Source organism: Gossypium raimondii, chromosome 7 (assembly GCF_025698545.1).
Source record: "Gossypium raimondii isolate GPD5lz chromosome 7, ASM2569854v1, whole genome shotgun sequence".
In the NCBI taxonomy this organism is placed as follows: Eukaryota; Viridiplantae; Streptophyta; class Magnoliopsida; order Malvales; family Malvaceae; genus Gossypium; species Gossypium raimondii.
Window position 1 is genome coordinate 25,864,132 of NC_068571.1, and position 72,089 is coordinate 25,936,220.

Consider the following 72,089-nt stretch of genomic DNA (forward strand, 5'->3'; position numbering starts at 1 on the left):
GTTTATGAAGGATATCTTGTCCAAGAAGAAATGATTTAGTGAGTATGAGACTTTCACTTTGACGAAGGAGTGTAGTGCATTCTTACAAAACAAACTACCTTTAAAACTAAAGGGTCTTGGAAGCTTTATGGTACCTTGCAACATTGGTGAATCATATTGTGGTAAAGCTTTGTGTGATTTAAGAGCAAGCATCAACTTGATGCCCAAATCTATTTTCAAGCTGTTAGGAATAGGTGAAGTAAGACCCACTACTATGACACTTCAACTTGTGGATCGATTATTAGCATATCCCGAAGGAAAGATCGAAGATGCTTTGGTAAGAGTCGATATATTTAATTCTCCTACTGATTTAATTTTTTTGGATTTTGAAGCAGACAAAGAAGTTCCGATCATCCTAGGGAAACCTTTTCTAGCCATGGAAAGAACGTTGATAGATGGGCAAAAAGGCGAACTCACCATGTGAGTTCAAGACGATAAGGTAACGTTTAACGTTCTGAAAGCAATGAAGTTTCTTGATTTGATGCAAGAGTGTTCAGTAATGAAGGAGTTATATTCAACCACGGTTCGAACAGCTAGATTTGGAAGTTCGGGAATTTACACAAACCAATTTTTCAATCGAGGAATTTTCTAAACTTGAACTAAAGGTACTTTTGTCTCACTTAAAATACGTTTATCTCAGTAATAGTTCAACTTTGCCTGTGATTATTTCAACAGACTTGACAGAACATCAAGAGGAGTAATTGATTGTTGTTTTAAAGAAATTTAAAAAAGCAGTTGGTTGGACCATAGCTAATATATGAGGTATAAGTCATTCCTTTTGTATACATAAAATTATCTTAGAGGAAGGTGAAAATGGTAAGATTGATGGACAAATGAGACTTAACCCTACCATGAAAGAAGTGGTTCAAAAGGAGGTAATTAAGTGGTTATATGCAGGAATTATTTACCCCATCTCAGATAATTCTTGGGTAAGTCAGGTGCAATGCGTACCGAAGAAAGGTGGGATCATGATTGTTGAGAATGATTGAAACGAGTTAATCCCGACGAGAATTATCATGGGTTGGAGAATCTATGTTGACTATAGAAAGTTGAACAAAGCCACTCGTAAGGATCATTTTCCTTTGCCTTTTATGGATCAAATGTTAGATCGTCTAGCAGGTAATGAATTTTATTACTTTTTAGATGGATATTTGGGATACAATCAAACATTTGTATCCCAGAAGACCAACATAAAACTACTTTTACTTGTCCATATGGTACATTTTCTTTTAAGCGAATGCCATGTAATGCACTTGCCACATTCCAGCGATGTATGATGCCAACTTTCATTGATATGGTTGAAAATTATGTCGAGGTTTTCATGGATGATTTCTCTGTGTTTGGTAATACTTAGGATATTTGTTTGAATAATTTGGCTAAGGTACTCAAAAGACGCGAGGAGACTAATCTCGTCGTTAATTGGGAGAAGTGCCATTTTATGGTTAAGGAGGAAATTATCTTAGGGCATAAGATTTCCAAAAATGGGATTGAAGTGGATAAAACAAAGGTGGATGTAATTGAGAGATTACCACATCTAGTTAGTGTGAAAGGAGTTTGAAGCTTCTTAAGCCATGCTAGTTTTTATCGTAGATTTATAAAGGATTTTTCAAAAAATTCTAAACCTTTATGTATGCTTTTAGAAAAAGATGTTTTTATTTTAACAAAGCATGTTTAGAAGCTTTTGAAAAATTAAAAAACTAGTTAATTTCAGCCCTAATAATTATCACACCTGATTGGAAAATGCCTTTTGAGTTAATGTGTGATGCAAGCGATTTTACTGTTAGAGCTGTGATGGGCCAAATAAAGAACAAAGTCTTTCATCCTATCTACTATGCAAGAAAAACTTTGACAGGAGCCCAGATCAATTATACGATAACAAAAAATTAACTCTTTGCTATAGTTTTTTCTTTTGACAAGTTCCGTTCATATCTTAGAGGTACCAAAGTTACAGTGTTTACCGACCATGCTTCCATTAAGTACTTACGAAGAAAGATGTTAAACCAAGGCTAATTTGATGGATACTTTTGCTCCAAGAATTTAACCTTGAGATCCAAGACAGAAAAGGTGTTGAAAACCAAGTAGCTAATCATTTGTCAAGGTTTGAACAAAATGAGGTAACTTCTTCATTTATTCTAATTAATGAGAATTTTCCTGATGAGCATATTTTCGAGGTAAGACAAATTTATAAAACACCTTGGTTTGTTGATTTTGCGAATTATTTAGCATGTGGAATAATTCCTCGAGAAATTACATACCAACAAAGGAAGAAATTCCTTCATGTTAGTCGGTACTATTTCTAGGAGGACCCATTTTTGTTTAAACAATTTACAGATAACATAATCAGGAAATGCATAGCTGGGAGTGAGATTGAGGAAATTTTATACTATTGTCATTCATCTCCGAGTGGGGGACACTTTGGTGGTTCGGAAATTACAGCAAAGATTTTACAAACTGAGTTCTTTTGGCCTACATTGTTCAAGGACGCTTATGCATATGTGAGAAACTGCGATCAGTGCCAAAGGACCGGGGACATATCAATAAGCCCTTGACGAATATTTTAGAGATAGAACTTTTCGATGTATGGGGCATTGATTTTCTAGGCCCGTGTCCTTCTTTATATGGGAACAAGTATATCTTGGTAGTTGTGGGCTATGTGTCCAAGTGGGTTGAAGCCGATGCATACCCAACTAATAACGCTAAGGTAGTCTGCGATTCCTACTTAAACACATATTTACATGGTTTGGGACTCCTAGAGCTATAATTAGCGATGAAGGATCTCCCTTTGTAAATAAGTGGCTTAAGTGATTGCTTGACAAGTATGATGTGAAACATAAAATTGCTGCTGCCTATCACCCACAATCAAATGGGCAAGTTGAATGGGTGAATCGTGAAATCAAAGGTATACTTGAAAGAGTAGTGCGCCCTAACAGAACAAATTTGTCTCGAAGGCTCGATGGTGCACTATGGGCCTATCGAAATGCTTTTAAGACGACGTTAGGAATAACTCCCTATCGGTTAGTTTTTCGAAAGGCATGTCATTTGCCGCTTGAATTGGAGAATAAAGCTCTCTGGGCTTTGAAGCAATTGAATTTTGATCTTAAGCAATTCGATGAGAGAAGGATGTTACAACTCGATGAGTTGAGGTTATTTTCATACGAGAATGCCAAGATGTGTAAAGAAAAATATAAGAGATGGCATGATAGTCGTATTTAGCCTCGTGAGTTCAAAGAAGATCAGAAAGTGTTGTTTAATTCAAGGCTAAGGTTATTTCCTGGAAAGCTCAAGTCTTAATGGAAAGGACCTTATACCATCCACAAAGTTTTCCATATTGAGCTTTAGAATTGTACGACAACCATGGAGGTACATTTAAAGTTAATGGTCAACGTCTCAAGCACTATTAGAATGGTGAAGTTGAGCGAATTAAAACCTAGTTCAAATTATTAGACCCTTAATTTTTCATAAACCTACTTTTTAATAAAAATTTAGAAATTATTTTCTTAAATTAGTACATTTAATTAATTCAGTCTAAGGAGATTGAAACTTAAGCGGGATCGTTATGACCTCTCCAGCCTTTCCTGGAAATTAATTTTATGTAATCTTTTAAGAAGGAAATTTCTAATTAATTCTAAAATTTTTACTCTTAGTTTATTATTATTTTTACCTTTGTCTTTAATTTCAATTTAATCTTAATTTTAATCTTTGTTTTTAAGTTTAATGTTAATTTTATTTATTTTAATACAGGGGGTCAAATTGGCCCAATACTAATCAATTTATTTATTTTTAAGCAGCCTATTTTGTAAATAAAGTTTGGGCTCAAGGCCTAAAACAACAAAGAGGAGAAATTTAACCCATGTTGTCGTCCTTAGGGTTCCCTAAAGCCCTAATTTTTGTCACCATATCATCTTTCCATCTTACTTACCGCGCAATCCACTTAAAATTAGCTAAATTTTAGCTACAAGATTACTTTGCCATCCAAGTCGCTTAAATTAGCTAAATTTTAGCTACAAAATCGCCCTAATTCATCACTATATAAACCCCTCTCTACCTTCATAATTTTCACAACCCTTCAAGTTATTTTACATTCATTCTTGTCCCTCTTAGCCGTCGGCCTAAATCCTGAAATTTCTCCCTAAATTTTTTCCTTGTCGCAAGCCCCTAGTATTGCTGTCGCACGACTTTTGCCTGAGTAGCCCCTTTACTATCGCAACCCCTTCGTTGCCGTATCCTATTGTCGTAGCAAGATTCGCACCATCGCAAGCTCATTGCTACCGCAAATTGATCACTGCATCAACACCTTGCTTTCATCCATTGCTGACTTTTCTTCCCTTCCTATTGCTAATATTTTGCTTACATTTAGGGAAAAAGTCCACATCTCGTAAAAGTACTAGATCTTCCAAGACCTCTACCGAAAATCCCATTGTGATTCAAGATGAAGAAGTGAAAGAAAGGTTTGATTCAATCTTTAAAAATCAATCTATGATGCTGGAAAAATGTTTCAACTTGGAAAGCAATGATAAGATGGTTGTGCCCTTACTGATTCGAAAGATGATTGATGCCTTCAATTGGAATTATTTTTGTGATGGATGATCAACGCTAGAAGATGAGTTATTTCGAGAGTTCTATGCAAATTTGACTAAGCCAGATGCTACTGAAGTTCTTGTTCGCAAGAAGAAGGTACCCTTAACTTCTAAGTCAATTAATGATTATTTAGCTTATCTGATGTTGAAAAAGACGAGTAGTTTTCCATGATGACTAGGATTTTCTTCAACAAGTACTTAATATTGTGACAAATCCAGAATCTCAATCCATTATAAGGAAGTATGGTAGTCATTCTTGCCGAAGGGAATACTTAAAGTCGTTGGCTAAGGTATGGTTTTACTTTGTTTGATATAGTTTCATGCCTATCTCACATAGTTCCACCATCTCGATGAAGCAAATTCTTTTGTTGTATGCAATTAGGATAGAAAAGTCCATCAATGTTGGGAAGATTATTCTTAAAGGGATCCATGATTATGCTAGAAAGAAAATCGAAAGTACTTATTTTCCATCATTGATAACTTCACTTAGCTTAAGGACCCAAGTTAAGACAAAAGCAAACCTGAAGGGCCCATATGTTCAAGGTTGCATCACAGTCCATGATCTTGAAAGGTTAGTGGAGAATGTCCATGAACTAAACCTAATTGAACCAAGTGAGCCAATAGAGCCAAAAACTAATGAGTCATCGAACAAGTCTAAAACTGAAGCTAACTCAATTACTAAAACGGAAGAGGTAGAATCAGAGGAAGAACCAAATGATACTGAATCAATAAAGGAATTGGAAACTTCTGAAACAAGAGATGAGCCAAATGCTAATGAGCTGGTTGAACCAAGTATTGATTCAGAGTTGGCTAATCCAATGCCCACTTCTTCATATACTGTGAAGAAATCAGAATTGTCAATTATGATGGATATGATGAAATTTATGCATAACCAACAATAGGCTTATTGGAAATATGCAAAAGTTAGAGATGATTCTATAAGAAATACTTTTAAAAATATCTTTAACAATTTTTTTCCTGAGTTCCTAGATTATATATTTGATTCATGGAAGGAAGATAATAAAGAAAGCAAGGACGAAGCATCAAAGGAGGAAGACGATGAGGATGAGTCAGATAAATAAAAAGGGAGGAATTTCTTTTCTTTAGTTTTTTTTATTTCTTTTTAGGTGTTTATTTTTATTTCCTAGTTAGAATTCTTGCTTTCGCATAATAAAATAGCAAGCATGAATAAAATAAGCTCAATGCCTCTTCAATAGAAAAAAAATAAAGTGATGTGGTAATGAGAATGAGCATGTCTAGGATTGGATTGTGAGAAAGACTTGGTGCTTAAACAATCTTTATGACTCACCTCTCTTTTCTTGCAACCCTACCTGGTGTTCAATTTTCATTTATTACTTTATTTTCACAATAAGGACATTTATTCTTTTTAAAGGGGGCTAAGGCATTTCGCATGAATTTTGAAGTATGTTTTAATGTTTTTTCATAAGCATGTTCAAAGGCAGACATGATTTTTGATTTTATCTAAGTTATTCGTATGTTATCTTGAGTGATAGAATGATTGTATGATCTTAGTCTTATGTAGGATTTGCCATGAAAATTTGATTTCTTTAGAAATAGACATGTATGAAGGTTTAAGTCTTTAGAATTGACTTATTAACTTTCTTGAGGTGAAATCCTAGGAGGTATAAGACTCTAATATGATATAGGCACACTTTCTTTGAATCGTTTGAGCCTTTCAAGCCGACCTTATGAAATTTAACCCTTGGAACTTAATTTTGAGCTCAATGGTCTGTTTATTGCAAATTACCTAGATTATAAGCCATATTAATATCTTTTTCTTATTTTTATCCTATTCTTTTGCACCTATCTTAATAAAAAATTTGTCTTGGTGATGAAAGCTTTAGGAAAATTATGAGAAGATGTACATACTCTTCACATGTTAAAAAAATAATAAAGAAGCAAAGAAAAGTTTGCTCAAATGCAAAAAAATAAGAGCAAATAAAGGAGTGCTCAAAGTCTCAAAAGGAAAGAGCAAAGTTTGAGAAAAATAAAAGTAGAGCATAAGTTCGAAATAAGTTTGGGGGTGCTCCAAAGACCCATTTGTATGAAAGTTGTGAGGCCAAAGGATCTAAGACAAAGTGGAGAGGAATGGCTTCTCTTTATCCCTACGTTTAGCCTAGCCCCATTACAACCTAATAAAAGACCTATTGATTAGATGATTATACCGACTACATTAGTGGAGAGGAATGACTGAGTTCAACATATGAAGACACTAATTAAACCTTGGGATTGCTATGTTTAGTTGATAAGGGAAGCATATTCATTGGTGAATGTTATGTCTGATTTTGAAAATGCATGCAAACTATGATTCATGTTGACATTATGATGTACTTAGTATAAAGTTTGGAAATAATATTTGTATTCGAGCTACTTATGAATAAAGAATATTTTTGAGCATGATTTTATTGAAGCATGATTATGTGCAAAGATTGATGCTGCTTTATCATTTTGCAAAATTGCTTTAGCAAAAATTGTGTTGTGCTTGAACATTACTCGGGACAAGCAATGGTTTAAGTTTGGGGGTGTGTAAAATAAAAATTATATAGAGTTTTTCTATATGTTTTTACCATATTTTTACTTAATTATTATGTTTATTTTGAGTAGTTATTATTGAAATAAGTGAATTTTACTTAATTAGTAATTTTAGACATGAATTTGGAAAGTAAGTGAAATTATGCTTAATTACATAATTTTCATGCATAATTTGTATTAATTCATGTTAAATTATTAATGTATGTACTTTTTACTATGTAGGAGGTCCATTGGAGACATGATTTAAATAAATAAAAGATGGCCATGCAAAAATTATCCATGTGGACTGCAAGACCATACGATTTTGGGCATGTGGTTGACTACTTAACCCAATAAAAAAGGTGATAAAAGATGAACATGTCTGCTAAGTTATTAGACTGAAAAAACCGTCCAATAAAGGGAATAAAAAGCCCAATTTCAACACTTGATGTTGGCTGCCCAAAATGTGTTTTGGGATATTTAATTGAAGGTCCATGTAGTTGAAAAATAATCAAAATTCAGCCCAACAAGTTCCCTGTTGAAATCGTCCACTCTATAACTATTTTTAGCTTGAAATTTGAATTCAAATTGAGAAGACTTGGTCATCCAGTTTCCTTGAAGCATGGTCTGCCACATGAGAGAGGGAAGGAAGGTAATTTAAACCTATTTTTAGTAAACTTAAACCCTCACCTTCACCTATAAATACCTTGCCATCCCTCATTTCTAAATCATCCTTCATTTCTCGACATTCCTCACTCAATCACTTTAGTTTTCTCTTAGTTATTTTTCCCCTTTCCCCGTGCATAGCCGTCTATCCCTTCTCTCTTCTTTAGCCTTAAAAGTTTTGTCGAAAGTACTCTTTAGCCGACTACCTTCTAAACCCTTAGCAAAAAAAGCTTCAATCAGAACGGATGAGCACTTCAGTCAGAATAAATCCAAAGCGCTACTGAATTGAGTCTAATTTTTCCTCTTGATTATTTATTTTAACATGTTTTCTTTGAGTTTTATGCTTTTGACATCAACTATAAAGTTTTAAATCCTATTTGCTGGAATAATTATATTAAGTTAATGAAATTTCTTTAATTCATGCTTCAAGTCTGGCCTTATAAGTTTCCACTTTTCCATCCACATTTCTGTTCCTTTTGTAGATCTACTTATAACTTATGGGTTTTATTCTTTCCGGTAAGTCTACAAGTGCCCACATTGAGTTGGAATACATAGAGTCTATCTCAGCTTTCATAGCTAGTTCTCAGAGCTTAGAATTAACACTTTGCATTGCTTCATCATATGTGAGTGTGTCATCATCTTCCTGTTCGGTAGACTCAGTTTTAAAAACACTTTCGCCAAGTTGGAAGAACTCAGGCCTATTAGAGACCCTCTTAGTGCGATGAAGCTCTCTATGCTGCTGATCGTTTATGGGTCTACTATTAAGAGTTGGTTTTGGAACTATTTCCATAGGGTTTTGTATATTTCTTGAAAAGTCATCGAGTACCTCTTTACTTCGAGGTTTGAAGTCATTTATGTAACTTTCCTCAAGGAAAGTAGCATGATTTGACACTATAACAATTTTCTCTTTCGGGTTATAAAACAAACCACCATTTGTTCATTTGGATATCCTACATACTTGAAAATTCTGTTTGTGAGTCCAACTTCCTTGCATCTTTATCCAATATATGGGTTGGGCATATCTAAATCCTTAAATGTTTTTGACTTGGCTTCCTACCATACCACAATTCGTATGGAATTTTTGATGTTGCCTTAGTTGGCACATCATTCAAAAAATAACTGTAACACTCCTACCTTGTATCCATCACTTGATTAGTGTTACGGAGCATTACCGTACAAACGAAACATTAAAACATACATTTCATACATAATTGAAAATATATGTTAATGCATTCATTAACATATATATCGTCCCTTAATTGAGCCCTCGAGGCTCTAGAAACACCTTAGGAACAGTTCGAGACCAAATTGGAAACATTTGGAAAGTTTAAGAAAAAGTTAGAAAAATTTGACTATAGGGGTCACACAGCCGTGTGGCTTACACGGTTGAGACACACGCGTAGCCTTCAAACTAAGGACACACAGTCGTGTCCTAGCTCGTGTCCTCACCCGTGTAACTCTCTGAGTAGGGTCAGACGGCCGTGTCACACGCTCGTGTGTCAGGCCGTGTAACTGTCGAAATAGCTCCACATGCCCGTGTGCCAGGCTGTGTGCTAGAGCATGTAATTGCTTGACTTGTATACAAAAGAACCTATAGGGGACATACAGTCGTGTCACACGGCTGAGTCACACTCCCGTGTCCCAGGTCGTGTGGATATGAATTTGTCCAAAATCAAGCCAATTCCAACACCAAATCATACATCCACCTAAAGGCATTTTGTGCACGTAATCAAGACATCAAAATCTTACAAAACATGCATATAATGACTAATTCAAATTTCCTAAAATCAACTAACCAATATGCCATTCAAGGGACCTCAATTCCAAACATCCAAACTTACCTAAGCATGCAAACTTTACCACTTTTCATTCATCAACTATTAACTTCAAAACTTACCAAATATACCACAATTTGACCATTACCACAACTTATAAATACCAATCAGCACCTAAGCATTCAACTAAATATCAATATTCACACACACACAAAAAAAAGAGTGGGGGGAGGAGAGCTTTTTGGATCATCTTCTTCAACTTACCTCTTGAAGCTTTCGGCTATAGCGGCTTAAGCTTCGACTGGTGAACCAACGTGAAAAGGATGTAGAACAACTCTTGACGAGGAGCCCTGAGTACGACACAAGGAGGAATAGACAGATTCAAGTCGAGTTGTTTAGGAATATTATTCTCCACTTGTTGCTTTTATTTTTCTTTTCTAAATGCTGGTGATTACTTTCTATATCATGTTAGCTTGGAAGTACATATGATTTCTATGTTTTATGTTATTTTATTCAATCTTGCTTCTATAGTTTAATCTTTGGGTTTGAATGTTTGTAGCATAGAAGTGTTTTTACCACTTAACTGTCTTGCTGCAACGGTGGGTCATCAACATTTTGGTTCTGCATCGGGGGTATAAATGCATTGTTTCTTGGCAAAGCCATATTCCTTTATTCTTGAAGTATCCTCAACTAGTTCTTTCAATTTCTGGATCAAAATCGGCAATAAACTCTGAATTGCTTCGGGTCATACAACACCTAAAATAAAATGTGAAAATAACGCCAAAAAGAAAACAAGTTAGTAGCAACTAAATATTATGAAATAAGAATAAACAAAAATAAACATCAAACAAACGTCATCCCCGACAGCAGCGTCAAAACTTGATCGGTTGTTTAACGTCACAACAATAATGTGCAAGTGTACACTATCGATGCAAGTATAGTAGACAGATGTGAGTTTGTCGGATATCGATCCCACGGGGATGGTAGTCTTTTTTCTATTAATGTCGGTGCAATAACTAGATAAAAATAAGATAATTTGTGAGGATAGTTGCCGATGTAATAACTTGAAAACAAAAAAATAAAATATGATAATGATAAACTGGGATCCCCAACATTAATCTTCAGCAGAATACTAAAAACTCACAAGGTATAAAAAGATAGGTGATTGTCGAAGCAATAAATTTCAATGTATATCTTACTCAGCGTCACTCATCTATTTAATCCTAGACTTAAACATGCATACTAACCGCACCTTCTAATGATGGCAATACGACACTATTAAGAACAAGTGGACTGAATTCCTCTAATCCTTACTCAACTTTCGTTGTAATGCTTGTTGGCTCAAACTTTCACTGTACTTTCCAGTGTTAGTGACCATAATAACACTTCCACGTTAAAAAAATTCAAACCCCAAGATTAAAAAATAAAAACAAGATCGAATAAGATAACATTTAATCAAGAATTCATGTGTACTTCCATACAAATAAAAAATAGAGAATAATCACCAGCATTCATAAAGAAATAAAAAAGAATTGAGTGGAGAATACTATTCCTAGACAACTCGACTGAATCTTTCTATTCCCTCTTGTCTTGCACTTAGGTCTTCTCGTTAAGAGTTAGTTTGCATCTGGTTTTCACATTGGCTCACCCGTGAGAGGCTTAAGCTGCCATGGCTGCAAGCTTCAAGATCGGGTGATAAAGATGAAAATTGAAAAAAAAACAGAGCCTCTTTTTTTTTCTTCTCGAGTCTCTCTTTTATGTCCTCCTCCACAGTACATGTGTCCTTTCCTCAAAATTATTCTGTCCTTGTATGTACAGGTTGGTTATACTAGACTGGACAGCTCACGCAATTTTAATTCTTATCCAGACAGTGGTCAGGTGCGGCAGAAATTTTGGATGCAATCTGGAATTCACTTATGCAACGACATTAATGCAAAAAGATAGCAAAATTAAGGATAAAATAGACTCAGATTCACTGAGTTATAAAATTCAATTTACTAAATTGAAAATGCTAAAATATATGCTAAGGATAACTAAATAAGAACAATTTAACCAATAAGTAAGGGGGAAAACCTATGTTCTTTCTAGTGCTATCAAACCCCCAAACTTGAGTTTTTACTTGTCCTCAAGTAAAACAGAAACTAGCAAGGCTACAAAAATTTTACTAAGGCAAATTATCATTCCAGAAATTTGAACCCTCTGAATTCCCAATGGATGAATCACATTCACATGAAAGAATACTGCATCTACAATTCAAAAGCATGAATGAATAATGTTGAAACTTGATCAAAGCTAGCATCATGCTTTAAACCCTAAGTTCTATCTACCATTACAACATTTTTTTTACAATACTAAGTATATATATACATATATTTTTTTGGAACAAGGGCTATCATTGCATTACTGTACCCTTGTTCCTAAAGAGTAACGATGGGGTGCAACAAACCCCTAGAGAGTACGTAATTCTACAAACACACACCCATGCAGCAACAACCTTTGGCCAGATTGATTTTTCAAACACTTGTATTGGAGTGTTCCCTTTTTACATTCCATAGTACACCCACTTTGGAGTGTCTCTACTTTATAACTATATATACATATATAAGAACCTGTAAAAAGAAGATTCATTCAAGATTTAAGGAATGATGGCAGTCATCCATTACTAATGCAACCTAATCCATTCATCAAAGAATTGAAGCTACAACCTTCTGTCAAATTTATCCAACTCATTCATTGATAATTTACATGATTAAAGAATTAAGCATCTAATGTAACAAAAATTTTGAACAATTTTTATTAACTATAATTAAACCTTGCATGCTTCATTTTCGAAGAAAAAAATTGATATGTGGGTGCATTTCCAGGTCCCATGTGCATTTCCCCAAAGTTAAAGTTTGCATTGTCCCCAATGTACTAACATGAAAATGTAATGACAATAAAAATACAGTGACAATATATATTTATCAAAATAAAACCTACAGCTACATGCAATGCATGAATACTATAACTAAAGTTTCAAATAAACTAACTTAGTTATTCGCAGCCGTCGATGTGGCTGAATGATGTTTCTTTCTCCTCATTTTCTTCTTCTCATTCTTTTATTTTTTACCCTTTGAGTGCTTCATTTTATTTTCTTTGGGCTTTGCACGGTCTTCAGATTGCTCCTCAGTGCCCAGCTCTTCCCCAGCACCATCAACTGTTGTTTGTGTAGGAGAAGCCACTTGGAGTGGTCTAGTGTAGACCACTATTGCCAATGAATTACATTCATCCTCACTGGTTACCTCAGCAACTTCTGCCGGTCTCACTCTAGTTCATTGAAAATTATCAATATTTGCACCCACATACTCGGCTGCGGTGATAATCTTCTCAACAGAATCTTCTTCTTCTTTTTCTTTCTCATTTTTAGCAACTTCTTCTTCAGGAACAACTTCCTATTCTGCAGTAGCAACTTTCTTCTCAACAATAGTGTCCTCTTGATCAACAAAAATACCATCCTCAAACAAGCTATCAATCTTTCGCAAGCATTCTTCAATATCCCTGGATTCCTCTTCTTTCTCATTATCAAAGACCTGTACAATGGGTGGGGATGCTACCGGTCTATCTCGATCTTCAAAGTCATCATCCAAAGAAGAGAGGTCATAATTGTGAATGATTGGTAGAAACACAGGGAATTTTGGTAATGGGGATGGGCTTAGTTGGCCTAATGTGGCTACAATAGAACTGTTCCAGGCTCTGGTATAAGCATAAAACAAATTTTAGGATTTCTTCATATCTTCTACTGTAGCGAGAAGCCTAATTTGCTTGTTGGTGAAATTTACCATTTTTTCGACATCCTTCAGCTTTCCCCATAATGATGTCTCTGCGTTCAAGTTTGTTCCTTTTCTATTAGGATTGGCCTTGCCCTTTCTTATCTTGCTGGTCTCTGCCTCCTTCAGTATTGGTGTGTTCTTATCGTGAGTCATTCTTTTTACAGAGGCTTAATTGATTGGGCCTTTATTTTCCAAGACTTCCTCACCAGCACGGGGCACGATTTCTCTTTGCTGGCACAATAAAATCACTAGTGATGGGAAAACCAAGATCTTAGTCTGCCTTATGGCATAGTTAGCTATTTCTTGGTGAAGTATTTCACCTACATTAATTTTTCTACCCTTGACAATAGAATGTATCAGACACATTCTGTCTAGGGTGACTGTGGTGCTGTGAGTAGAGGGCTTTAGCCTGCAGTTGACAAAATGAAACCAAATTTTACCTTGCAGTGTCAAAAAACGACGGTGCATCGTGTAATTCTTTTGATGGAAACCCATCCACACTACTCCCTTGACACACAAGTCTCTCACCAGTAGGTCTCATTTTTCATCTGTTATGTCATCCATGAACTTAAAGTGTTTGTTGACATCGACCTTGGTGTTGTACTGCTTGTTGATTGTTGCAGTGTCCCATGGTATTAAACCTTCTTGAACGAAAATGAACTCTAACTCATGATCGTAGAGATTAGAATAAAACTCACGTACCGGTGAAGGAGAGTAGCTGCAAGGATGGGTGCAAAAGGTTTCCCATTTTAACTTCGAGATGGTTTTAGAGACTTGCTTACCCAAGTTTATTGTGGTGAAAGGGAAATGCCCTGCTCGGGATGGAAGTTTCACTTCAGTATATTGTCGTGAAATCGTTCCTTTGCCACTTTATTCAAAAAGATTACTGGTTTTTTTTGTCTTTACTGGCCTGGGGGATTTCGATTCACGAACTGTGATAGTAGAGAACGTATATTCTCCAGCAGATTTGGAGGCTTTCTTAATCGAGCCTCTTGTTTTGGCCATCTTTTGTTGAGGGATAACAGTTTAAAGGTAAAAACATATGATTTTGAGAAAAGAAAATAAATAAAAATGGTTGCTTGAATGCGTTATAGTCGGTACAGTGGGAGGGGATTTATAGTGGGTGAAAGAGGAAGATGGAGAGGAGTGTTGTTTTGTGGAGAGATATAAGGCTGGCGGGAAGAGTTGTGTCCAATAGAAATTGTGCCACTTAAAAGGATCAAACGGCTGAGTGAGTTTTGATCCAACGGTGGAATCTGAACTTCTCTGAATTTTGATGAGCTATAAATGGTAGTACAAACTTAAGGAATACGTTGACAGTAAGATTTCAATGCGTTGACAAATGTACCTAATTTACTCTGCAAGAAGGAAGGAAAACAAAATTTAACAAAACATAAACAAAATAAACTAAAATCACTGAGTACTAATTAAAAATTAAAACTTTTCAACCAATTTAATGGTCTCTGCGTACTTTTAATCATTGTTGCCAAAATAGGGTTTCAGCCTCTGCTCATTTACTTGGAATTGGTCTCCATCACGTAAATCTCAAATTGTGACTGCACCACGAGGAAATACATCGAAGACTTTAAAAGGTCCAGACCAACGTGAACGCAATTTACCTGGGTGCCGTTTGAGTCGAGAATTGAATAATAAAACCTTTTGTCCAGTGATAAATTGTCATTGTAAAATAATATTGTCATGCCATCTTTTGGTCTTTTCCTTGTAAATTGTAGCATTTTCATAAGCATTTTTCCTAATCTCCTCTAGTTCAATGATATCCAACAATATTTTCTTTCCAGCCGCTTCATAGTCCATGTTCACTTGCTTAATTGCCCATATTGTTTTATGTTCCAGTTCGACTGGCAAGTGACATGCTTTCCTGAAAACCAATTGATACGGTGACATCCCTAATGGATTTTTATATGTTGTTTGCAATGCCCATAAAGCATCATCCAATCAGAAAGACCAATCTTTCCTCGAAGGGTTTACAACCTTCTCAAGAATATTCTTAATTTGTCGATCCAAAAATTCAGCTTGTCCATTGGTTTACGGATAATAAGTAGAAGTCATTCTATGATTAACTCCATATCTTCTCAATGCGACCGCCACTTGGTTGCAATGAAAGTGTGTACCTTGATTACTAATCAATGCCTTTGGTGTGCCAAAGTAGGTGAGTATATGCTTGTTAAAAAGTTTTAGCACTGTCTTTGCATCATCCTTTGGGACTTCAACAGCTTCAAACCCACTTCGAGACGTGTTAACAACTACTAATATATAAAGATTTCCAAATGAGCTCGAAAATGGTCTCATAAAATCCATACCCCAAACATCAAATAACTCAACCTCTATAATTGGCTGCTGCAACATTTCATTGCGTCAAGATATAGAACCGGTACGCTGAAACCGATCGCATTGATTCACAAAATTGTAGGCGTCTTTGAATAATGTCTGCCAGTAGAATCCTAATTTGAGAACTTTAGCAGCAGTTCTCATACCACCAAAATGACCTCCATAAGGAGCATCATGACAATGCTTCAGGATTGAAAGCATCTCCTCCTCTGGAAGACAACGTCGAATAATGTTGTCATTGCATACCTTGAATAAATACTGCTCGTTCCAATGATACTTCACTACATCACGAAGAAATCTTTCTTTTTTATAGCCTGTGACACTCAATGGGAGTTTTCTAAACATTAGATGATTAAAAAAATTAGCATACCAAGGGGTTGCATCTACAGCAAATAACTTCTCATCCAACATTTGGTCAATGAAAGGAAGTGGGAGGTGATCTTTCTTTGTGGCCGCATTCAATTTGTGATAATCCATACAAACTCGCCTTCTCATGGGAATACGTGTAGGAATTAATTCGTCCTCATTGTTGCGAACCACAATTATGCCAGTCTTTTTAGGCACGCATTGCACTGGACTTACCCAATTGCTATCAGAAACTGGGTAAATAATTCCAGCATCAAGCCATTTTATTATTTCCTTCTTGACAACTTTATTCATCTTCTCGTTTAATCTTTTTTGTTGTTTAATTGATTACTTGCCTTCATCTTCCAATTTGATCTTGTGCATGCAGAAAGAAGGACTCATACCTTGAATATCAGCAATACTCCAAGCAATAGCTCGTTTATATTGCTTGAGAATATGGACCAGTTTCTCTTCTTCAGTTAGATCCAGTGTTGCGGAGACAATAACTGGGAAAGTATTGTGGTCACCTAGAAAGACATATTTAAGATGAGGAGGTAGTGGTTTCAATTCCAGAGTAGGAGCTTCTTCAATAGATGGTTTGAAAACTAAGGATTCAATCTGCCATCCATGCTTGAGTTCAAGATTATTAGCTTCAACCATGCTGTCATAATCGTCTAAGGATTCGGCATCAGTTATCACTGTAAACTTTCAGAAAGTACTGTTCTTTGGTCATTGAATTCTTCCTCGATTAGATCATCTAGCACATCAACAGCATGACATTCTTCTTTGTCCTTGCATTGAATAGATTTAAAAACACTGAAGGTGACTTGCTCATCATTAAGTCACATGGTTAGTTTACTTTCATAAACATCAAGTAGAGTTTGGTCGGTCGCTAAAAATGGTAAGATTATGGGAACCTCCTTATCTGCCTCGCAGTCAAGTATGTTAAACTCAGTTGAAAAAATGAATTCATCCACATGAACTAAGACATCTTTTATTTGCCCTTCAGGTTGAGCCAAGGATCGACCGACTAGTTGTAATGTCACTGCTGTAGTTTTTATGTGACTAATTCCTAACTTTCTAAAAGTAGATAGTGGCATTAGGTTAATGCTAGCTCCCAAGTATCATAAAGTCTTACCCAAATAATGATTGCTAATTGAACATGGGATGGTAAAGCTTTCAGGATCTTTCAATTTAGAGGGTAACTAGTTTGTCAAAACAACACTACAGCCTTCTGTGAGTGGAATAGTTTTAATGTTGATTTGCAGTTGCTTTAATGTGTCCAGGAACTTCTGATACTACTTGTCATGTTTATTCTTTTAGAATAATTGTGGGAAGGGTAAAGGTAGAGATATATATGCTTACGCCGGCACCTTTGATTGTGGCGACAGTTTCGAATGTCGGACATTAGGCATATGAATGAGAATTTTTAGAATTTCTTTGTCTATTGCATTGACAAATTCTTCAGATTCAACATTCCCACCAGTGATCACTCCATCCGTATCTTGAGGTGCTATATTAGAGTCGATAAGCGATTCGACAGTTTGTTTACCACTCCTAAGAGTGATAGCCTTACAATGTTCCGTGCCACTAGGTAATGAACCTAGTGGTCGAGTATTCTGATTTAAAGCAAGTTGTCCTAATTACTCTTCCAATACTCAAATAAAAGATGAATTCCCTTGTACGATAGCCTCCGTGCGAGTAATATGCTCCCGCATTAACTCCTCAAGAGTTGTTAATGGATCAAAAGTAGAAGTTTGAGTGTACAGTTGTTGTCGATGTCCTTGAACATGTTGATTTAGTATTGAAGAGTGTTGGGGTGCATCAAATTTTTGTGTGGATGTGTCTAGCCTTATTGTGGATGCATCTGAGTGTGCTGATTGTTGTTTTGCTATTGTTGATTGTAGTTCCCTTGCCTGGCATTATAAGTTCCTTGAGTAGATGTATTCCCATATCTGAATGTCGTAGCATTTTGTCCACCATTCTAAGTTCCCCAAAACTATTGTTACGAATTGCGTGCAGAGTTGTTGTAAGAATTTTCGTAACAATTGTTACGGATGTTACTAATATAACAGACATTCTCTGCATGTTACGAACAATCTTTATAGCTATGGTTGTCATTACAAATCTCATAACAAAAAGTAGGAACGCCAACTTGCTGAGCGACTTGTATAGGCACAACTCCACTAGTCCCTTGCATATTTTTAATCATGTTTGTGAGAGAAGAAACTTGAGTATTTAGTGCGGTTATTGCATGCAATTCGATAACTCCTAGAGTAGTTTTTGCTTGTGTAGCTCTAGATATAGGGTATTGATAATCATTCTGAGCAATTCTCTCAAGAATTCTTACAACATCATTATAAGCACAATCTAGCAGAGGTCCATTGGCTGATGTGTCAGCAAGATTCCTTGTATGTGAATTTAGCCCATTATAAAAAATCTCAATTTGTGTTTCTCGTTGAATACCGTGCATGGGACATCGTCGAACTAAAGATTTATAACGTTCCCATGTGGTGTGAAGATTTTCATCATCTATCTGATGATAAGCAGTAATATCATTTCAAAGACGAGCATTCATTGTCGGTGGGTTAAATTGCAAAACAAACTGTGTTGATAATGCATCCCAAGAAGTAATTGATCCGGCAGGTAGCCCAAAAAACCAAGTACGGGCTCTTTCTTGTAAGGAATAAGGAAATAATTACATCTTTAAAGCATCATCAAGAATGCTTGTTGACTAAAAGATGTACAAATCAAGAAAAAGGATTTAAGATGTTCTCTCGCATCTTCATGTGGCAGTCCAGCATATTGTCCATTAGAATTCAGCATTTGAAACATTACTAGCTTGAGTTCAAAATTCCTAGCTTGGATTGCTAGCCTAACAACTCCTGGTTGTAAATAATCCAAAACAGGTACTACAAAATCTCGTATAGTCCTATTTTGTATGCAAACATCCTGCGACAACAATGGGTTATTAACATTTTGCTATTACATTGGGGGTATGGCTGCATTATTCCTGGGTAGAGTCATATTTCTTTGTTCTCGAAGTCTACTCTGAACAGTCCTTTCAATTTCTAGATAAAAATCTACAAGAAAATCCAAATTTTTTCGAGTCATAAGACACCTAAATTGAAGTTAAAGAATTAGCAATAAAGAAAAACCATTTAGTGAATGCTAAACATTATATAAGGAAAATAAAGTGCAAAAACACGCAAAAACAAAAATAAACATCAAACAAACGTTATCCCCGGCAACGGCGCCAAAAACTTGATCGGGTGTTTAACATCACCACAATAATGTGCAAGCGTTTACTATCGATACAAGTATAATAGACAGATGTGAGTCTGTCGGATATCGATCCCACAGGGATGGTAGTCTTTTTTCTATTAATGTTGGTGCAATAACTAGATATAAATAATAAAATTGTGAGGATAGTTATCGATGCAATAACTAGATATAAATAAGACAAATTGTGAGGATGGTTGTCGATGCAATAACTTGAAAACAATAAAATAAAATATGATAGTGATAAACTGGGATCCCCAACATGAATCTTCAGCAGAATACTGTCGAAGTAATAAAGTTCAATGTATATCTTACTCAGCGTCACTCCTCTATTTAATCTGAGACTTAAACATGCATGCCAACCTCACCTTCCGATGAGGGCAATACGGCACTATTAAGAACAAGTGGACTAAATTCCTCTAATCCTCACTCAACTTCTGTTGTTGTAACATCCCGATTTCGGGCCTAGTCAAAACAGTGGTTTCGGGATCACAAATCCGATGAGGAAAAAAATTTTATTTTATTATATTTTTATGGTCTAGAATTTCACAAAATGATTTTGTGAAAATTTCGTTAGAAAATTTCGACATTTGGGCACTCAATTTAGTCAAAAGGACTAAATTGTAAAATGTGCAAAAGTTGAGTTCTACATGTTAGAGGTGTCAAATTGTTATGAAATTTTAAATTGGATGTCCTTAAATGGCAATTAGACCATTGGTTAAATTGTGGACAAAAATGGATATAAGATAAGTGAAATAGGATATTTTTAAGTGAAGGGTATTTTAGTCATTTAATAATAAAAAGAATTAAAAAGGGGAAAAGATGGAAAAATACGCTCATCTTCTTCATTTGGCTGAATTTAGCAAGGGGGAAGCCATAGTTAGGGTTTTCAAGCTTTCGAGCTCCATAGTAAGTGATCCCAAGCCTCATTTTTAATGTTCTTTACGTTTTTAGAGTCTCGGTAACTTGATTTAGCTTATTCTAGCAATAATTTAACATAGGGTTCATATTTGGAAAAATACCCATAGGTTAAATGTGTTTATTTTGATTTTTTATGGTAGAATATGAAGTTTGGAATTATGTTAAATAAATTTTGCTAAGTGATTTTAAGTGAAAACAAGTAAAACGACACAATCGGTAAAAATACCTAATGTTCATAAGTGTTAGAGTGGGAATTTGATGTTGCCATAGAAGGGAAAAATGTTCAGCATGTCATAAAACATAAGAATAAGGGAAGAAGTTTAATTTCAGAGCTTTGGGGAAAAAGTGTAATTATGTAAAATTTAGGGGCAAAATCATAATTTTTCCAAAGTTTGAGTCAAGGATGAATGAATGTGAGTATTAAATAAGATAAATTTGCTATTATAGATCAAGAAGAACGAAATCTGGAGTTAGACGGGGAAAGAAAAAGGTTGAAGACTAAAGTGCTAGATTTGATCATATTTTGTACTGAGGTAAGTTTACGGTAAATAAATGCAATATTTTGATAATTATTATTAATGTTGTTGTTTTTCAGCAATTATGCATTTATTTCATGAAAATATCTAATGTTGACTTAAGCATGAGATGACAGAGAATCAGTGACAAAAGCCCCGTTGAAACATTAGGAATGTATCGGATACAAATGTCATGACATTAAGGGAATGAGATCCCATGTAAGACCATGTCTGGGACATGGCATTGGCATCATTGAGGTTATGAGAGGTCCCATATAAGACCATGTCTGGGACAGGGCGTTGGCACCGAGATAAGAGGTCCCCCGTAAGACCATGTCTGGGACATGGCATGGGCACCAATATGACAACTCCCATGTAAGACCATATCTGGGATATGGCATTGGCAGTGCAGAAAACATCCCATGTAAGACTATGTCTGGGACATATCTTTGGCATGTATTATCAGACAGGAGACCCGAGTATCCTTAGTATTCCAAGTGATTCAATGGGCTAGTAAATAGACCATGTTACATGAAAGTTCAGATAAAAGCATAATAATAAATTCAAGTGAGTTATAAGGATTTAGAATATCTCAGTTATCAGTTGAGAAAGAAATTTCAGCGAGGGAAGAGTAAGTTATAATCATTAGTTATTTAAGTAAGCAAGTAAGTAAACAAGTAAGTAAGTAAAGAAGCGAGTAAAGATTCTAATGTTTGATGAAATTTATGAGTATGATTATTTTTGATAAATGTTTTTATTTATTTACTTGTAAACTTACTAAGCTTTATGCTTACTTTCTTTATTTTCCTTATTTTTATAGTATCGCCAAGTCAGTTTGAGGATCACAAGGACGTCGGAGTTCATCTCACACTATCTACAGACATCTCGATATTATGTGATTTTGAAACGTGTAAAGCTATGGCATGTATAGAGACTTATTCATTTTGAGTGTGTTTATATGATATGGCTAATGATTTGCTATTTAAGAACATGTTTGGTGTTATGGATGCCTAAATGATAGTAAATACAAAGAAATTATAAAAGAGTAAAAATTTGCAATAGAATAGTTTTTGGACAGCAGCAGTGACGTGATTAGAGAGTGAGTGAGATATATAATTATAGCTTATCGAGTCTATTTTCACACGAAAGAAACGGTGTAGGCAAAGGAATTTTATATTAGAAGATATTTGAATTTTAGTGAGACAGGGTCAAAGTTGTTTTTGAAGTCCCCTATTCTGAATTTAGAAAATCATTAAAAATTGTATAGAAAGAATTATGATTCATAATTTATATTTCTATAATCCTTAATGGGTCTATTTTCAAAAGAAACAAATGAGAACATTATATGAATTATGTACAATGAGATAACTGATTTTTAGCACAGAGAGGTTAGAATTGACGAGTAGAGAAATAGGGGAGACTTTAACTAATAAAATGTACTAATTGGCTAACCCAAAAATTCTGGAAATTTTATGGTAAGAAGGTATATGAGTCTAGTTTTATAGAAAATTTACGGATCTAAATTTCAAGTATCATAACTTGAGTTATAATTAAATTAGTGACTATCGCGCGAGTGGACAGCTTTACTATGAATAGTGAAATAAATTATTTTGATTTGTTTAAGAAATTGGAAAATTTTTAATATTCCCAGTTTGGACTTGAATCGTTTAATTGCATGTTTTAGGGTCTCGAGGATCCTTTTTAGGTACATATTGATTGAACGTGAGCTAATTAATTTTAAAAGTAAATTTTTATGCTTTGAACTGGTAAGTTAAATAAGATAACACCTCGTGCTCAACTCCGGCAACGGTCTCGGCTAAGGGGTGCTATAGTTGTAATGCTTGTTGGCTCAAACTTTCACTGCACTTTCCAGTGTCAGTGACTGCAATAACACTTTTGTGTTAAAAAACATTCAAACCCCAATATTAAAAAATAAAAGCAAGATTGAATAAGATAACATTTAAGTAAGAATTCATGTGTACTTCCATACAAACAGAAAACAGAGAATAATCACTAGCATTCATAAAGAAATAAGAAAGAATCGAGTGGAGAATACTATTCCTAGACAACTCGACTGAATCTCTCTATTCCCTCTTGTCTTGCACTTAGGTCTTCTCGACAGAAGTTATTCTACATCTGGTTTTCACGTTGGCTCACCCGTGAGAAGCTTAAACTGCTATGACCACAAGCTTCAAGATCAGGTGATGAAGATGACGATCAGGAAAAAAAAAAGCCTCATTTTTTCTTTTTACGTCCCTCTTTTATGTCCTCCTCCATGGTACAGGTGTCTTTTCCTCAAAATTATATTGTCCTTGTACGTACAGGTTGGTTACACCAAACTGGATAGCTCACACAATTTTAATTCTTATCTGGAAGGCTGTCAAGTGCGGCGACAATTATGGACGCAATCTGGAATTCACTTATGCAGTGACATTAATGCAAAAAGATAGCAAAATTAACGATAAAATAGGCATGGATTCACTGAGTTATAAAATTCAATTTACTAAAGCAAAATTAAGGATAAAATAGGCATGGATTCACTGAGTTATAAAATTCAATTTACTAAATTGAAAATGCTGAAATGTATGCTAATGATAACTAAATGGGAAAATTTTAACCAATAAGTAAGGGGGAAAACCTATGTTCTTTCTAGTGCTATCAGTAGTACCAAAAGATAATGCAAAGACAATGCTTAAATTTTTTCACAAGCATATACTCACCCACTTTGGCACACCAAAGACATTGATTAGTGATCAGGGTACACACTTTCATTGCAACCAAGTGGCAGCTGCATTGAAAAGATATGGAGTCAATCATAGAATGGCTATTACTTATCATCCACAAACTAATGGACAAGTCGAAGTGTCGAATCGACAACTTAAAAACATTCTTGAGAAGGTTGTGAACCCTTCGAGGAAAGATTGGTCTTCAAGTCTGGATGACAATTTATAGGCATTGCGAACAAGATACAAAACTCCATTAGGGATGTCGCCGTATCAAATTATTTTTGGGAAAACATGTCACTTGCCAGTTGAACTGGAACATAAAGCAATGTAGGCAATTAAGCAAGTGAACATGGACTATAAAGCTACTGGAAAAAAATTTTATTGGATATCACTTAACTAGAGGAGATTAGGTGAAATGCCTATGAAAACGCTGCAATTTACAAGGAAAAGACCAAACGCTGGCATGATAGAATTATTTTCCAGCGACAATTTATCGCGGGTCAATAAGTTTTATTATTCAATTCTAAACTGAAACTGCACCCAGGTAAATTGCGCTCTCGTTGGTCTGGACCTTTCGAAGTGGTAAAAGTATTTCCTCATAGTGCAGTCACAATCGAAGATTTAGATGATGAACACCAATTCAAAGTGAATGGTCAATGATTGAAACATTATCTTGGGAATTTTGATCGAAAGAAGGCAGAGACCATTAAATTGGTCGAACAATTTTTTTTTCTTTTCTTTCTTTCTTCTGTAATTTATTACTAGGTAATTTTATTTTATTTTTACTTCTGTTCAAAATTGTTTTATTATTTTTGTTTTTGTTTTTGTTTTTGCAGAATAATTAGGTACCATTGTTGGCGCACTTGGGCTTTATTGCCAACGCAGTTCGTACTATTGTACTGTCACTTCTGACTCAGCAAGAATGATGGCAGACTAGAAATTTTAGATCCCTAAGTTTGATCAAAATTCACCTAGCCGTCTGATCTGTCTGAGCGGGAGCAATTCTTATTGGATGCAATTATTCCCGCCAGCTTTATTTCCCTTCAGAAAATCACGTCTTTCCATTTTCTTCTTTCACTCACTATAAACCCCTCTTTATTGTGCCTACTGTGAAATGACCAAGCAGTAATTTTTGTTCACTTTCTCTCCCCCAAGTTCGTACATTTACACCTTTAAACCATTTTCACTCCACAAAACAAGAAAAATACGGCAAAAACGAGAGGATCTGTTAAGAAAGCCACCAAGCCTGTTGAAGAGCACTCATCCTCTACAACTGCAGTTTGTGAGTCAGAATCCTCCATGCCAACAGAGAAAAAGGAGTTGGTGATCTTTTTAATGAAAGTAGCCAAAAACTGATTTCAAAACAATATCTTAAAGTGAAACTTCCACCCAGAACAGGGCATTCTTCTTTCGCAATAGCAAGATTTGGGCAAAAAATCTCTAGAACCATCTCTAAGTTGAAGTGGGCGACTTTCTGTACACATCCTAGAAGCTATTCTCCTTTATTGGTACGTAAGTTTATGCTAACCTTTATGACCATGAGTTGGAGTTTATATTTTTTCGAGAAGGTTTAATCTCATGGGATGCTACAAAAATCAATGAGCTATACAACACTAAGGTGGATGCCGATGAACACTCCAAGTTTATTGAAGATATCACAGACGACAAAAGGGACCTGTCGGTGAAGGATTTATCTATCGAAGAAGCATTGTGGACAGTTTCACATCAAAAGAATTATATGATGCACCACCGCTTACTAACACTACAAAGCAAAATTTGGTTTCATTTTGTCAACTGCAGGCTACTACCCTCCACTCATAGCACCACAGTCAACCTGGATAGAATGTGATTGATACATTCAATTTTCAAAGGCAGAAATATTGATGTCAGCGAAATACTCCACCAGGAAATTGCTGACTCTGTCGCAAGGCAAAATGGAATTTTGGTTTTCCCGTCGCTGGTGATGCTATTGTGATAGAAAAGGGATTATGCCCCGTGACGATGAAGAGATCTTGGAAAATAATGGCCTGATCAATGAAACGTCTATTGAAAGAATGACTCGTGAAAAAGATACACCGACAATGAAAGAGACGGAGACCAGCAATACAAGGAAGGGCAAAACCAAAACAGAAAGTAAGGGAACAAACTTGACTATAGAGACATCACTACTCGGTAAAATGAAAGATATCAAAAAGTTTACCAATTCCATCAATAATAAGCGGATCAGCCTTGTCGCTAAAATAGAGGCTATAGACAGATCACAAAATTTGTTTTCTGCTTATACCAGGGCCTATAACAGCTCTATTGTAGCCACATTACGTCATTTAAGCCCGACCCCACTCCTAAAATTTCCAGTGTTCCCACCAATTATCTGAGAATATGAACCCTCCTCCACTAAAGATGACCTAGGGGACCGAGACAGATCTGTGGAATCTCCTCCCATTGTGCACATATTTGATGTTGAGAAAGAAAAGGAATCAATGGACGTTGAGGAGTGCATGCGAAGGATTGATAGCCTGGTTGAGGGTAAAGTCATTACTGGTAAAGAGGCGTTTGCTGTGGAAGAGGAAGTTCCTATGGGAAAGGAGGACGGCTGTGTTGAGGTTGTGAATAAAAAGGCCGAGGAAGAAAATACAGAGAAAGAAACTGCTGAGAATATTGACAATGCATCCGAGTTTGTAGGTGCAACTACTGATAATCTGGAGCGAGATGGAGCTAGACCGGCGGAAGCTGTAGAGGTAACAAGTAAAGAGCACTATAATTCATTAGGAATAGTGGTCTATACCAGACCACTTAAGGTGACCCCTCCTACACAAGAAGCAGCCGATGATGCCAGGACAGAGTCAGAACCTAAGGAGCGATCAGAGGACCGTGCAAAGCCCAAAAAAGGAAAGGAAAGCACTCTAAAGACAAAAAGCGCAAGAATGAGGAGAAAAGGAGGAGGAAGAAGACACATCGTGCAGCCACATTGATGGCTAAGGAAAACTGAGTTAGTTTATTTTACGTTTTAGCTGTAGTATTCATGCATTGCATGTAGCTATAATTTTCATTTTGTTAATGAACATTGTAGTTGCATTATTATTATCATCGCATTTTAATCTTAGTGCATTGGGGACAATGTGAACTTTAAGTTTGGGGGAATGCATATGGGGTTTGGAAATACACTCACATTTTAAATTTTTTTAATATATTAATTAAACATGCAAGGTTTATTTGTGGTTAATGCAAATGTGTTAAAAAATTTTGTTACATTCGATGCTTAATTCTTGAATCATGTGAACTATCAATGAATGAGTCAGATAAATTTGACAGAATGTTGTATCTTCAATTCTTTAATGAATGATTTAGGTTCCATTAGTAATGGATTACTAGTAGCATTCCTTGAATCTTGAATGAATCTGCCTTTTATAGCTACTCATATATATATTACTTATAAATAAGAGACACTTCAAAATGTGTGTATTGTGAAATATTAAAGAGGGAACACTCTAATGCAAGCATTAGAAAAATGAATCTAGCCAAAGGCTGTAGCTGCACGAGTGTGTGTCGATGCAATTACGTACTCCTTGGGGTTTGTTACACTCCATCGTTACTTTTCAGGAGCAAGGGTACAGTAATTCAACGATATCCCTTATTCACATAAAAAATATATATATGTATGTATATAAATATATATTTACAATAAATGATGTATTGGTAGATAGAATTTAAGATTTAAAGCATGATGTTGGTTTTGATGAAGATGCAATCTTAGTCATTCATACTTATATATTGTCGATCCAATATTCTGTCATCTAAATGTGAATCATTCATTGGAATTGTAGGTGATTCAGGTTGCTAGAATGATCATTTACCTTAATGAATTTTTGTATAGTCTAGCCAGTTTCTATTTTACTTTAGGACAAGTAAAAACTCAAGCTTGGAGGGGTGATAGTACTAGAAAGAACATATGTTTTCTCCCTACTTATTGGTTAATTTGTTCCCTTTTAGTTATCTTTAGCACATATTTTAGTATTTTCATTTCAGTAATTTACATTTTATGACTCGGTGGATCTTAGCCTATTTATCCTTAATTTTGTCATGTTTTGGTACTGATGGCTCTGCATGAGTTTTTCCAAATTGTGCCCAGAATTGTCACAGCACCTAACAGTTTTCCGGATAGGAACAAAAATGCGTGAGCTGTCCAGTTTGGTACAACTAACTTGTACGTACAGAGGCAACATGATTCTGACAAAAGGACAGTTGCACTATTTGAATAAATATCAATATTCACACAAAAAAAGAGAGGGGGAAGGAGAGCTTTTTGGATCGTCTTCTTCAACTTACCTCTTGAAGCTTTCAGCTATAGTGGCTTAAGCTCCAACAGCTGAACCGACGTGAAAAGGATGCAAACCAGTTCTTGACGAGGAGCCCTGAGTGCGACACAAGGAGGAATAGACAGATCCAAGTCGAGTTGTCTAGGAATAGTATTCTCCACTTGTTTCTTTTATTTTTCTTTTCTAAACGCTGGTGATTAGTTTCTATTTCATGTTAGTATGGAAGTACACATGATTTTTGGGTTAAATGTTATTTTCTTTAATCTTGCTTCTACAATTTAATCTTTGGGTTTGAATGTTTTTAGCACGAAAATGTTATTGCGGTCACTGACACTGGAAGGTGCAGTGATAGTTCAAGCTAACAAGCATGACAACGGAAGTTGCTTGAGGATTAGAGGAATTTAATCCACTTGTTCTTAATAGTGTTCCATTGCCAGCATTGGAAGGTGGGTTAATGTGCATGTTTAAGTCTTAGATTAAATATAGAAGTTAAGCTTGGCAAGATATTCATTGCAGTTTAATGCATTGACAATCACCTATCCTTTTTTTCCTTGTGAGCACTTAGCATTCTATTGAATATTCACGTTGGGGATCCCAGTTTCTCACTATCATATTTTATCTTATTATTTTCAAGTTATTGCTTCGACAACTACTCTCACAATTTATCTATTTATTGCACTAACATTAATAGACAAAAGATAACCATCCTCGTAGGATCAATATCTGACAAACTCATATATGTCTACTATACTTGCACCGACAGTGCAGGCTTGCACATTATTACTGTGACATTAAACAGCTGATCAAAGTTCAACCGAGACTCGATAACCATCATAACATTGCTTTGGATGTACATCATTTAATCCCATGGAAAATAACACATTAACATATAAATTGATATAACATTAATATACGAACTTACCTCGATGACTAGGGCGTAAAAACGAGATCGACTAATCCGAGGCTTTAACTTTACCCCGATCTAGATCCATACGTGGTCTATCTTGATCTAAATAGAAAAATTTAATCCATTTAATATCCCTAGCATTCAATTTAGTCCACATTTCACATTTTTGTAAACTTACTATTTTTCACCTAATACTTTAACTTTTCACAATTTAGTCCTTAAGGTCATAAATTAAAATTTAAACATTTTAGTCCTATTTACAAGCTAGTTGAATTATCTAGGGACTTAAACCATACATACAAACCATCATTTCACAAATTTAACATAAACTTTTACTACTTTTACAAATAAGTCCCTAAATGTCATTTTCATCAAAAATCACTTTAAAAAATTTGTTTATTTATCAACAAGGACTCATAATCTATCATTAAGAATCAAGAATCATGCAAGAAGATTCATGGCATAACCCTTAATCTTTAACAATTTTACAAATTGATCCCCGAGCTAGCTAGATTAAGCTACAACAATCTTGAAAACATAGAAATCATTAAAAACGGGCTTAAAAATCATGCCATGCAAGCAAGGGACTTGGCCAAATGCTTCAACCCTAAAAATGGCTTTTTTTTTCTTAAGAAAACCGGTGGAGAAGATGGAAGAAGATGAAGAAATTTTTAGTTTTCTTTATTTTAACCTTAATTACTCATTTACCTTTTTAACATTTAAATACATTTAAAATTTCAAATAAACCCTGCCATGAATATCCACTAACCACACAAATGGTCTAATTACCATTTAATTCCACTCACTTTGAAGTTCTATAGTCATTTAACCCTTTTAACTAATGGAATTTTACTTTTGTTCTTTTTACGATTTAGTCATTTTCACATAATTAATCATACAAACGTCAAAATTTCTTAACGAAATTTTAATACGATCTTACTAACATCCCATATACATTAAAATAATAAAAAAATATTAATTTACTTGTCAAATTTATGGTCCAAAAACCACTGTTCTGATTTCACTGAAAACGGGCTATTACAACAACAAGTTGTTTGTACTGCATATCCTCAGAAAGAGATTGACAGCTTCGAATAACTTAACATCGAATGTACCATGTCTAACAACATTCGATTCCTTCTCTCTACCATGCCAATTTTTTGTGGAATGCTCGACACAATTAACTAGGGTAGAATCCTAGTCTCTATGAGGTACCCTAAGAACTCATCAAATAAATATTCCCCACCTCCATCAAAATGAAGTGCCTTTATAGGTAAACCTAGCTTTTTTTTCCACTTCCACATGAAACTATTTGAATTTATCAAAGGTTTCACTTTTGTGATGCATCAGGTATACATACCCATATATGGAATAGTCATAAATAAAAGTTACATAATACTCATAACCACCTCTTGCACTAACACTTATGGGGCCACATACATCAATGTGCACAAGTTCTAGGAATTTTTTTGGCCCTGGTTCCATTTGCATTAAAAGGTTGCTTAGTCATCTTACCTTCCAAGTAAGATTCATATTGTAGAAGATCAACTTCTTTAAGCAAACTTCAGATGTCGTCTTTCACAAGTCTAGTGATTCTTTCTCGATTAATATGACCAAGTCTCAAATGCCAAAGGTATGCCTCATTAGAGTGAGAAGTTTTAAGTCTTTTATTTGATATTTCAATCTCAAGCAGTGTGTACATCTTTAGTTTGATAAAATAGAGATTATTTGAAATCCATCCATTATAGATAAGATTATGATTCTAAATATTGCAATTCCATTATTAAAATTCAAGGTCAAGCCGTCTTTATATAAACATGCAACGAAAATTAAGTTTCTTTTGAAACTTGGTACATAAAAAATGTCTCTTAAATTAATCTTCCCAAAATTATCAAAATAAATATGTACATCTCTCATTACTTTAGCTACCACACTTGTCCCATTCCCGATCTGTAATGATCAGCTATTATCTTTAAGATCTTTCATCTCCTTAAACCCCTGTAGAGAAACACAAACATGATTTGTGGCTCCTGAATCAATGACCTAGTGGCCTATTGAATCTTCCACTAAAAAAGCTTCTATCATCAAGAATTTCATACAATTCCCTTTGGTAGCTAGGTATTCCTTCCACTCTTTACAATTTGTCTTGAAGTTACCTTTCTTGTTGTAGAAGAAACATTTAAACTTAGATAAGTCTTTAGGCTTTCCAGTTCTCTTCATCTTCGCTTATTGTGGCTCAGAGATCTTAGTCTTGTCTTTCTTAATGTGTTTTCCTATCCCTTTTGAGGAAGAAACAACAATTATATTCACTTCTACTCTTTGGATCGGTTGACCGTCGTTCAACATCAACTCATAGGACTGTAACTCCTTCATGAGTTCTGTAAGCATCAGGTTTTTGTTTCTAAGGTTATATGTGGCCTGAAGACCAGTAAAATCCTTTGAAAAGCTTTTGAACACCATCTCAATTTGAGTGTTCAGGTCCAGATTTGTCCCATTGTCCGCGACCTCCGTAAAGTAGCCCATAAAATTGATAATATGGTGTTTGACTCGAGTGTTGGGCTTTTGCTGGCCATTCATCAAGCTAGTTATGGTAGACTATTGATCCAAGGCAGCTTGGCCTTCAAATATGTCTTCTAGCTTATCTAAAATCGCTTTAGCATTCTTACAGCTCTCTAGTTGCTTATACAGAATATTGGTCACGCTTGCTAGCATATAACAATGAGCTATCTCATCAAACTCTTCCCAGCGTTTTCTAGCCTCATCTTGAGTGGCTGGTGGGCAGTTAGTATCTAGAACTGTTTTAAGTTTCTCACAACTCAAGACAATTATCAAGTTCCTTTTCCATTCCGTATAATTATTTTCGTTCAATTTGTTTTCAATGAGTATGTTCAATAAGGGAGTTGTTGCCATTTTTGAATTGACAATAAATCATTCATATATTAATATCTTTGTATTAAATAAATATTTGAAAGCATTTTGCAACATTACGATATGCATTAAGATGATGCATGCATCTTACATTAAACCTTAAAAATATTTGGAAGCCATTACAACTATAATTCTTACACCCATTGAATCAAACCACCTTGGTGTGATCATGGTCAACTAGTAAGAACATGTATTTCTATCCAATTAGTACATGAACCTAATTCCTTAGGCATTCTCACGTACTAATAATCGTGTAACGTTTGGTCATCATTATAAGTATAACTCCTTAGGGAGTTACTTAACTAGATGATCTTGAGTGTATAACAATCAACTCAACACCTATCGCATCATGCACCACAAATGAGTCATCTTGGGACAATCTCACCAAGTACCATGCTGTGACTAGTTGTCCTCTTTAAAGACAATTTCTTAATGTATCGCATGGTAATACCTACTACAGGGGCCGATTGAACTATTATGTGATCATAAAAAAATTCTACTTACTCTCAGGAAGTCTCCTCAATGAAATCCACATGACAATGTATACCTTGGGGTAGATCCATTTCATGCCATCACAAGAAACCATTGATGGAGGTCGTAGGTCTTATTTAGGAACCTTCTTCCACTCAATATTTTAAAAAACAAGCAAGGTTTTTAATTTATGGTTTCAATCATGTATGATCAATATATGCATGACAAGTACATGTGGCATTCTTTCCTAAATTATATGGCATGCTTATCTTATGTATACATGACATGCTATGGCAATTTTACAATATTCACATTCAATTATTCACGAGAGTCAATCAAACAATTTTGATTATCCATAATTTTTCTTTTAAGGGAAAAATAGAAGAAGTGAATGAGAATCATGCACCAAGTAGGTTCCCAAGAAAGAGAGGTGAGTCATATTTAACCACTTAAAAACCAAGTCTTTCCTTTCCAGGTCCAATCCTAGACATCACATTCTTATTACCGCACTTCTCATAGTAATCGGATAACCTAAAAAAGTGAACGGAACAGTACAACACATGTATTTTCTCATTACCACACTTTTCATCTTTGATAGATCAATTGTGGATCATTTTATACATATATATCAAAATTATATCATAAATAATTATTGAACAGATATATAAAGAGATGACTAAAACAATAAAATTGTCGACCAAGGTTTTTTAGGTTCTATTTCTAGAAAATAAATGAAAAACAAAAATTATATAGTTTTTCATCACAAGACATTCCTTATGTCTTCGACTGCCATCACTCCATCTTCTCCTCATCATGGAATCCTTTCTGGAAAATTACATTTATGTCCTATATCCATTTTCGACTCACAAGAATTCTAAAACTAAAAATAACCCTATATGGAGATGATAGTCCACGGTCTATTTTTTAAGAACCACAAACTTGGAAAAATATAATTATATAACAAATATATATAATATTGCCTTCATTCACATACATTCCCCTAAACATGCAAATAATTATAAGAATGTCACATCTTATCAAATATTAATCAAACAAGATGAAGAGAGAGATTTGGTCTCGGTTTACACCAAAAACAAGCGTAACCTGGCTTTGATACCAATTATTGGAAAAAATTTGGTTTGAAAATGATTTTCTTGCATAGTAGAAAATAAAAATTTTGAAAACGACTCAGTTTGTGATATTTCCAACAATAAACCTTAGACCTAAATCAAACTTGTGTTTTTGGATAAACAGATCCTTAATGTTTTCCAGCTTTTAACGAAATGATCTTCTCCGCTATTCTTGTACCACGAACTACTTCGAGTGTGGACTCAAACCGATTAAATCAAAACACAAAACTAGATAAAGTTTTTCTTTTGGGTGAAAATGAAAATTCTCTCTTCTATAATAGAATCTGGTAAAATTTTTATTCTGAGAAATATATTTATAAGTTGTGAATAAATTCTCTTTATTTTTTGATAGAATAACAATCACTCAAAAATTGTGTAAATAACTCTACCGGTGTCATCTATTTATAGAAAGAAAAGGTAGAACTCTTATAGATTTGTAAAAGTTTATTTCCACTAAAAAAACAATATCCTAGTTTATCTAGGATATAGGGGGCGACAACCTTAGCTAAATATACTAGAGGTTTTCTTGTCCCACCTCCTTACATGAAGGGTTTTGGGCCTCTCTTACATCGGATCCAATTACGAGTACTTTTTGGGCCTTTTTGACCAGTACTTTGTAATACTTGATTAAGTTTTTCAATTTCTCAAATTAAACTTTAATATCTACATATTAAATAATTTTTTCATCTCAATTTTACCCCAATAAAATTTTGACAATTTTACCCTCAGTAAAATTTTAACGATTTTATCCTGATAAAATTTTGAGAAAATTCATTCAATATTTCACAACTCAACATTTTCACTATGACTAAATGATTTATTTTTATTTTTATTTTTAAGCTTCAAAACAGTCCAGAAACATAAACTCATTCTTCCATGTAAGTTTTCATTTTCATTTTTGGAAACCTACATTATTTCCAAATGATCCCATTTCTCCATTTCAGAAAAAACCATAATCATTCCTAAATGTTTCTCATTTCTCTTTTTCTATTCATTCCGTTCATTTCTATTCAAACACGCAATTCATTTTTGGTTTCAAAAAGCTAGCGAAGGGACTGATTGGACATATGTGGTTGAGGCTCAAATGATTTATAATCAAGTTCTAACTTTTCACATTTTAATCAAAAACTCATTTAGTCTCGAATTCATTCTACTATAGTATTGTGATTGATATTTCCCCAATGGCATACCATTACGAAAGCAACTACTTAATGCTCGTCCAATGACCTTGTCATTAGTGTGTTTCCCTCATAGGATATCATTGATCTCTTTGAGATAATATTCGTTCTCCCAATATGATATTATTTTATCTCATGGTAACCATTACATCTTCCTTCATGAAAAGTCAAACACTCTCAAATAGTGATCAAGTCATCCATCACAAAGACAGACGACCCATGGTCATATTTTCTTTTCATCAACCATGTATTTCCAATGAAAGGATATCATTTACCCATGTTTTGGGCTATGAATTCCACTGTTGTGAATGACGCTATGTACTACAAAAGTTGTACACCCAACGCACCAGCTTTCAGTTCCTTATCTATTTGAACTCAGGCTTTTACTTATATCAAAGTGTACGAGTCACGCATACATAGTCCACCATCCGCTTAGGATTTAGGTATGTCACACTATGAACAGTACAAGTGAATAAATTCATAAACAAATTCAAGATCTATTCTACTTGGGTCATGTCCGATGTACTGTCAGTTTAGTCAGTCACATCTATGTCTCTATCTTCTGGGAGTCATCTGCTCTGATGCCCAAGACATGGCATCTCCTCAATTGGACTTGATAGATGACATATTAGTCTTTCAATCGGTTTGTTCATTTTCGATTAAACTAAGGACATGTTTAGGTTCATCTACTAATACAAGTTGTCTTTCTATATTACGATCCAACCACATAATACCGCTTAGTATTAGTTAAACATTAGACAACCAGTGAGCAACATTTGCTTCCATTTTGCTTTGCGTGCAAAAACCATGTGAGGACAATATACAAAGTATTAATGTAATTATGAATAATTTTATTAACCAATCTGTTTAAAAAAATTACAAGTGTACTTAGACGAAAATACTACACTTAGGGCGCCAGATCCAAAAACAGGGCTAATTGGACCGATTTTCAAGTATCGAGAACTCACCAAATAAGCCTGAATTGTTGTGTCGAATCACAACAGATTGAAATTGTTGAAACCAGGCTAGGAAGAGTAATTCCCAAGCCTTAAGAACTCATCAAACAAGCCTAACATTGTGGTTCGCGAAAATGTGCAGTGTACACAATCGTTAACAAGTAATAAAATGATAAGTATCGAGTATTGTCTCCATCGAGAGTATATAGGCAAATACCATGAAATAAGACTTAAGCAAATTTCTGAGAAGGTTAATTTCAAGAGGAGTGAGCTACTACCTAAACTAGAATTAACTAAGCAACAAATTAAATTAAAGATGTGAAAACAAGGTAAAAGTAAGACTTTAAACAGTTTAGTTAATATGACCTAAATTTGTTAGAGTAATCTTATTCTTTAACTTAAAATTGTTAAAGCAATGCTAATGATGTTATGGATAATTCCATGGCAGCTCGGTTATTCATTAGCCTATGTAGTCATACTTATTGAACTTATTAAACCTTTCTAGCATATGTCTATGTTAAATCAATTTAATAAATTTCATAAGCAAGCATTAGATATAGTGAAGTAACAGTATAGTACTATACCAAAACAATTTTAATCACATCAATCTTTTACATGGCAATAATATTGGTCAATACTATCACTCATTTAATATAATTCTCCATAAAATATTAAACATGTACCATTCAAATATTGGGTCCATTAATTATAATTTCATTCCGATTAAATAATTAATTCAATTTCATCCTCTCAATTATAATGCAAGAATAACATAAACATATTTTTATCTGAATGAATTATTAATTGAGGCCTATAATATCAAAAACATAATTTTAATAATTTAAGTGGATAGAATGCAATCAATCTAACATAAACACAATTTAAGTCATTTTAATTAAATTTGGAGCATCGAAATAACTAGCAATCATGTTCATAAATTCAAAATAAATCAAAAGGAATAAAGAGAAAGAAATTAGAAGACAAATCTGATGTTTCTTCGAAGTCTGACTAGCGCGCGTCCCTTCCTTCCTTTTCCTTTGTTTTGCCAACCAAAAGTCCTTCAAGATGCTGAATGTTGCTGCTCCAAGAAATCTTGAAATGCTTTCTAAAACTCTTGTGGCTTTTCTCTCAAATGAGAAGAGAAAAGATGGGCAGGTGAAGAGGAAATTGAAAGAGATAGGTGAGTGAATGAATGATGATTTGAGTGACCAGCAAGGGGCCTATCTATACATGAGGGGAGTGACTATTTTTAGAAAATTGAATCCTTGAAAATATCTCCCCCATGGCCGACCCTTGCTTTAAGGAAAAAGTGTTGATGACTTTGTTATTTTTAGCTTGGTGCATAAGAGAAAATGTTTGAAAAGAGGAGGGGGTTGAACGACATTCTGAGAAAGTTTTTAAATGTTTTCTAAAAAATTTAAATCAGCTTTGGATGGCTCATTTGGGCTCTTTGGTGGACGATTGGGCCACTCTCCCTTAGTGGGCAATTTCAAGCTCTTTCCTCATTAGCAGACTGTCCAATTTTCTGCCTAATTTTTGAGTTGGGTCAAGCATGTCCATGACCCATTATTCCCTTAATTGGGGCGTTCCAGGCCGATTATTAATCAACCCTCCTCTGCATGGCTTGTGCAACAGGGATGCTACATCATTTTGAGCCTCGAAAAGTGACTTCCAAAACTGCCTTTTCTTTCGATGCACCAAACTTTTCCAAATTGACAAAATTGTGTAAGTTTAGCATATAAATAATGAAAAATAGAGATTTATCTTTAATTTTGTCCACATTCAAAATTTTGTAATAAAATTACAAGAATATGCTAAAAAGCACTCGAAATTTGCAAGAATTATTAGTTAAAAAGTGCTAAAAAATTTATATATTTTAAACTTATCACATTGCATTGTCAAATCAAAGCCTTTTACTCGAGTTCTCACACCTAAACCCTATAAAAAACCCAATATTTACATTATATCACGATTTTTAAAAAAAATGTAAAAATTTGTTAGTTTTTTAATTCTCAAGGCTCAACCTTTCTCATCCTCACCTATTTAGAAACAAAGTTTGTTTTTTTTAATCTAAATTGTTAAATTAGAATAAAGTTTAATTTAAGAATAATGCAAATATTATTCTATTTTGTTAGATTCGAAATTGATATTAAATTTTAAATTCTGTATTTAATTTTTAACATTGAAATATAAATATTTATATCTAAACATTTTAAATATATTCATTATTGCAGATTATAAAAACGGCATCATCATCATCATGTTCTCAGACTGTTTTGAACCACACTTTTTTTTATATATTGTTAAAATAGTAAAATATTTTTTTTAACATCATAAATTTGTTGATAATAATAACTTAGATGAGCGTTAATAATTAATTTTATATAAGCAAACTTTTCGCACGCCTATGACCGTGTTTCTAAAACAAGAAGGCATGACCTAGATGTAGCCGAATTTTTTAGGATCGAGAGTTATAATTTGAACCGGGAATTGATATCTGATTTGGTGGAATGGTGGAGACTTGAGACGCATACCTTCCACTAGTGATGCGAGGAGTGTACAACTACACTAGAACGTGTTACACTCTAATTGGGGCTTCTCTAGATGGCTTTGCAGTCGCCAATGTAAGCAATGTCAAGACTGCTGAAACCTACGGAGAGCTGCTTGGCAAGATACCGGAGAAAGGAAATTTGGAGGGAAACGAAGTGAAGATGACATTGTTGAGGCAAAATTTTGAAATTGTTCCAAAAGAGGCAACAACGAATGATCTTATGTGTCATGCAAGAGCGTAAATCTTACATCTGTTAGGAAACGTGCTGATGCCTGGGAAATCCGACAATATGGTACACTTGATGTATTTCTAGTTGCTTCAGGATTTCCATCTAGCTGCGCATTATATATGGGGAGCTGCTGACTTAGCATTCTTGTACATGAAAATGTGTCGAGCGACGAATCACAAGTCGCAAGATATTGGAGGATGCCTACTTTTTCTTTAATCGTGGGCTTGGTACAAAATGCCTTTTTTAGCCTCAGTAGTTCGATTGAATTTGTTCATTTTGGTTAATAGGTAAACCAAAAATTCTTTTATATTGTATTGTAATGCCCAAATTAATATTTTCTTGCCATTAATCATGTTAAATTATTTTCAACAGACGGGGGAAACCTAACAAGGGTTCAGTATAGGGGATGAGCTTACCCATTTTTAGACAGTTGATAACTTCTTCTGTTGGAGTCGGGTTAACCACAGAACCTCTATGTTATTGTATATTATACTTGTATTTTAATACTTTTAGGACTTTGGTTTATGAAAAGGAGATTGAAATGCAAGTTGACATTTTTTTTTAATTTTTTTTACAGTTTAGATAGATGTCGTACACTGACCCAAATACCAGAATACCTATATTATTTGTCAATTCGAAATGTTGCGGGGGTTTTCTTCTTGAACTGGTTGAGCCAAGCAAGATTGACGACATTGACCTTTGGGGCAAGATAAACAAATATTGGCCCCATGAGCATTATTAGTAGAATTGCATTTGGGCCAACCGATTAGGATAGGTTGCAAAAGGGTTTAGCAATAACGGGGATTTTTCAATGCATCCAAAATATTAGAGGTGGTTCCTGGAAAATGGGAAACTATTTTCATGTGTTGGTATTGAGGGGTTAACAATTGGAGATCAATCGAGATGAGGGCTAGGCCTGCACCTCACGATACATAGCCAGCGTAGCCAACACTGCACATTCACGTCTGTTGCTGCTTAGTTTGCCAATGTTCCTCCACTTGATCCACTTTTTGTCGAAGATTACCAGGTGGACACAATGTTTTTTGTTGATCCAGAGCAAGCTCGGATGGGGTATCATCATTGGCACAAAATGACCCGGAACAAAATATTTAAACTAATGAGACTTTAGATGATGAAATTTTTTGGCTAACAACCCGACATCTTTGATACTGGGAGACGACCGGATATTTAGGAGTAGGGGTAAGTGTTTGATCGAATCGAATGAAAAATTTTCGAGTTAATTGAGTTGGCGAATCCTATTTTATCATTCTAACTCGATTTGAAATTTTCTCGAATTGAGTCGAGTGAGATGGAATTCGAATCGAATCGAATCAAATATATTTGTTCCAGTTAAATTAAAAAAAATGATTTTGGCTCATTATAATCATTACCACCCACCGTAATCAAATTTGTTATTAACTTTCATCCCCTCATAATTTATTTATTAATCTTTTATATACGGGTCAACTTCTTTGTTTGCTAAGTTGCTTCAATTATCTTCTAATTCTTGTCACTATGTAATATGAAATTAAAAAATATATTAAATGTAAAAATGTGATTTTTTATAATAAAATTATCTTAAAGATAAAATGCGAAATTGATATCAACATAAAATTTTAACACGAATATTTATGGCATCATCAATAATTCAATTTTAACAAAAATTTATGAAGATTCAATATTATTAAACAATTCAATAATATAAATAGTACAAAATGTGAAATTTAATTTAATAATATAAATAGTAGATATAAATAAAATTATTACTATTTAAGTTTAGGGATTTTTTTTGGATGATTTTAATTTTCTATTTGGGGGTAAAAGGTGAGAAGTAAAAGTTTAGGGAGAAAATAAAAAGTTTTGGGGTTGAGGGAGTAAAATTTTGGGGAGAAAGCAAATGGGGGAGTAAAATTTTGGGGGGTTAATATTCAAAAAAATTTTGGGAGGGGGGAGCAAATGGGTTTGGGGTAAAAGGGTGTGGGATGGGAAAGTAAAAGTGTTTTTTTTTGGGGGGGGGGAAGTGGGAGGGAGTAAAAGTTTTGGGGGAAAGTAAAAAGGTTTGGAAGTTTAGGGTAAAAATGTAAAATATTATAATTTTGTATTCGGTTTATTCGAATAATTCGAGTTATTCGAATTCAAAAACCAAACTCGATTTGAACTCAAAATTCAAGTTGACTCAAATAATTTGATTAATTCGAATAACTCGATACATTTAACTCGAAATTCGATTTTTTTTATTTTTTCGAGTCAAATCAAGTTTTGCTCACCCCTATTTTGGAGAGGTTGTTTGGCAATAGGAACCCCACTCCCGTGAGACTGTCGAGCCCATGTAGTTTGATTCTTGATCCTGTTGATACTGGTGTTAATGACCACCTACCGACATACAAACGTTGAAAGTGAAAAAAATTACTGCAACTAAATATGTGAATTAGGTGTGCCCACAATTGTACGAATTATGTTGTAATATAGAAGTTACAACGAAACACAAAAGTATTCCGAGGATTGTACCTAAAAGAGGCTTGATTAAATTAGTGATTAATCCTTACGATAACAAGTCTAAGCAGTAGTGAATTAAAACGATATTACAATAAATCATGAATAAATGAATGAAAATAGAACATGCAAAGAACATTAAATAACATAAATCAGTGATTCTAAATCTCTCAAATATAAAAACAGAAGACTAACTCACTTCAGTGTTCATAGCTAACTTCTAACTTAGGGTTCTATTCAATCAACTAGTTGTTAATCTAGTTATTACCTCTCAGCCTCTAACTAACCTAACTAGCCGGTAAGAACTACATGGTAGGCTATTCTCTTGACCTCATCTACCTAATTGACTTCCTAAGGTTGTCAGGCCTAGGGTTTAATCTCTCTCAACCCGAACTAATTGATTTGACAAGAAACCTTAAAAAATTGTTAACAACTTTCATATCCACTCGTTAATCTCCCTCGAATTTTAGTTACCCATGAATCTAAGTAACATAATCTCAAAATTGAATTGAAGCGTTAATTAAATATCACAAGATAAAATAAATAGAAATGAGAAGTGATTCTGAATATTGATGAAGTCTAAAACTGGAAATTCGTAGCAATAGTTGAGCAACTCACAATCCGAATTAAGAAAACGAACAACTAAATAAGAACTGAAAAATACTCGAAACGAAATTGCTAAAGTCAAAACCCTAATCTAAGTATTGAAAACTAAATAGAAGGGAAGAATTCCCCTTTTGAGTTTTAAATAGTCTTATTTATAGAAGTCATGTTAGATGACTTATTTAGACCTAATACAAGTGAATAAACATCATTAATTGGAGCTGTGCAAACTAAAACACCTTTTTTGTCTTTAGTGGTGTCGTCACAACTAAGCTTTTATGCCTATTTTATGACACCAATGGCAGTATGCTTCTTTGGTGCTTGTTCAGGGGTATGTCATGACATTCCCCGGTGTGTGTCGCGACATGGTCGACAGTATGCTCCTAAGGTATTCTGAAAGTTGTGTTGCGACATCCAAGCAGCATGTTGCAACATAAGGAGCTGTCCACTAACTCTTTGGCCTAAATTGACGTCCCGCACACTCAACCAACATGTTACTCCTCCCTTAGGCTCGAATTGACCTAAAAGGTCATAAAACACTCCTAATTACTTACTTTACTAACTAGATGCTTGGAATGCAAACTTAACAAAAGCATTATTTAATTTCTAGAAAACAAGCTCCCTAAGTGTCGTAAAAGACCTAATTTTCCACAACGAATTGTGGTAGATCAAACTACCCCACACTTAAGTCATTGCTTGTCCCCAAGCAATGTAATTGCACATGCAAGAAAATAAGCAAACAAAAGACACATAAAAGACGACCCTTTAGCATGTTTCATACAAACATATTGTCAGAAGCATAATAGATAGAAAAGTTTATCAAACATGCAATCTTAACATGGTATATAACCGATTCTCAATTTTTTTCATTTAAACATGAGAGTTCATTACAAAGCAAACAAGTAAAATATTGTCAAATATATGATTTCATCCAAATGCTTACAGAAGTATTACATTTATATTAGGCGAATACAAGTAACTATCATTCTACATACCTAATCTAATTTTCATCCATGAACAGAGTTACCTAATTCACATAGGAATTTTCGACTTGTAATGTTATGAGGCTTAGGGTTGTTCGAATTTCAAGAATAAAGCACTTCAAAACAGTTCTAGCACGAAAGTAGTTTGGCACATCATATTTTCCCCTACAGACCCCCTAATGTACGTTTTAGCTCACCCATTTTTATCTCCTTCTTTCACCTTCCTTTTCTCTCTTTAAGTAGGACACGACATTATATTGGTAAGTACAGTCATGTTAGCGAGTTTTGTGCAACATGACTGAAATTTTCTATGTTTTTGTGATTTTAATTTAATCACTTGTTTCTCTCATTTTCACTCACACTACTTTTAACTCGTTTTATGCTTTTATGGCTCTCGCTTTGCTTTTAACCCTCACAATGCTTTTGTTCTCTTATTATTTTCATTTAGGCACTTCTGCTTGCAAGAATCCTATACTTACTATATCATGTAGTTTCTTATATTCTCACTCTTTTATTTATTTTTGAAACCGCCTTGATGTATCTACCTATCCCTCAATATGTATGGCTTGATGTCTAAATTTGTGCATTAATTTTAGAGACCAAAAGAAAGATAACTAGATTTTATTTATGGGTCAAGGTTACTTTAGTTCATCAAGAAATGGATTTAGGCTTCAACTAAGGTACTAGGGAATCATGTATATGGTTAGCTTTTTGGCTTTCAGCTATACCAAACAATGCCTTAGGTCATCCCTAGGCACTTCAATATTCATGGACTTAACTAGGCTTAAGATTGCAAATTTCTAATTACCTTGTATTCAACTAACATGCATGCTCCCTACGTATTCATTCATCATTTGGTATACCTAACTACTTTATCCTATTCACAGTGTACTATATTGAACTAACTAGTCTAAAAATTTAAATAATTAAGATTTTGTTACTATCATTCCAAATTTTCAGTTTAAACAATTAATCTTATTTACATACTTTTAACCAATCATTTGTATTTCTTTATCCTTCATCACCGTCCACCATTATTGAAGGCTAAGAAATCATTCAACATTTCTTCATTTCAATTGACCAAAAATTCAAGTAAGTCCCTAATCATTTTGCTTTAATTTTTATTGAAACTTAATCATAGGAGTTTGATTTAGCTAGCTCATGTACCAATTTCTAAAATTGTTAATGTAACGACCCAAAAGTCAGTGGTGTCACAAAAGGTGGTTTCAAAATATCGTTCTCCAATGATCGAGTCCGTAAATGTTATTAATTAATATTTAAAAGTCAATTATAGTATTGTATTGAATTTTGGTCTGACGAATTTGTTAATTGGATAGTGAGTTAAGGTACAAGTGTTTCGACTCTAAAGTCAGTAGTGTTGGAAAATGAGGTATTAGGGCCTCGTTTCTATAAACTGAGCCTGTGAATATTTTTATTAAATATTTATAGAGTTATTATATTGGTTAATTGAATTTTAGATAGGTAATTTTGTCTAATTAGTGACTAATTAAGGTATAAGGACTAATTCATAAAAGTTATAAAAGTTAAATTGCTATAGATTTTTAATTAGTAAAAGGACTAGATGAGCAATTAGAACCTCCCTTGTTTGAAATATTATGGTGGATGACAACTAGCATCCACCAATTATGTTAATTATGATTAAAAGTGATTAAATTATGGTTAATTAATAAACTAGGATTAATTAATTATTAAAGTAAGTATATATGTTAAAATAAAAGAAAATAAATCTATTGTTCATCTTTTTTTTCTTCTCCACCCAAAGATAAGAAGGAAAAATAAGGTTTCATGCGTATCAACTTTTGGTCCTTCAAATTGGTATGTATTCAAGTTCGCTTTTCGTAATTTTTATATTTTTGAGATCGTGGAAGCTCGATTTAGTTAACCCATATTTTATTTTTCAAAATTGTTAAAGTTTATAAATTATATCATTGATGAATGCTTGAACTTTTAGTGTTACACTATTAGTTTGTAAGTTTAAGAGTGAAAAAAGACTAATTTGTAAAGTGAAAATTATTAATTTTGAATATATGGATCAAGTGTAAATATTTTGAAATTGATGTTGGATTTTGCAATTATTGGTAACAGAGTGCTATATAAGGATGTAATTGAGATTGATTTCAAATCAACGCTCAAATTTGAAAGTTATAGCAATCTCGATTTTAGGGACTAAATTGAATAAAATGAAACTTTAGGGACATCCAAAAATGAAATTGAATTGATATATGTTTATAATAGGTTGTTATAAGATGTTTGGAATTGATAAATTTAAATAAATTATTATAGATCGGAATTGAATTAATTGAAGGATAATCGCAAAAAAGTAAAAATTACATGTTAGTCCTTTGTACCTTGTTTGTTGCTGTTTTTCTAGGTAAATTCATATGGAACTTACTTTATTAATTTATGATATGTTTGTATTAAATTGGTTTAGTTTGAATTGTTATGTAAATAATGTCTTTTGGCATCAAATGGATTAAATCGTAAAATTATGAATTAAATGAAAAATATGAATAAATATATGATACCGGATGGATGTGACATTGTTATATAGGGGTGAGCATTCGACCGAATCGAATCGAATCGAAAATTTTTGAGTTAATCGAGTTTTCGAATCTCATTTTATCATCCTAACTTTATTTGAAGTTTTCTCGAATCGAGTCGAGTGAGATGGAATTCGATTCGAATCGAATATATTTGTTCGAGTTAAATTTTAAAAAATAATTTAGGTCTTTGTAACCATTATCACCCATCGTAATAAAATTTGTCCACCTTAATAAAATTTTTTATTAACTTTCATCACCTCATAATTTATTTATTAATTTTGTATATACTTGGTTAGCTTATTTGTTTGCTTAGTTGTTTCAATTATCTTGATTTTTGTCACTATGTATTTTGGAATTAAAAATATATTAAATGTAAAAATATGATTTTTAATAAAAGTTATTTTAAAAATAAAATGTGAAATTGATACCAATATAAAATTTTAAATCGAAATTTTGATGGCATAATTAAGAATTCAATTTTAATATAAATATTCAATATGACTAAACAATTCAATAATATAAATAATCTAAAATGTGAAATTTTATTTAATAATATAAATAGTATATATAAATAAAATTATTACTATTTATGTTTAGTGATTTTTTTTGGATAATTTTGATTTTTTATTTGAGAGTAAAGGGTGAGAAGAAAAAGTTTAGGGGGAAAATAAAAAGTTTTGGGGAATAAAAGTTTGAGGGAAAGTAAATAGGGGAGTAAAATTTTGGAGGGAAAATATTAAAAAAAATTGGAGGGGGGAGGGCTTGGGGTAGATAGGAGGAGGGATGGGAAAAGTTTTAGGGGAAAAGTGGGAGGGAGTAAAAATTTTGGGGGGAAATAAAAGGTTTTGAGGGCTTTGGGAGTAAAATTTTGAGAAAAAGTAAATGGAAGAGTAAAATTTTGGTGGGAAATGGATTTTGGGTAGATTGGGGGGTTAGGAGGGGAGGGGAGTAAAAGTTTTGGGGGGGGAATGAGAAGGAGTAAAAGTTTGGAGGGAAAAGTAAAAAAGTTTGGGAGTTTAGGGTAAAAAAGTAAAATATTATAGTTTGACATTCGAATTATTCGAATTATTCGAGTTATTCGAATTCGAAAACTCAACTCGATTCGAACTCGAAATTCGAAAAAAAAATTGAGTTGATTCGAATAACTCGATTCGTTTAACTCGAAATTCAAATTTTTTTTCGATTTTTTTTAGTCGAATCAAGTTTTGCTCACCCCTATTGTTATATAATTGGATAGTATTTATATGATGATGTTACAAGGTTTAAATTGTAAATGATTGGTATTTGAAATGTGAAAAGTGTGTATATGGCTACAGGGATTGTAACGAATAGTATATGGTAAAATTGCCCGAGTGAACGTATTAAAGAATATGATACAATTGGAATGTCAAGCACACTGTACGGATATGTGAGATGGTATGGAGATATTACTGATTATACTGGAATCCAACATTCGTTGCGAGTTACAGATTTATACTAGTTTGGTGGAAGGATGTGTTGTACCTGTTATATGATGCCTATGGGCTTTGCACTTCGGTGCACTAGTATGTTGTAGTTTGAGCCTTTACAAGCAATCTAGTGTGGTGTAGTTACCCGTGTATCTAAATCTATTTATTATAGTTCCTCGAGCTACTGAATTAATGGAAAAGAGGAATGACAGTAAGAAAATATGAGTCACACATTCAAATGGTTATATGATGAATAAATTATACAAATGGTAATATATTGAATCATATATTACATGTTATAATGATATATTACTCTATATACGTCTAGAGGTGATTATGGGTTGAGCTACCCGGCCCGGCCCAACAGCCAGCCCGAAAAATAAGGGTTCGGGTAAAAATATAGGTCTGAAATATGGGTTTGGGCAAAAAATGAGGCCCATTTAGAAAACGAGCTAGGCCTCGAGTAAAACTTTTTTGGCCCAGGCCTGGCTCGACTCGGCCCGAATTATATATTAAATATATTTTTTTTATTTTTAATCAAATATACTTTTTAATCAAATATATATTAAATATATACTTTTTTGGTGTTGTAAAATTTAATATGGGCCGAGCCGGGCCGGGTTCGGGCTTAGCAATTTTCTTTCGAACCGGGCTTGGATAAATTTTTAAGCCCATATATCGGGCCAGGCCGAGCCTAGGCCTAGAGAACGGGCCTAAAATTTTGTCTAAGCCCAGCCTGAACTCGGCCCATGATCACCTCTATATACGTCAAACTCACCTTATTATTGTAAAATGCTATATCGACTTAAATTGTATTAATATATTAGATTGATAACTTCATCTATTCTCACAACCCTATACGAATCTAGAAAGGCTTCCTATGTCTCCCAATTTTGACCAATTAGTTTATGTAACACGATCTATAAGGTTATCACCAAGATCATGGTTATGAGAATCAAACCCTTTCTATGCAAGATCATATCTCCTTTCCAAGGCAATTTTGTTCCCAGAAGGCAAACTTATGACAATGACATCATCGTTCAAGAGATCATGCACTCGCTTAAAAAGATGAAAGGCAAAAAAGGCATCATGGTCATAAAGTTGGAACTTGAGAAAGCCTATTACAAACTAGAATTTAGCTTTATTAGAAAATTCCTCCATTTTTTTGACTTCCCAAACATGTGGATTAAATCGATCATGAGTTGTGTCTCTACCACTTCAACTAAAGTACTCTTGAATGGATCTAAACTCCAAATTTTTCACCATTCCCGAGGAATTAGGCAAGGAGACCCTTTCTTTTCGTGCATTTTTTTTTATATAAATGGAATTCCTAAACCTGTAGATTCTGAAAGAAGTGGAACAGAAAGCGTGGGAAACGGTCTGTGCTTCAAAAAGTGGCTATTAGTTCTCACACCTTTTTGTGGACATTGCCATCTTTTTGTCAAAACGAATAACAAAACTATGGAAACCATAAGGACTCTTAACAACTTCATGAAGAAATTTCTCAATGTATAAATTTTCGAAAGTCAACAATAATTTTCTCCCTAATTTGCATGACCAATATAAAAGATTGAATCTCTAGTTCCCTAGGGATCAAAGAAACGCAAGATCTTAGAAAATATCTAGGGTTCCCTATCCATTCGAAAAAGGTGCCTCATGGTGTTTATGATTTCATAATTAATTAAGTTAGGATCAATTGAAAGCATGGAAAGTCAATCTCCTCTCCTCTATAAAGAGACTTATCATTATCCAGTCTACAATGGCCACCATCTTCAACTATTTCATACAATGTCACATGTTACCTACTAGCATCCTTACCAACTTGATTGCTTGAATAGAAATTTTCTTTGAGGTTAGAGTGACCAATACAGGAAAATTCACTTGGTAAATTGAAATTTAGTGTCTTATCCGAAGGAACAAAGAGGGTTAAACCTCCAATTTTCCAAACAAAAGAATCAAGCCCACCTAGTTAAGTTGGTGTAAAGGTTCATCCAAGAGAAAGATAATCTCTAGGCAAAGACTCTCATTGCAAAATATGTCTAAGACCCTAAGAACCTCAAGTCGTGGGCAATACATCGGCAACTTGGAAGCACTTAGAAATATTAGTTCGTTTCTTGCATCGGGTCTTAGATGGGTGGTTTGAGATGGAAGAACAATGAATTTCTAGCACAATAACTAATCTAGATTGAGGTTCCTTTAGGGAACCATGGCCCACTCCTGAGGGATGAAGGTAATTGGACCTTCCAACAAGTTAGAGACAAATGTGAAGCACAAGGGCCCCAATGCATCTTTGTCCAATTACCTCGAGAAATGATTGACTTCTTCTTGAGCATCCCATCCTCTGATATCCCATATGTAATTATACCCAATGCTATGGTCCTTCAAGCAACAGTTATTTTACTTTTGCAAGTGCTTACTCCATTTCATAGGTATAAATTCTCTCCCCTCACCCCAAAAATTATTTGTGAAGACTTATCGAAAAGTTAAACCCCTTCCCAATCTTTTTTTTTTTTTTGTGCAAATGTGATCTTAAGGTTATCCCCACTAAGGCCTTTCTCCGATCGAGGAACCTAAGTGTGGAGGATCTTGCCCCATTTGCTCTAGTTTGCAAGAAGAGATCTTTCACCTCTTTAAAGGTTGCTTTGTCATAAGGTGTCTCTAGAATAACCTCCACAGTACTACTCAATTCAAGCCCTTAATTCCACCTAGTTGGGAGGATTGTCTATTCACCAACCTCTCCTTGAAGACATGGATGAACAAGCCAAGACTCCTTTGGAATGTTCTATTTGCTTTTTCCCTCTGAAGATATGGTTGGTAAGAAATGCTCGTGCTTTTGGTAATTCTCGTCCAACTTTTCTCCAATATTTTAAAATAATTATTTTACCTTTATTATTTAATTTCTAAAATGATAATAATATAATAATATATTGTACAATAAATAAAAATATTTAATTGATATGTTTATTGTTCTTCTTTCTCAAATATACATCAAAAAAATTAAAAATATTAAATGAAGAGGGCAAGATTTATCCAATATTTTGATTTTCAAATTTTAACAACCAGAGGCAGCCCAGAATATTCCTATAGTGTAGAGATGTCATCTTTACTAATAAATATACTAGTTCTACAATACAATCCAAAAGCATACCAACATTTTTAATTTTTATCAACACTTCTAATTTATAGCAATACCAAAATTTCTAACATGAAAGGCGTCAGTATCAAAATTTCTAACAAAAACATTAAAAAATTTAGTAAACATTGGATATTTGCAGGAGAATTTTCCTTCCTACCCCAATGTGAGATTATCCGACTCAACCTAAAAGTTTAATATATTTAATTTATATAATTCATGTTTCATTTTTCTAGCTTAAACCGGATCAAATTATTATTTAACAATAAATATTCAGTATCAAACTAATTTTTAAAGGGAAAAACTCAAGTCTCAATCCAGTTTAATCTATTAACACGTTTACTTAATTTATAATAACAACATTAATTAGTTGCTAATGAAGCTTTGAATACCATGTTTAATTCATAGGTTAAGAAATTATAAGATGGCAGGAATAACGTGGCATGAATCATACCTGATTAACATTGTTGAGGATGAACAGGTTTCCAAAAAGGCTCACCTCACTGGTCTTGATCTCTCCCAAGGAAATCATCGGATCTCAAATAATTGGAGCAAACTGCATTTTAATCAAATCGTAGCACCTTCAAGATAACATAATTGTCTGCTCACACTTTTAACTCTTTCGACTACAGGGACTAAAAGGAAAATGAAACAATGTGATCTCTCTTCCAGTTTATTGGTAGCCACTTTTAGAACAATGGACCGTTGCTATTGAGACAAATACGAGCACCTCAACATCAATCCAAAAGTCGGTCCTACCTAATTTGTACAATGTTCAGTCACAGCAGTGCGTTGATCAATTATATGGGGCTTATAAAATAAATTACGAACTCGAGAGTGGATACGTTATGTTCTAAACAAATAATAATAAAGGGTGAAAGCATGCAGTTGAAGCCTTTTGCATCGGCTCAGCAAAACCAAAACGGAACCATAGCCGGCTCTTTCCACAATGTGCTTGAACGTGGCAAGGGATTTGAAATGGTTGCCATCTCTTGGCACAAACTATACGGAGAAGGAAATTCAAGAACCATAATCAAGCCTTCACCCTTTGGGGGTTACAAAAGAGCCTTGCTCGTCTGTTGACTGTTTCAATTGCAAAACTGCTTTCACTTACAGAAGTACATGAAAATTTTGTTTGCACTTGCAGAGCAATCTGGTGACAACAATAACCCAACCTCCTCGGATTCAGCATTGCACCACTACAGGAAAATTTTGGAAAATATATACTTAACACAGCAAGTATTCAACTTACATCTCCATTTTTTGTATGCTAATGAACCATCATCACGACTTTAACAATAGGATGCCAAGGTCGGGTCTCTGCTTCTCAATGAACATGGAAACTCCAGAACCTCAAATGCTTGACTAAAAAGCCCCCACCCTTTTGAACTGTACAATTCCAAAAAAAAGAAAACAAAGAGCTGGGAAAAGAAAACCTCAAACCCAATAGGCATCATTCCAGTTTTGCCTTGGAAGGAGTCCCCCATGCTCACTCATGCTCCCTCTTAGCCTATAAAAGCTTGGCTTGCTTCGGACTGTTCTCAAGGGACCTGATCTGTTACCGTGTCTAATTGGCAAAGATGTTCCACTTCCAACCAAAATTGAAGTCGAAAACGGTCGGTTTTCCATCTCTTCAAGTGGACCTGAACTATACTCCATTGTGATAAAAGATGAGGCCTGCCCATAAGTTAAGCGGGGGGTGACCCCACCAGCATTCCACCAACTGCTATCAGAAGGGGCAAAATCCCCTTTAAAGTCAGGTTGGGGAGCAGAAGACTCCTTCTGACTACAGCAATCCCCACCAGTTTCATCCGTGTCATTGTATATCAGCTTCAAAGCCTGCACAACTTCACCCATAAAAGGTCTCTGAGTCACCTCTGGGTGAACACACATGGAAGCAATGGATGCCACCTTAGCCATGTCATCAAAATCATATGTTCCAGCCAAAGAAGGATCCACCAACTGTTCTACACCTTCTCTACTGGTGAGTAGAGGCCGAGTCCAAGTTACTAGATTTTCCTGTCCCTGAGGTTGGGACATATCCACAGGTTTTCGACCAGTCAAAAGCTCAAGAAGCACTACCCCAAAACTGTAAACATCACTCTTAACAAGTAGGTGCCCAGTCATAGCATATTCAGGAGCAACATACCTGCAAATCACAAACTTCACCTTTAATAATGTTTTGAAGAGCAAACCAGTCAGAAGACATAGAAGTTTCAAGATCTTCTGTTGCAATCCAAGAAAAAGCAGTATTGGGGTCTAGGAAATATTTAATTTTAGAGTTACATTGCATTTCTTTGGTACAATTAAAAAACATTAAAAATCTTAAAGAGATCAGAATTTGACTACTAAAAAGCATTTCAGATATAAGAAATTGCTAACATTATGCCATCAAGAGTTTTTATGGATCAACCTAAAATTTGCATGAAATAACTTTCAATTAAAATAGAACTCAGCTAGTCTCGTTGCCCATTAATTTACGAAGAAGAGTAGTAGTATGTACTACCCTTTCAGGGAAATTCATATGATAAGTATCTAGTTATTTTCATAAAAGGATTACCCAAAAGTTCCCATAACCCTGGTAGAAATGTGCTGGCTTCCTTCAGTTGCTTCCCTTGCTAAACCAAAATCTGATACCTTTGGGGTGAAGTCATTTTCTAATAGAACATTGCTAGCCTTAAAATCTCGGTGAATCACTCGAGGGTTTGAATCTTCATGAAGATAAGCCAATCCTCTAGCTGCTCCAAGGGCAATCTTCAGGCGTGCATCCCAATCAAGAGGTCTTTCATCTTTATCGACACCTAATCACCAACACAGAGATTATACAACAGTCCATCCATTTCAGTGAAAACTAGAAAAATCATATAAAATCATTTTAGCATTGCAACATTTGCTGATCTGGTAGTAATTACTACTACTTTTTTTTTAACTTTTTTTTTCCTGGATAAAAAGTTAATAGGCAGCTTTCTTAACCTTATGAAAGTTATTAAATTGAACAAGGAAATACTCCAATAAAAAAAGACAAAAATGGGCAGAGTTGATAAGGAAAATTGTACCATGCAAGTGTGATTCCACACTTCCATTTGGAACAAGTTCATACACCAAGCAGCGTATGCGCCCTTCAATACATATACCAACAAGTTTCACAAGATTGCGGTGGTGCAATCGGCTCAGCATCTCCACTTCTGCAATAAATTCACGGTCCCTATTCTGACTATCTCTTGTAAGCAACTTAACAGCTACCTCACTTCCATCTTCCATGACACCACCATATACACGTCCAAATCCTCCTTCACCAAGAATCCTCTTTGAACTAAACTTGTCTGTCGCCTTCTCAAGCTCCGCAAGTGCAAATGTTTTAATTGAGAGCGCAGAAGTAGCCATGGTGGACATGAGCGACATTGATGTAGAGCTTGCCATACTGCTTGACAAGATGGAACCAATGCCTGCATTTTCACAAACATCAGATTGTCATATATTCCAATTCCACAGACATCTGAATAGTTTATACAGACAACAATGAAATATAAATGATCAATCTCTTCCATTAGAGTCGACCAAAATAGATATTAACACGCAGCAAAAAAAAACAATTGACATTCTATAAACTGTGCCTCATCAAGATCATTTTACAGTGAAGCACAGTAAAGAAAAGAAAAGAAAAGAAACCAAAATAATGGCATCTGTAGTAACCAAACTTCTGAGCTCTACTCAGCTTAAAGAATGAGTAACCATTACAATTCAGTCATTGCAGAAACTGAAAATATAGAGGCATACAGCTGAGGGCTATGTGCCTAAACAGCAATAGTCGAAAACCAGTTCACAACATCATATTACATTCCAATTCCATATAACAGACTGTAGATATCAGACCTAAATCTCACTTGCAAACCTACCAGATCTTTTGTTTATCAAGGAGGGAAATGCCGGACCAACAGCACTGGATGGTCTTCCAACCTTCCTCCATTTTACAAGGACAGTGATTGCTCCAGCTAAAACTAATAAGAGCACAAAAGCAGATAAAACAATAATGGCAATGATCCTGATGTTCATCTTTTGGTTATTGTTAACAAAATTAGCCGTGATTGGTAGATCTGCAGCACTTCCGGTTGGACCACTCCCCAGAAAATTACTGTATGGAGGTGAAGCAGGAATTCCTAACAAAATGTTTTTTAAATCATAGAGTTCATAAACATTACATAACAATCAAATCGTATGACAGAAAGTTATTAGAAAAAGAGATAACTACCTGGATAACTTATGGATACCACCTCATAAGTTCCAAAAAGAGTTGAATTCAGAGATATTCTTTTATGAAAAAGTCGGTCATATGTAAGCATTGCTGTTGTATTATCAAACTTTTCTCCAAGAGGAACTAAGTTAATCTCAACCAACGTTCTCCCTTGATTTTGGGTATCAGCAGTTGCACCCATTATTTTTACTTGACTTTGTTGCAAATATATGCCTGCAGCAACCTCAATCTCTAGCTCATTCATCACAGGGAAAACAGCATAAGGAGCTACAGTTAGGAGAAGTTTGACTTTCATAGGGAACACACAACCACAAGGTGAACCAAAAGGAGTTGCAGTAAGTGGCTCCACGCAAATTTGATCGCAGCCTGACAAAGTTTTTGTAATAAAAACCACAAAGAACTATCAGGGGGAGAGGTATGTAAAGCATTTTAAACAAAGTACATGCTCTGACCCATTGACTTTAGTATGTAAAAAGAAGACACACTCAACCTAGCCATGATCCCCAGGACAAAAAATAAGTTGTATAGGCCCCTCAACTGAGATTAGAGTCTAAACAATAAGATTTTTTGTGACCAAAAAAAGGTTTAAGCAAGCCATGTCCTCTAGACATTGCACAAGACCCATAGTAAGTTACCTTGCTCTAAAGGTGGTGCAGCAGCTTCTCGAGGTTTAACATCATGATGACGACGGTGACCACCATGATGATGTCTGGGTACCACATGGCCACTAGGGCTAGCAAAAGGAGCTGCAATGCAAGAGACATCAGCCATAGGACATCATAACATAATGACAAGGTGTAGGAAATAGATTGCAATAAGTACCTTGATGGATAGGAGAAGGTCCAGGAGCAATAGCCGGTCCAAAAGAAGGATTGACATGTTCCTGGGGTGATCTTGCTCGAGAAAATAACACACGCACTGAAAGCAGCCTAGCTGCTAGGAGCAGAACAACCTTATTAATATTTCATAAGCAAGAGTAATAATGCGAAGTAATTTAAGGATGCTAGAATGCCTTTAAAAGTCATCTGATAACCTATACTGAACATCTATAGAAAATAGGTAGACATGAACAACTTAATGTAGCACTCTTTTTTCTTCTATCGCATCATTAATTTAACATCATGGGTTAAATATCAGAAAACGTGACAGGAGGATCAAGGAACCTTTTAATAACATTGACTTATGAAGAACTGGAAGTAGGCATGAAAAACTTATAACTTAAGCTTTCTAAGTTTACATGCCATTAGACTGAAGAATTGGGAAGCAAAGATGCATAAGAAAAGAGCCTATCTGATGACTAACATGTACTCCACAAATAGATGGTAAGAGTTCCTCTTCTAAACAGAATACATAAAGAACCTTGAAGATCCTTTTTTTGATAAAACAATTAGTGGGCAAAGCGCAAACTAACATATAAAACTGTAAAACAAAAATAAAAAACTTGTTAAAACTAACAACAATTTTTTAGCTGGGACATACTATCCATCACCTTGAAGTAGACACCAGATTCCTCTTCAAGTACATTTTTCATGTCTCATACTTGCCAAGTAAGCTTTGAGAAGACAAATGGCTCAGAGCAAGTTCAACAAATTAAAGCTCCGTTAACCATTGAGGTTCAAAAGTGTTTTTCAACCCAAATCATGATTTTAAGCCAAATGCAATAGTAAACAAGTACATTTTCAAACCAAACCATGTTTTTAAACTGTGATTTTAACTCAAACCAGAAAGCCAAAATTTTTAGGTTTAAGCTTTTGCAAAAGTGCTTTTGGCAGAAATGACCTTCTTATCCTCATTAAAGAAGTTCAATATATCTTCTACTTTACAACATCATCTCTAAAATAGACATTTTATCTTCTCAAAAGCACTTTTTGAGAGCAATAGTAAATAGGGAAGAGCATAAATTGGTTAAAACGGTTTTAATTGATTTAACCGATTAATTTGGTTAAGTTGGTTTAGTGGTTAAATCAGTTGTAAGGTTGGCTTATTTGGTGTCAATCAGTTATCGATTATTGAATTTCATATACAAACCGACTGACTTAATATTTAATATTTTCTAATTATTTTAGATAAATTTATATTTTATAATATATAAATCAGTTAAGTCGGTTAAATATATCAATATATTCATTATTTTAAAATATATATTTTATAATATATTTATCTTAAATCAATTAACCGACTTAACCGACCGATGTTAAGTCAGTTCATTAGGTCAGTTTATATAAGTAGGTCAGTTCGGTTATTATATGATGATCAGTTAAGTTTAAAAAACCAACCAAACCAACTGAATTAATCGTTTGTACACCCCTAATGGTAAACACTGTCAAACTTTTTAAAAATACATTTCCACATCACTTTCTAAAAACACTTTTCAACCTCAATGGTAAACTAATCCTAAGGCATTGTCAATAAGACTCTTCACGAGTTAGACAGGTATTAGCTTAGGCTACAAAAAAACATAAATTACACTAAAAAAATTCCCCAGTAGCATTCAAGAACCTGAATTTCAAATTTTGGACTTGGATTTCAAAAATTGGGCAAATTGAGTTATAACACACATACAAATGTAACACTCATAATTTTTTTCTCAAATCCATGGATTTGTTGGATGCCTATTTAGTAGTGAATTTGAAATTCCTAAAGAATTTATGAACTTCACGAATTCATGCTTTTTATACTTTCCAAATAAATATTTATGTAGAAATCCAACTAATTTATTCATAAGGAATGCATTTCCTTCTAACAATTAATATAGCAAATGAAATCCAGATCCAAATTTTCAAATTCATGTTCCAAACATAACATCAAGTATTTTCAGTTAACATTATAGCTTCATGGATAAAACATCAAGCTTTACCTACTTGGATATAAATAATTGATCATTTCAAGTCTAGACAGGAAATTAATCAAAAGAATTTATTCAACTTCATTAACATTTAAAGATAAATAAATTGTTACCATGATCAATGATTGTTTCCATTGCAGACAACTGATGCACTGGTTGTAAAGGAGACAATAACATTTGCAGTCCTGGTAATAAAGATAAAAATTAAATGGCAGTGATGTTAGTCTTCCTTAATGAACTATAGTTATTGTAACCGTTATGGCAACACATGTCCTTAACTCTATTTGAATGCAACACATAATAACCACAAATTACAAGAAATTAGATAACTATAACAAAGATTTTAACATTTCCAAGGGTAACCGATTTTGACCGTTTACTCAAGAAGGATTGTACCCAAAAGCATTGCTATACAGAAGCTATAATACAAATATTTAAGGCTCATACTCTTTTCAAGAAGCATCCATGGAAAAATAAAATATAAATAAAACAAAGAAAACTAACAGGAAATCCGGAATTCACGAACAGAATTTGATAATTGAAGCTCAGTTAACCTTAATGGTATTAGAACACTTTTAATTTGAGCTAACCTTTTAGGATAATTAATAATATGTAATTATTCCTGACGTCCATATTATCCATAGTATATTCCTCAAAGGGCTAAGATATGAATAGTTCATCTGATATCCCTTTTTCCAAATTATTTTTTTTTTCTCAAGATACTGTATGGAATTAGAAAACAGGGGACTAACAAATTACTCAAAAAGCAAACCCTTCCTTACATTTTAAAATTTTCTTTTTTCCCCTTTCTTTTGTTTTGGCGAACGCGAAAGATTAAGCTAAAGGATAAACGTTATAGTGGAAAGTTTAAGTAGACATAAAGAGAGCCAATCAGCAGTAAAGCCAAAGCCTACTTAGCTTCATAAAGCATGCTGACCTTTTCTTAATTTCTATAAATAAAATTAAAAGCTAACTCGGACTAGATTTTAGTCCACTTTCCTTCCTTATCTATTATTGGCTCAGCAACCAAACAGATAAAACGAAATTAAAGAAAAAAAAACAGAAGAGCAAGTATCCAGAAAGAGTGATACCGAAACAAGAACAAGAGAGAAAGCTGGGTAAGTAAACAAGAAGCAAAATGAGCAGAGTCAAAGCAGGCATCTTCTCTCGCCGAACCAGAGTCCACAGCAACCATCGTCAGACACCAACTCGAACCACGTGCGAGTCGTCGGAGAGACACTGGAGATTCCTAAGTTTCCGATGGACCATTCGCTGCCAGCCAAACTCTCCGTTGCTCTCTCCGAGCGAAACGACGCACCTCATAACTAAACCAAACAAAACTAAAACCTAAGCTGCTCCGCCGCCAAGCGCCCCTCCAAAAAAAAGTAAAAGAAACGGAACAAAAACCCTAGGAGAGAGAAGATGAAGAGAATGAGAGTCGGCGTGATTGTAGTAGATCCATGAAATGCGGCAAAGATCTAACGCAACAATGCAGAGGAGAAAATAGGTCTTCCCTTTTCTTTTCTAGTTTGGGAGATGAGAACATGGAAAAGGGATTCTTGGGGTGAGAGTAGAAAATTGAGAGAGTAAAGGGAGAACTGCGTCTGTGAGAGACACAGAGAGTGGGAGTGGGGCTGGAAAGGTGGGGAGGTGCTTTATTACTGGAGTGGAGTGTAGCCTACAGCAAAAGCAAACACTGCTTCATGAAATTGATGATGGCTGTCTGGTACGCGCTTCTATGCAAGCGCGTTTTCTTAACGCACCGACGAAAACGACAAACCTGGAAGCCGTTTGTTGCCGTCACTTGAAATTTCGCAAACCGTTTTTCTGTTTTACAAACTCCCAACATATTTTGAAAATTAAAATTAGGTCAATTTCTGATTAAAAAAAATACAAACAAACAAAATTAGAATGAGCCTTTTAAATAAGTTGAATGGAATAAATTTTGATTTGAGTCTGTCGGTTAATTTTTTTGAAAATTAAAATTCATGACATTCACTTGTTTTTTTTTTTCAAAACATAGATTTTAAAATTTAAAATAGTAAATTTTAAGTGAATAATTATTATTTTTTAAATGGGAAAGGTAATTATGGGCTAAATTACGGAATAAAGCTATGGAAATAGGCCAGTTTTTTTAAAAATGACAGAAATGGGCCGATTTTGCTAAAATGCGTTCAATTGGTGTCGCTTTCAGGGGAAAACCAAAAAACACTTCCAATAAAACGCTTCCAACTCAGCGCGCTAAGCAAAAACGCATCTAGGTCAGCGCGTTTTTCTCCTCCCCCAACGGTCACTTCTAACGGCTATTTTAAATAGTCGTTGCCCCCCCCCAACGGTTACAAAGAAACTATAAAGCCCCCACCTACTACTTTCTTACATTTCTCGTATTTCTCTCTTAAATCTCTCAAATTTCTCAATCAACTCTCAAAAATCTCTCAAATTCTCTCTTAATTTTTTGCTAAAATTCTATTTCTATCCAAATTCTATTTTTTATTCTATTTTTTATTAATATTTTTAAGAAATTTTTTTATTAAAATTTTTTCCGTGTTCTATATAATTTAGCAATGGTCGAGTCTCTAATCCATCTTGATATCAAGCACATTCCCATCAATCAATTGCAAATGGTAAGAACAAATTTGAATCTTGTTTAATTTTTTTATTTCATTGTTATATTTTAACTTCACATTTTTTATAATTTTTATGTAAATAGGTGGAAGATCAAATTTTACAATATCATATTCGTAATCTACCCGGTCCTCTATCACCATTGATCAAACCATACTTGAATGAAGCTAGTTTTTGGCACGTGGCCTTTGTAGGCTAAAGGTGTAAGTTGGACCCGAAACTCATAAGCGCGTTGGTGGAGAGGTGGAGACTCGAGACACACACACATTCCATCTTTCATGCTGCGAGTGTACTATCAATCTGGAGGATGTGCATTTACAGTTGGGGTTACCCGTGGATGAGTTGGTAGTCACTGGGTCTGTTCAGTCTACTGATTAGGGAGTTATATGTTTAGATCTTTTGAGTGCGGTTCTGAAGATGATTTACGAAGGTCGGATCAAAATGACTTGGATACAAAAAAAATTCGTGAAGCTGGTTGAGGATTCGACTGAAATCCAAAAAGAATGATACACTTAAGTGTACATCCTTCAGATCATCGGGGGTATCATGATGTCGGATAAGTCACGAAATCTCGTCCATCTAAGGCGGCTGTTGAAACTCGTCAATTTTAGAGGAGCAGGCAAACTTAGTTGGGGGTCCCCGTATTGGCGACATTGTACCAGGAGATGTGTCAAGCAACGTAACCAAGAAAAATCAAAATTGGTGGTTATCTTATCTACTACAATCATGGGCTCGGTTTCGGTTTACATTTTTTGTGTCCTCGAGCAAACTACCTGTATACATTCCTACTCATAACAAGGTAAAATTAAGTAGAAATTACCATGATTAAATTGATTTAAACTAAAACTATTATGCTAATAAGTTATTTAAACATGTGGAATCATGCATCGAGTCACGTGAGATTACCTACTGAACTTTAAGATATACTACTTCTATTAAACCAATGATTGGAAGCGGAGGCATGTATCTATTTAATTTTGGACTATATACAAACAACATAGTCGATTTTGTATTTAGTAGTATATATATAACTAATGTTTTTTATCACGTTAATATAGTTTAAATGGATACCATACGAAGATTCGATAATTCAAGCAGTAATCATTGATGAATTCTTTGTGAATCCTAACGCCTAGCATGTTAAGGTCTCATTGGTAATGTACGCTACCGTTGAGATGCATGAGACCGATAGAGTGTTGAAGCAGTTCAGATTCTGACAATCAATTCTCGTGGCACCTCAATACCTTGAGATCTGTATCCTATCAACTTGCGGCGACCGGATAAGAATTGGTCGGTATTGCTAGAGTTGTGTGACCCAAATTCTAAGAGATTGCTTGCAAGTCATGTTAAACAAATTATATTTTCTTTCTAGAAGATTTAGTATTTATTAGTATAATATATTTAACATTTATTAGCATATTTTATTTGACTTACTAATTTAGCCTATAAATAAGTTCTTTTACAACCTTAGAAAATACACCCATTAGAGATTAGAACTCATAACACATTTAGAGAATTTTGTATTTACATTTTAAGAGTTCTTTGTTTTCGGGTTTTTCGGGGTTTAGTTTTTTATCTCTATCTTTTATACTCTTCATTCTTTTGCCATTATAGTAAACTAATTTTTTCCCGTGGTTTTTTATCCTCTTTGGAGGGTTTTTTCCACGTTAAATTTATGTGTTCAATTTCTTAATTTATTTCACTATATTTTTTACTTGTTGCTTAATCCGGTCGATCCTAACAAGAGGTATCAGAGCTAGTTCAATTTTCATAGATCAGCCCGTTCAGAGATGACAGCAACAAGGTTTGAAATTGATAAGCTCAATGGTGAGACAAATTTCAATCTGTGGCAAGTTCGAATGATGAAAATTCTAGTTCAAACTAACTTGAAAAAGGTTGTTACCAGGAAAAATCCTAAGAATCTAAATCAAACAGAATGGGAAGAGCTTGACGAAAAGGTCTTGTCTGCAATCCAGTTGTGCCTCGTGGATACGGTATTTTAGGAGGTATTGATGGATAATACCTCATCTGCCTTGTGGAAAATGTTAGAAACTCTTTATTTTAGGAGGTATTGATGGAGAATACCTCATCTGCCTTGTGGAAAATGTTAGAAACTCTTTATGCGACTAAGTCTTTGGCTAACCGTTTAGTGTTGAAACAACGTCTATTTACGTTTCGCATGAACGAAGTTGAGCTTCTTAAAGATCACATCAGTCAATTCATTACTCTTTTAAATGATTTAAAGAACGTTGAGGTTCATATTGACGATGAAGATCAAGCTATGATATTATTGTGCTCTTTACCCCATTCATACAAGTCTTTTAGGGAGACCCTAATTTATGGCAAAGACAAACTATTGTTCGAAGATGAGAAGGGTCATTTGTTGAGTAGAGACAAACTCGACAATGAGTTTGGTTTGGATAGTAATGCAGATATGCAAGCTTCCGTTTTGGTAGCATCAAAGAAATGAGACAAAATGTGTCACATTATAACATGTTAGGTCACGTCAAAGCAAATTGTTATAAACTGCGAAATAAAATAGCTACTGAGAGTAACGAGGAAGATGTAACTGGTGCTAATTTAGCTGATGAAAGCGGTGATGATTTCTTGTTAGTGTCAACAAGTGATAACTCTAAGCTCACGCCCGAGTGGATCCTAGAGTCAGGATATTCTTTCCACATGTGTCTCAATAGAGAATGGTTCTCCGCATACAGTTCGGTTGAAGGTGGAGTTGTGCGCATGAGAAACGATTCATCTAGTAAGATAATTGGTATTGGTACTTTTAAAATTAGGATACACGATGGGACTATTAGGACACTCTCAGATGTCAAGTACATACCTAATTTACGAAAGAATCTCATCTCTTTGAGTATTTTAAACTTGAAAGGATGCAAAATCAACATCGAGTCAAGCGACATTAAAGTATCTCATGAAGCTCTCGTTTTATTAAAAAGTAAAAGAACCAATACTCTTTATATTCTGGAAGGTTCTATAGTGACTGGTGAAATCGGGCATCCCTCGTCTGTTATGGAGTCGAAGTCAACCCATTTGGAGCGGAGGCAACTTGGTCATAGGAGGGAAAAAGTATGACCATTTTGTTGAAGAGAGGTTCTCTTTTGGATGCAAGTTTTGAAAAGTTAGGGCACTATGTTCGTGAAAATTAGACCCAGGTTAGTTTTGATTTGGCAGTGCACAAGTTGAAGGCTAGAAGTCTTCTAGCTTTTAAGTATAGATTCAACTCAGTTAATTCCCTGCATAGTTCAAGGTAGGCCCGTGACGGGCTTTGGCAAAGATGGCGTTGTAAGAATTCGTGTCAAGGTGGAGATTGTTAAAGTTGTGTGACCCAAATCCTAAAAGATTGCTTGCAAGTCAAGTTAAACAAAAAATATTTTTTTTCTAGAAGATTTAGTATTTATTAGTATAATATATTTAACATTTATTAGCATAGTTTATTTGACTTACTAATTCAGCCTATAAATAGGTTCTTTTACAACCTTAGAAAATACACCCATTAGAGATTAGAACTCATAACACATTTAGGGAATTTTGTGTTTACGTTTTGAGGGTTATTTGTTTTCTGATTTTTCGGGGTTTAGTTTTTTATCTCCATCTTTTATACTCTTCGTTCTTTTTCTATTATAGTAAAATTATCTTTGCCTGTGGTTTTTTATCATCTTTGAAGGGGTTTTTCCACGTTGAATTTATGTGTTCAATTTCTCAATTTTATTTCACTATTTTTTGTTACTTGTTGCTTAATCGGGTCGATCCTAACAAGTATTCTACTCCCAACATATCAACATGTGGAATAATCGATTTGACCTTTCTCGAATATCCATATTGTCGCGTATTCGAGTCAATGTCGATTAACCTTTTGGTTTGGGACGCAATCTTCTATTGGGTAACAACTTAAACAGAGTGCTTGATACAGACGACCACTTACATTCATCTAAGATTGGTGGTAATACATGTCTCCACACTTTGTATAAGTTTTCTAATTTGTACACTTTGTCAACAAAGCTCATGGGATCCAAGTGTTGATTGATACAAGTTGTAATTATATGAGCGCATGGAAAATGAAGTGCATCAAATCTCCCATAGTCATAAGTCTTAGTTCTCAAGTGTACACGGTACACTCCCCCAACAATACATTGGTCCGGTCTGTCGAACTCCGTTACCCTAAACCATAGGTCTTCGAGCGAGTAACAAACTAAGTGCATGCAGTTGGCTCGTGTCTTACCCTTATTAATTTGTTCCACCATATCTGGGCACTATACATGGCCTCCCTGCAATTTCCCAGCATAACTTGCCGCTCGCTCTCGGAACAGTTCTACCAAACGGAGCAAGCAATTATTATGGTACGCGGGCTCCATTTTAATATCAGTTAAGCAACCTAGGATGTACCTCTCTAGACACCATTGTTATACCTCGTTGTATGATGCGTCCCACCCACTGTGCATCTTCTCCAATGCTTTCTACTTTGTTATCCAAGCATTGTGGTACGAAGTTGTGTAGTTGAATTAGCTACAAATATTTGCAATTAAAATCAACACAACAGTCTTTGGATCCACTTTCACCATCGGTAATATTATGCCTGCAATCATATCTGAATCCACCTTTGGATGATCCTGTGAAACACCTACAACCCTACAAGTACATTAAATTAAGTGGAACTGTACCTAAAACCCTAATTAATAAAACCTTAAAACCCTAAACAAATTAACGTCCACAATCCCATCTTTTTCTTGATAGAAGCCATGATTTTCCATGCACATCTATCATCTCGCATTGCACACTTGGCCTCAAACTTCTCAGATTTAGATTTAACCACATGAAAGTTAACTCCGTTTTTAATGTTGTATAGCTTTAGTGCAGTGAGAAAACCATATTTAGTGGAAAACTTCCTGCCCGCTTCCAATTCACCCGAACCCAATGAAGAACTTGTATGCCTCGGCCTCTTGTGTGGTGGTTCTGTAAACTCCAACCCATCCTCTATTGATAGATTGACATTATGAATGTGGGATAGTACTCCGTGAATCGTGGATCTTTTTCTTCTTCATCTTCACCCCTTCACGGTCTTCTAGTTTAGTTGGAATAGGCTCTAGTTCAGGAAATAATGTAACTTTTAAACTGTCGGCACCGGGCTCCTGAACTATATCCACATTTCCATCTTCATTTTCAGACCCACCAACATCTACTGTTTTAGAGATCCCTTCATCGGTGGACGTTGTAGGGAGTACATCATTCCTTATCGTGTACGTGTTGGAGCGTCCAAAATCATATGTCAATTGCCAACTGTTGGAAGTTGTTACTATTTTGACTTTTGTATTTGTCTTTTATATTTTGCATGCATAGCGAAATTGTGACAAGTAAATATTAGCTCATTAATTGTCTAAGTTTAAACTGAAGATAAGTGGCATTGTAAAAAAGTTTACTTTACAAGAAAGACAACTTACTTCAATAGATAATCTAAATAAGTCGTAATCTCGTAAAAGAATCGAAGTGAACATTTGATTCAAATACTCAGAAGGATTATTATGTTGTTTACAATTCCAATTGGGGACATGACTAGTATTGGCTATCGAAGCAGTCGACTCCACGGGTAGAGACATAGATGTATTCATTGGTAGAATGATAAATTGGACTGGACCCAAAATGAATTAATTCTGAATCCGTTTGTGAATTAATTAAATTGTGACGTTCATGGTGTAATTTACCTAAATCCTGAGTTAGTCACTGACCATGCGTATGCAACTCATGTGATTTGATATGAGTGGAGGCTTATGCTCTAAAAATAATCAAGCCCATAGTTGATATGTTCAGTACATGACTTGTGTATGGCATGGCTTTACTAGCAACACTGGAATTCATAGCTTAATTAAAGAGTTAATGATATCTTCTCATTAGCATTGTGTGGATTGATAAATATAGAACATGGCAATTTATCACAATCATTTGTTGACAGTAATCATATTAATCATTAAGAAGACACAATGGTAACAATGAGATAAAATATGATTGTATTGAGTGAACGTGTAATATCCCTAAATCGGGTCTAGTAGTTTCGAGTATATTTTTCAGGTTCTGAGAGTGAATATAGAAATTTATCGGGTTAATAGTATTTTTTAATTTAATTTAGGAGGTCAATTTCATTTAAAATCAATTAAACAATAATCCGAAAAATAAAAATATTTTTGGAAAATTAATTTTAAAGTAAATAAATAATTATTAGTGAAAATAATTAATTTGGGTTAAAAATAATTTTAAAATAATTTTTATTGGGGTTAATTTGAGTTAAATTTAAACATTAATTAATTTGGATTTAATTGTAAAATAAGGAAATTTTGAAGTACTTATTTGGCAAATGAACCTTTAAATTTGGAATTTTGGAGGGAAATGATCAATTGGTAAAGTAAGGGAAATGTGAGAGTGGTCATTGGGAAAATTTCCTAATTTTTAAATTTTTGGTGGATTGTTTCAATTTTAAATACAATGCATCTAGTCTACTTTCCACACCATTTACATCACATTAGAGAGTTATAAAATTCGTTTTCTTTGCATGGTTTTAAAGATCTATCATGAGAGAATAGATTCAACAATTTTCCTTCTCAAAATACTCCCTCTTTTCACCCGAAATTATTCACAAAAGTAGCCAAAAATATTTTGAAATTTCTCAAGATTCTTGAATCAAGATTTTCAATCAAATAATTTAGAACAAATCAAAGGTAATTAATATTTCTAAACTTATTTTTATGATGATTAGAAGCATATTTGCATGATTTGAGTGATAATTACATGATTTTTATTTATCAATGTCATATTCTTCAAAAGCTTAAGGTGTTTTAATGGTGGGTCTTGAATTTTGAGAAGAAATCCACAAATTAATGGATTTTTCAACTCAAAATGGATCTATTAGAAGGTTTTTGATCTTATTTATCAAGATTAAACATGTTTTGTAAGGTAATTTAAAGAAATTTGAATTTTATCATCTTTATGAATCGATTTTCTAGATTTTTGTGAAATTAATTTAAATATGAAATTGATGCTTGTTATATGTTTATTTGGTCTAGTATTGATGTTTGGAAGTGATTAGGAGGGTTGGAGTGGTTGATTTTGTGAGGAATCGAGTTTTCGACTTGATGATACAAATCCGGTAAGGTAACTTTGAGTGAGAATTTCGTGTAGCCTAGTTGATGAAAATTTGTGTTTATTTTATCTTTTGAAATGTGATAATATCTATTTTATCTCTGTTGAAGCTCTAAATCTTGAAGAGGATCGAGCTAATCCAAATTGAAGCTTGAATTTGCTTGGTTGATTACTTGGTTGTGGTTGAGTTAGTTGTGTGGTGAGTGTTATTAAAAGGCGATTTGGTACATTAACCCTCACTTATGCTTAATTGGATGATTAATTACTGATTGTAAATATTTAATTGAGTTTTGGTTGGTTAATTTTGCAAGATTATTGATATATGTTTAAGTGATAAAATTTTTGTTAAGTGTTGGTAAGTGAGCATCTAGTGATTTTATGTGCTTGATTTGATTGATTATAATGGTAAACTAAGCAAGCATGCTAGAGTTTTTGGTTCATGGTATGTTAATATTTCAATTAATAAATGAACATTGATAATAGGTAATTGGTATACTAGATTTAATTTGATGTTAAAATAGCTATGTTACATGATTCACATATGCATTTTGACACTTTAAATTGAGCACATTATTGACTGAAATTGTGTTATGATTGATTGGTTATATTGGCATTATAGCATAGTGGATCCATTGGATATAGTTGGCATGCCATAGGATTTGTGAGTATTCACCATATTGATACTTTATTTGTAAGCAATGAGGCTCTAGGTGGACTGATTTGGAGTGTGTTGAACTTGTGTCTCCACTCAACGGGACTGATTTGAGGTGATATAAAGGAGTGTGTGGCCTCAGCCCGCTCAATCCGGGACTGATTCTGATTCTGATTGGGAGTAAGGAGATTCGTTTATCCGATGTATGATCACCCGATTAAGCTATGATTGTATATGCCAATATAAATGTATGAAATTTTATATGTTAAATTGATGATTATATGCCATGATTAATTATGATTTTTGGTACATGGTTGAGCATATGACATTGAACAATTATGGATTGATATTATGATTGAAAATTTGTATTTGATTGATTTCAATTTAAGCATGATTTGGGTGCTAATTTACTCGTCGTTTTATTAACATTCATTGAGTTTTTTAAGCTCACACCCTCACATTCGTGCAATTAACCGACGGGATTAAGGAGCTGAGGAGTCAAGCAAGAGAGTTCCAAGAGATTAAGGCTCGGTAAAGATTTAGTTACACGTTTTAGAGATGTTAATCGTGCATTGTGGAACTTCCAGGACTTAGTTTAATTTTGGTTGTAATTGGACTTGGAAATTGGACATTTTTAAATTTGGATGGTTTTATAATATCATATATGCATGTTTAAGTTTGATTATTGACTAATTTACGGTGTATTGTTGCTTGATAACACGGTGTGTGATGCATGATGTTTACACTAACCATAGTTTAAATAAAGCTTCCATGGAGTGGTTTTCTAGCGACTAAAGTACGCTACTTGTTTGAATTAACAAGTAGGTGATATTCATGAAATTAAATGTTTAATTCTATTTAATTAGGGCTTAATTGGTGTTAATAAATTCAATTGAAGGTGTATTAATATGTATGATATTTAATTGTAGCTAAATCGGGTTTAATTGGCCATTAAAATACTCAAAATCAGGTTTAAAATCGAATTTTTCGCACAAAAAATTTGTAGTGGACTGTTGGGGGTTTGAATTATGGTATTTTTAAATTGGTTCTCTAGTCCGTTTAAATTATAAAATAGTCTTGTAACTTGATAAGTCTAATTAGAGCCTTAAATGATAAGGAAACTTGATAAAATTTGTTAGAAACGCACTTAATTTAATATTCGGGTATAGTACTGATAGTTTGAAATTGTTACGATTTAGTCCTTAATGATAAAACTTGAATTAAACATAGAAAATAAACTCGGATTAAGCTGAAATTTCTAGGGCTTACATAAATTGACTAAAAGAGGGTGAGTAAATGTATAGATCTAAATTCAGGTTAGTTTAACCGTAGGTAGTAAAATGAAAAAAAATGCCATTAGGTTAAATTACTTATAAAAAGTTTAAAATTGGTTCACAATTTGTTTCCGCATTAATAAATAACTAATAAATGGATAAGATTGAGGTTTTAGAAGGTTGGGGTGTGTCTTGGGAGGTCGTTAGCCTGAGAGTCACTTAGGCGGCTAATGTAACGCTTTGAAATCGGGTTGGTTCGTCCCAGTCGGGTTTGAGGTGTCACAGAACAAATTTAACTCAAAGGAATCAATGATATCATATTACGGTAACACACACATGACGAGGTCATTAGACAAAATAGTTGGATGGATTGTTTTTGTAAAGAGTATACAATAAGGAGTTTTCAATCATGGTAATTCTTGTGGACTAACTCCATGATTAAGTAATTGTGAATTATCGGAACGACACTTTTGAACATAATTGCAATTACTAGAGCCTAATTGTATATGTCGGATTGGTCCTTTAGCTAGCTTATTAAAAGCTTGATCGGACTGCATTTGAATTAGAAGAAAATTCTATGACTTTAGAAATAATTTAATTGAGTCGATTTATTCGAAGTGGAATTAAATTAGGTGATTATGAGAATTGTTCAACTAGAGAATTTGATTAAAGAATTTTCTTGAAAATTTAATTTGAAAAATGTAAGTGATTTTTAGAAAAATTAATTTTGATAAAGTAAAATTAAATTAATCAAATTAATATGATATTTTTGGAAATTAATTTTCAAGTCAAACAATTGGCCCAATTAGTAATTGAACTTGAAAATTAGACTTGAGATCGTAAATTGGGCTCGAGAGCCTAAAACTAAGACCAAGACCCAAAAAACTTGTCGAACCGGGCCGACGGTCCAACCAGTGGCTAAACCGAATCAATTAGGTCATCACTGACTTGGATCGAACCGATAGTAGCCGAACAGATTGGGGTGCTGTAAAGGTGTTGCACCTGCATCACCGGACATGGCGATACCGACAGTTGCGACGGTGGCGTCCTAATAGCCGTCGATAGTTGGTCTTCGGTGGTTGAGCAGTGGAAGAGTTACACTCCTACTAGGACTCTACCAGAGAATTTAATTTCAGATTAACTATTCAAAAAATAATATTATTTTAATAGTTTAATATTAAATTTAATTTAATACTTATCTTAATAGTATTTTATAATTTAATATTAAAGTGATGATCTTAATATTAAATTTAATTTAATATTTATCTACATTTATATTATTTTAATAAGATTTAATATTAAATTTAATCTAATATTTATCGTGATAAATATTATATTAATTTAATATTAAAGTGATTAAGTTTAATCATAGTTGAACTCTCTAAACTTTCCTTATATAAAGAGAGCCTTGGGTCATTATTTTTCACACTTGAATTCAAGAGAAAGTTGTAAAGAGAAAATTTTCTGAAGAGAATATTTTATAAAATTTCTAGAGATATTTTTCTAATTTACAGCTTGACCCAAAAGTTTAGAGAAATTGCAAAATTACCCCACTAGTAATTTTTGTAAAAAATTTTCTGATTCGTAGCGAGCCCACACTTGGCAGACGTAAGCTTGAGGATAACGGAGAAGATTACTCAGTTGAAGCGTTCATCCTAGACGAATCAAAAAGGTAAATGTTTGATTAAGTGTTTATTACTTTAGGTATCACAACCAAGATCTTGTTTTAGAAAAGTTTTTGAAACTCTGTTTTCCCTAAATTTATTTTTCGCTGCGTTTTTCAAACTCGTTTTTCCAACACATGTCCCATCCACTAACTGAGTGTCGTGCAAGGGTTGTGTATTCTATTCTACCACCAAAACCTGATTGTTCGGTGTTTTGCCTCCGACAATTGAAATCTAAGGCTGAGACAGATGAGTGTCTTCCCATTAATGATTTCGAGATATCATAATGGGACTTTCTAACAAAGTGGTTAGACTATCGACATTTTCAATTGTTCTCACCTTTCGAACAATAAGAGATGTTGACAACTGAATGCCTTCATCTGGCCTTGAAAATTCCACATATAACTCGAGAAACGGTGATCCACTGTCGATGTGCGTCTACACCATCGCCTCCAAGCCCCGATCACATTTGATATCAAAAGCGTCATATCTTACAGGATCTACTGAAGCACAAAATAGATACTTAATAGAGATACTATCATTCCCATAGATCCGACGATTTTTTGCCTAATTTTTTTTCGAAGTTCTGGCAATTCTATGTTCTGGTTAAAAGCTAGTCACGTTGTTTTCTCTGATAAAAAAACCACGATGTTCTCAGTGTCACAAACCTCACCGTTGTAATAAATAATATCACTAATCTGTCCACTCATTTTAACCAAATTATCTATTGAGAAAAGTTCGAAACAAAAACATTATGCAAAAAATATAATGCTTCAAATAAATATTAGCATGAAAAATCAATGCTTATGCTTACTTTTTATACAAATAGTATCGTTGCTCCAACTTATGCCTTCCCTACGAACTTTTATTCTTCTGAACTTCTTCAAATTTTATTTCCACAGTTTATGTCACCAGAGGCTGAAATATGTTTCACTTATAGCCCAAGGGATAACATCCTATATGTTTCTAAAAAATGCCATGGATAGTGGGGGTTGAAATTTGTAGAGAAGAAATGCTCTAAGCAGGACGTACTGAAAATGGCATATAGCTGGAAGCATTTTCAGTACTTTTGCTGACAGTGCGTCCTGCTTGGAGCGTTTTTTTTCTCTACAAATTTCAAACTCCACTATCCGAGGCATTTTTCAGAAACATTTCAGATATTCCGAGAATCCCGAGATATTTTTTTCGAAGCCATCTCGCCAAAATTATTTTTTCAATTCTCCAAGTTTCGATTTTTAATCAAAAATAATATCTGATTGGCGTAAATACAAATATTTTAAATATCAAATTCAATTATTACAATTATTACATTAAAAATTTAATCAATTAAAACCATAAACCCTAACCCTAAAATCCTAAAAACCATAAAAGTCTAATAATAAAACCCTAAACCATTAAACCCATAAATAATAAACACTAAAACCCTAATTAAAAATCCTAATAAACCTTAAAAGCCCTAATAAAAACACGGGGAAAAATACGCTGGCCTAGACGCGTTTTTCTTAGCGCATTGAGCTGGAAGTGCTTTACTGATTAGAGGGGAAAAACGCTTCCAGCTAGAAAGGTTTTGCTGATTTTCCCCTGAAAACGATACCAGTTGGACGCATTTTAGCAAAACCGGTCCATTTTTGTCATTTTAAAAAAGAATTGGCCTATTTTCGGAATTTTGAAAAAAAAGAGCTTTATTCTGTAATTTAGTCATAATTGTGTGACCCGATAGTTTATAGATATAAGTAAAATTATATTTAAAAAGTGAAAATTTATTAAAAAATATTAGAACTTTTATGTAAATCACATATTTAGAGCACAAAGGTGTCTCGTAAAAATAACATATAATAAATAATGAAACAATTTAGAATTAATTAATAATTACGCATGAAATATGTATGATATTAAAATAAAAAATTAGATTAAATTGTGAGTAAAACGAAATTTAAAAATAAAAACACATCAAATTAAGAATACTAAATGATTATAATTTTTTATTAATGTTTTGTCATTAATTTTGAGTTGGTATCAAGTTAATTTGGGACACTAACTCAATAACAATATTATTAATATACACAAATATATAAAAGAACATAAATAATAAATATATTTATTAAAATTTTATATAAAACTAAATATTTTTAGTTCGAATGGCTAATAAAAAGTTTTATGTTCATTGTGTTTTTGTTCAAACTTCATTATGGATAATTTTTATTGATT

At 34.1% G+C, this 72,089-nt stretch overlaps 2 protein-coding genes across 3 annotated transcripts; both read right to left on the reverse strand.

The window, feature by feature from the left end:
* Positions 1–31,354: 31,354 nt before the first annotated feature.
* LOC128042529 (uncharacterized) lies at positions 31,355–31,669 on the reverse strand. The gene has a single exon (XM_052633894.1). The coding sequence runs from the start codon at positions 31,667–31,669 to the stop codon at positions 31,355–31,357; it is 315 nt and encodes a 104-aa protein (XP_052489854.1).
* An 18,062-nt stretch (positions 31,670–49,731) lies between these two features.
* On the reverse strand, positions 49,732–58,187 carry LOC105798611 (receptor-like serine/threonine-protein kinase ALE2). Of its 2 annotated transcripts, none has more exons than XM_012628734.2 (9): positions 57,615–58,187; positions 56,637–56,708; positions 54,501–54,614; positions 54,314–54,424; positions 53,676–54,044; positions 53,323–53,583; positions 52,483–52,872; positions 51,987–52,227; positions 49,732–51,575 (listed from the first exon to the last, which is right to left on the reverse strand). In XM_012628734.2, exons 1-9 carry the CDS (start codon positions 57,682–57,684, stop codon positions 50,864–50,866), a joined length of 2,340 nt encoding a protein of 779 aa, XP_012484188.2. In that variant the 5' UTR covers positions 57,685–58,187; the 3' UTR covers positions 49,732–50,863. The 2 variants fall into 2 exon arrangements, with proteins under 2 accessions (XP_012484188.2, XP_012484197.2); XM_012628743.2 differs by having other exon boundaries at positions 54,501–54,611; positions 57,615–58,185.
* Positions 58,188–72,089: the final 13,902 nt, after the last annotated feature.

Bases quoted from the DNA above. Each gene is read 5' to 3' on its own strand.
- LOC128042529 (XM_052633894.1), bottom strand. From the start codon at position 31,669: ATGGCAACAACTCCCTTATTGAACATACTCATTGAAAACAAATTGAAC.
- LOC105798611 (XM_012628734.2), bottom strand. From the start codon at position 57,684: ATGCCTGCTTTGACTCTGCTCATTTTGCTTCTTGTTTACTTACCCAGC. The intron at 56,709-57,614 runs GTATCACTCTTT...CTTTATTACCAG, and splicing joins TCTCTCTTGTTCTTGTTTCG to GACTGCAAATGTTATTGTCT. The intron at 51,576-51,986 runs GTAATCCTTTTA...TGTGATTTGCAG, and splicing joins AGGGTTATGGGAACTTTTGG to GTATGTTGCTCCTGAATATG.